Source organism: Zosterops lateralis, assembly GCF_965231275.1.
Source record: "Zosterops lateralis genome assembly, chromosome: 3".
Lineage (NCBI taxonomy): Eukaryota > Metazoa > Chordata > Aves > Passeriformes > Zosteropidae > Zosterops > Zosterops lateralis.
In genome coordinates, this window is record NC_139764.1 from 49,844,822 (window position 1) to 49,898,886 (window position 54,065).

The following is a 54,065-nucleotide window of genomic DNA, read 5'->3' on the forward strand; positions in this document are numbered from 1 at the left end:
TGAACAAGGCTTTAGGAGACAGCCAGCACAAGACTGAAGAATAACCCAAGCTGTAAGTTGTGATGCTGGTTGTCAAATTTCAGCCAGCATACTCAGGTACTCCAAGGTGGTGCCTGAGAAGAGGAGACTCTGGGGTCTTCCACTATTCCCAGTAGAGAACAAAAGTTAAGACTCATTCTTGAAACAATACATAGATACCATCTTTTATTAGGTGTAATACGCGTAATGAAAATATTTATGGTAAGTTTTTCTCCTGAATGGATAATATTACATGAAGAATTGCAAGTCATTTTATACAAACTGTGTTCTCAACTGTATTTCACTTTGATTCTCTTCCAGCTAGAAAATATATTTTTAAAGTATTTACATGCTCTTGTAAATATTCCTTGTTGCATATACTCTCCCCATTGTTTATATTCCCCCATCTCTCACTCTTATTGATGAAAGTTAGGAGACACTCCATGAAAGTGAATGGAGTTAACTGCTTAAAAAAACCCGACCAACCAACCAAAAAAAAATTTTCCACCTCCAATTCGTTGAAACAAAGAACACTTGGCAAGGATTTTCATAGTACACGTAGTTACAAAATTGGAGATGTGTTACAAGCTAATAAACCTCAGTAGTTAAGGATTTAGATGAGACTCCTTTTCCACATCTCATATTATCCTTTTTTTTTTTTTTTTTCTTCACTTAAGAGAATAAATGGAATGTTATAAAGTTAGGTTTAACAAGGCAGAAACCAGCAGAGTCTTGAGTGTACATCCTTGCTGGCAGTATATTAAGGTTTGAGGCACTGTGGAGTATAGGATGCTGGAAGATGTTTTATGATGTGATTTTCTCTATGAGAGCTTTAGCATGAGATGGTAGGGGGTATTTACTCATTTTACAATTACATATGACAGTATACACTTTCCACTTTTAAAACACTTAAGAACAGTACATGAACAAAAAAAGGGGCCTTTTGGCAGCTGTATAATACACTCACACTGAGTGAGTGTATTATACAAGTTCTGAGGTGCAGGGAAATCATACCTGAGCTTTCTACACTGGTAAAAAAGCTGGAAGCTGGACCAGTATAACAGAGCATTTTAAGGTCATAGGTTTTGATACAGCAGAAAATAGTGTCAAGACACCCATGAAGAAAGCCATACCCGGAGCTTTATCAAACCAGGCCTGCAGGTTGCAGGGGTGGCTTGAAATCCCTTCTGCCTCTGACCACTCTGTACTGGCACCAGCAATGACACACCAGGGTTCTTAAGGCTTTACTGGTGTTTCTTGCTTACTCTTGCAAATATTTAGAAATAAATACATTCCACATGAATGAGGAAAAGTCAAGATGCTGGCTCTGGTAGGGAGCTTTAATCCCTTCTTTACTCTGTCCTTACAGCTTAAGTGAATGAAAAAAATAGAAGCAGAGCTATGAAGTGCTGGCTGACTAATTTACTACTTTGGCAGTCAGTGGGTAAATGTATTTGACTTTTTGAAAATTGTGCAAAATCTTCAGGTTAAAGACAATACATACAAAATGGGATATTTTCTTTTTTAGTTGCTTTCCTTCAGGAAGATGATAAATTGTTTTGTTTATTGCCAGTTTAATAACTTTTTCTGAATTTCATTACAATTGTGAATGTATTTAAAATGCAATGGAATCCACATAAACCCCACTCATGGGAATGAAGGAGGAAATGCAAGGGGTTTTAACATTTGTGCTTTATCTAACCAATCCACATTAGATATGAAGGTCCAAAATAGAGTAGATAACTTTATTGGAGATGTCAATGCCATATTTCTACACACATTAGAAAAGTTTCCAGCCTTTTCTACTAACATCTGATGACAATATTCTGAAAAACATAGCTAGTCTGTCAGGTATTTCTGGAATATGAACACATTTTTCCTGGTGCTTATGGGGAAGAGTAAAAATACGTGGGCTTGACATTACCCAAGATCTGATCTTCATAGTTTGGAAGGCAGCAGAAGAAGAATCCCAAGCATATTTCCATAATGGCAGTGGTCCAGCCAAAGCCATAGGCCCAGCTGAACATATTGATTCCTGTCATTTCGATTTCAGATGAGAACTTTACTGGATAAATGACCAGGCCCATGATGGAGAACACAGCTGAAGAAACAGGAGAAAACAAAAAAATGTTTAATACCCAGCACCACTGCCTTCCTCTGTAATCCCTGTAGCTAAACCCATCCATGTTTTGGAGGATCTGAAAATTGATCCAGTGCCATGACAGACTTTGATTTTTCATAGAGAGCTCAATTGCACACAGGCAGAGACTTGGGTATAGCATCAGCTGAAGAAAATATCAGTTCTAGTATGGAATATCTGCACAAGCTAAACTTGACTCCACACACTGCCTTACCAGCCACGAAGAGCAAGCCTCCGATCCCACGGATGAAGTTGAACCGAAGTGTGTCAATGGCAAATGCTATGATGGCCAGTGCAAAACAGATAACTAGAAGTAGGAAGCCAACCAGGTATGTAGCAGCAGCGGCTCTTCCCCAGGCTGAAATCAGAAGGAACACACATTAGAAATGAACAAAAACAAAAACAAAGGCTGATTTTCTCTGGTTAGTAATTACAGGTTAATTTTAAAACCTGTGAAAAGAGGATCATCTCTCAAGAAAGAAAGCATGGGAGCTTTCTCTCCTCTTAAAGGTGAACATTTCAGTTCCACAAGAAATCATGCACTAAGTGCAGAATGCATAAAAATTCCAGCTTTGTCTTCTCATGCAGAATGAAATGAGGGCTTGGCTTACTGTTTAGTTTTAACAATTAAGAATTACGATAGAAATGGATTTAAAGATGTAAGAATGGACACTGTCTTCAATAGCAAATATTACCTCAGCAGATGCCATAAACCCAGCTTCCTTTTGCACAGACAAGGAGAATTAAACTGTCCCTGGAACTAATAAAAACCTTCCTTTGAAATAAAGGCATTGCCAATTTGTCAAACTTAAAGGTATGGAAATAGCCCATTAATGTAAAAATTCAGTGATTCTGCCTTTCAGCCTTAGTTGAGCCTCTGTATCCTAAATGGAGCTAAGGATTAGGAACCTGTTTTGTAGGGAAATTGGATCTCTGATTTTGGTCCAAATTTAGAACCACTTCAATTCAAAAAGCTTGTTCCAGATATTAATTCTTTAATTTTCAAATCATAAAATTTTATGTTATAACATGTTAAAGCAAAGCATATTTTATTGGCATAACAACTGGAAAAGTAATATTTATTTAATATGTAAAGGCATGAGGAGCAACTACTGCTCAAAGAGATCAAAGCATCTCTTCTTCTGGATGTAAAAAAGCCACTTTGACAGGTTTTAAATTGTATATTAAATTGTGTAAGAAGTTAAAGTCTGCTAGGCATCTACAGACTTCATCCCCTCATCTAGCCACCATGCCTTTGTCAAGTGTTGGCTTCTAACTGAATATATGAAACAGCAGTGCCAAAATATTATCACTGCCCAAACAACCCTGCACAATTATTACAATTCAACTTAAATTCAGTGCATGCTGTTCAGTAAAAGTTCCCTCTGAAACTGAGTAAATAACCTATCTATTTGTTTGCTTTAAGTGTAGAAGTAATAAAATGCAAAGTGTCCTGCCTGTGCCTTGACCAGAGTCAGGTAAGCATGAAAGCAACCGTCCTGTCCCCAGTGAGTGACAGCATGGTGTTTGATCTGTCTTTCCCCAGGGCCCACACCACCACTACTATTAGGCAAGAAATATGGATCAAGACTTTCCAGCTATTCTTTTCTACCCCTCAGTCCATCAAAACTAATTTCCCTTCCGTTTGCTTTTCAATTTTCTCCCTGCTTTATTATCCCTGCTCCATTCTAGCTATCACACTGTATCTTCAGTTTTACGCCATGTCCATTCTCTTTCTTATTCCACAAAGTTTCTGTCTGCTTATAGGGCTTTTCAGCTGGATTGCTTTCCCAGTAAACAGGCAGCTGCCTGAGAAGACTGAAAGGGACTGCAAAGGTGTTCTTACATCTCATTTTCTAGCCCAGTGTTTTAACTCAAAATCTGCTCTCTAGGAGTTTACAGGGAGCTCAGAGGTAGAGTCTGCAGTGTGGAGGCACAGGAGGGAGGACAGCACCTCAGGCAGAGTATCAGAAGAAACAGTCAAGAAGAGGAATTTCTTATACTGCTCAATATACCCCATTGAAGATATTCCTATTCCCAGCCTCTGTTATCCCTTTAAAACTGCAAAAAAAGGAGCCCCTGGCCATAAGAGAAATTTCTCAGCAATGGTGACCTCACTGCTCTTGGATACAAGAGTTCTGGTCACTTCCCACAAAAGGGTGAAATGACAAGAACACCTAGAAGTGATGTTTTTTCTTAGGTGCACAACTGCTTGTAGTTAGATAAAAAACTCCCAGGCAAAGGAGCAGACTCCGAGCACAGCTGCCTGCCCAGCAAGTTCTGAGACACCAGGAGTCCTGGGGGTTCCACCACTGCCAAAGCTCAGCCTTGCTTCCCAAGAGCAGCTGATGGTAGAGCACCAAGCCCTGGGGTGGGAGCTCAGGGAGCTGTGCCTGGTGGCTGCAGACATGTGTGGTGGCACCTTGCCCATGCCAGCACCTCCCTCCTCCGCCAGGCTCATCCAGGTGTTTTTCCTGAAGTTGTGTTCCAAATGCTGTGACTGTGTGGAAGCACGCCCAGCCCGTTGGGCACTGGCTATGTGGCAAGAAGAGACATGCTTGTTGCAGGATGCTTACACCATTTGGAGGCATTGCTCAATCACCTAACAGCCAATTTTGTGGCTCTCAGCTCTACAAAAGAGAAAAAAAACTAACACACAGCTCCAAGGCAGTGGAGCCATATGGAAGAGTGAGTCTCTACAGAGTTTTTTTGAAGAAAAGTATTCTGAGGTCATCTATCCTTTATAAAAAGCAGCAGCTATCAGTAGTGTAAACAGTGTGTAAACATCTTACCTTTCTAGAGTAACAAAGGCTTTGTGCAGCAACAATTGCAATTGTTTCTGTATTTGAGATCCCTATTTTATCTCGTGCCAGCCAGGAGTACTAGAGTAGCTAAGTTCTTTATGAATAGAACTAAGACTTAAAATTCCTTTAAAATGCCAGAATTAGAAGAATTAAATTGGTCAAAAAGCACTGACAAACAAGAGGCTAATTTGGTGCCAAATATTTTCTTATCTTCCAATGTTGTGGGGGTTTTTGTCTTCAACATTGAGTAAAATTATAAATAAATTGTTCTGTCTGCAAAGCTTTTTTTTTTAAATTAACTCCAGGCCAAAGAATCCTCACAGGTACAACACCAATCCAGTGTATTCTTGGCTGTAAAGCAAGGCCAGTGAGAAGCTGAAAGGGCCCAGTCCACCTGTCACCAAATCAAAAATTGAAATAGAGGGAGCAGCAGGTTACAGAATATCAAACTGCGTTTGTAAAAATATTCAGCAGTTTTTGAGATCTGTTTTCTCAGCCCCAAAAATGCTGGTGATCTTTTGGTTGTTTAAGAGTTAAGATGTGCTTGTGAGAAAAGAAATATGTTTATACAAAGCTGTCCTTGAATACCAGCAGCATCCTGTAATGCTTTAGTGCCAGTCCCATTTCTCCCTTTTTCAGCAACTCCATCAGCTGAAAGAACACCAGTGAACACCATGAAAGGGTTTGTGGGCAGCTACACACCAGCTGCTCTTCAAAACTCCATCTAAGTGGCAATTTTCTGAGCAATTTGGTCTTAAACAAGACATTACTATCCCAAACAGGCAAGAGGAACCCATGTTTTCACACTGTCTCAAGCAGAGCAAGGACAGTGCTTCTGATAATAGTGTTTTGTATGTCAATCAGAAATGATTTGTGAGAGTCTGGACTATCCAAAGTGAATACAGTAATATGTGACCATTGGAAAATGAAAATATGTGCCTGACTTCCATAACTCCCTGCTGTGTGGGAAGACTTCTGAGCTAATTTAGAGACCAGAAAGAGACCTCTGTGCCAGGACAGAGCTACATAATTAGCTGAGGCAGAATTCAATAATAACACAGATTTATTACTCTGCTATTAAAGCTAACTCAGTTTGGAGGCAGCATGATTACCTCTTGTATTGCACCATATAAACACATTCTGATTATCCTATATCTGGCTGCAGCCATAGGGAAGCTGATGGACTTAATTAGACATCCAGGACTAAGAATATCTCCAGTTTCCTGCCTTCCTGATTTTACTCCCTCACACACTTCACAGTTTATGAAAGTGTAAACACTGTCTTGCTTCACCCAAAAAGAAACAAACTTTCTTGCTCAGCAGTAAGTTGAGCCAAAACTTTGAACCACCAAACCTAGTATTTCCTTAGCCTGACATCTTTCATGCTCCAAATAGTGCCTTCAAAAAAGAGCAGGTTTGTCTTGAAAATAGCATATGACCTCTACTTCCTCCATGACAAATACAAATGCCCATGTTCCTGGTGTATATGTTTCAAAACACGGGAAAACATTCACAATAACATTTTCATGTTTTTCTTGATCTGGTGCTCCCGCACCACATAAAGTGCTGAGTCTCTCCTTGGGTGACATTTTCTGAAAGCAACCCCAGAGAGTTCAGAGGTACTGCTCCTTGTACAATCAATCCCCTCAAATTTTCCTCTTGGCTTGAAGCTAAATACACAACTAGCATTGGAAAGAAAAACAAATATTTATTGCCAGCTCAAAGACACCAACAATTATCTAGAGGTTCTTGCTGACTGATCATTTTCACACTGCAGTGAATTGTGCAGCAATTTGAGAAAGGGTAGCTTTAATTCACAAGAACCAGGGAGGGGTGAAAGAAAATGTAACAGACTAATATTTTGCTCTGTTATCCGTCATACCACCAAGGGAAAGAAACATAAACCCTGCAGTTCTACATGCAGTCTTGCAAAGCAATTCTTAGAAATAAAATCTGCAGTGGTAGCGATTCATCTCTGTGTTGTACGTCATGAGAATGTTTCTAGGCTGAGTTTGCAGAGCTCAACCTGTTTAACATCTCTCTGATTAAAGGGAAAGAATATTATTTTGGAAACAAAGCTGAACTCACTTGAGTTTCTCAACCTGGCGTTCTTTGTCAGGGTGTGGCAAACACTGCAGAGCACATGCTTCACTTTGAAAAGGAGCTACTTTGGCCAGGTTTTCTCCATTTCCCTTTGTTTTTTTCTCCTCAAGAAAGCTTCTGTGTGAAAATGCACGTGTTTGCAGCAGAACTTGTGTTCCCTTAGCATGACTCTTAAGGTGGTCCACAAACCCATTAACCCACATCTCCACGAGCAGAAGGGTTACAAGCTGATGGTGTACATGCACACCACTGTCATCAGGACTCTGGATTTCCTGTGTTACCTGTGCAACACTACACAGTGCAAAATCCTGTCTTCTGGAAATACTGACTCTCTAACATGTCAACTACAGGGAATTTCTGTGCTCTTTCTGGAAACAAATGCACACAATAATCTCTGCAATTATTTGCTGATCACATGAGCTGGCATTGAAATACCAGTGTATATGTGTTTGCATAGAGCCAAGATAAATCAGAAACTATCCAAAGCAGCTTCTTATGAATAAACTGCATGTGCAGACTAAAAGCCATTGACTGAAAATTATTTCAAAGGAAGTTTGTACAAACGAGAAAAAAATCACATACTAGTCATGGATAATTTATGAACAAAATAAAACAAGGAAAATAATATCAAAGGAATGATTGGATATGTACTGTTTTCTGAGTTTCTGTCTTCATTGCATCTGGATCATTCTTAAAAGAACTTCCTTCTCTGTATATCTTTTGTATGGGTAGTTAATACTGGAGGTTTTTCTTCAGATTTTTTTTTTTTGTGTGTGTGTGTGTGAATTTATATCTTCTGCAGTGGAATACAGAATTTTTAGTCTTTTTATATGGCATCTTCTTTGGCATCTGTTCTTTTACCCCCTAGCATTACTTTTTTGGAATTCATTGGCTCTTAATATGGATTTCTCATTTAATAACAGAGTATTATCTCATAAAAGTCATTTTTGTGTGAGCCAGAGCCAGCTTTTAGCTTGCCACTATATAAAAGACAACCATGGAAACAGAGGATGACCTATTTAGGTTTGCACTAGGATAATGTCATTGCCAAAGTTTCTCAATGATTAGTAACAGGTCCCATATAAATGAGAAAGGATTAGGACTTTAGGACAATTACCCCATAATAATGATTTTAGATGACAACATTTAGGAAAATAACCTTTATGTGTAGTTCTTCTATCAATAAAACACAGTATATATTAGCAGAAGGCAATGTTTTTTCCATAGCTGCATTCTGAGGTGATAGCTCAGTGTGGCTTGGTGGGCCTTAACTCCTTTGAAGGAAAAACCTATTAATTCCTCACCACTGACTTCACCCACAAACAAACACAAGCAAAACCTTTATGCAATCTGCAACCCTCCTTTCTTACTGAGGCAAGCAATTAAACTTAGAAGCTATTTTGACTTGAATTTGAGGGGAGGAGCAGTTACGTCTTGAGGGAGTGGTTCAAATTCATCTCATCGTAAGCTCAGGCATGTACCAGCTTGACTTAGAAGCTGGCTTCTGCAAATCTTGTATTAATGAGGGCTGCTCCCTGATGCTTACTTAGTGCTGGGAAGGCAGAAGGGGCAGAAGGTGTAGAGCCATCATCAAAGGGAGCACCAAGGGAGTAAGTTAGCTATTAAATATAATGCACACACAGTGCCTTCAAAATTAAAGGTTTGCTCATGAGAGAGTCAGGGAGTACCCCTATCTCACATTATCTTCAGAAGCAGTTGCACACACTGAGAAAATCTCAGGATTAAAGCTCAGCTTCATACACTTAAATGCTATAACATTTTTCCTCCTATTTTTCTCCTATTTATTTTAAATTAAAGCAGAATTATTTATATTTGGATGTGTACATGGGGCTTGGGAGGATCCGATAAATAAAACAGGTGAGGTATTGATTAATCGGTTCATTTACATAAGCTCAGTTAATGAGAAAGGCAAGATGTACCTGCTCCTTAATTACCCCTGAGTGGGTTGAAATATTTAATGTGAATTAAACAGCATTGATTTTCATGATAACACAGGCTATGATCTAGGACTTTTAATCAAAACAGTAGAGTGGAACCTTTTCAAAAAAAGTTCTTTTTAAGTTTTATATTCCCAGAGTCATTTGGGACTAATGAACACTGAATTTACATCTTATTTCCATGTGCACCAAGAATTGTTGTCACTCTTGATCTGCAGTTTTCATGCTGTGAGCAAACTTTGTTCTGAAACCTTGGTGAAAATCACCTTTTGCACTAGGGAATTTCCCACTAACAGACAGCAGCTGTGAACCTGGATCTGATTTTGTGGTAGAAGCAAAATTTTACTATTTGCAAAATAAAACCCCAGCATATAAGCAGAAGTTGTGCTTTGTGGTCACAAAAATATATTGAATTTATTTACTCTTCTTGTTTTTGAAACAGCTTTTACAATGCACCCTGAAAATCTTTGTCCCTTGCTGCTTACTGCTGATGAGGTTGTTAAATGAACTGGACAGAAACTTCTTATTTTGGGGGGGCCTGGTTTGGGCACAGCAGGCATATGTCAGCACAGTAGGTGGGGCTGCATCCAGTTAGATGTATTCAGTTTCAGATTAGTAATTCAGCAGGACTGAAGTAAAATTTATTTAGTACTAGTAGAAGGAACCCAGATAGATCTGGAACACAGCCTACTGTCAGCACTCCACCAGCTACTTTGAGTTCCTGGGAATTTTTGAGCAATTTTGTAATGGCACTTGACAAAGAAGAAACAAGGCATTACAATGCTCATTGAGCCAGTGTGTTTGAAGTGTCTCAGAACAGCACAAGCTGCCAGTGAAAAGTGATAAAGAAATGTGAAAGAATGTTCTGAGAGTTTTGTTTCTTTTGCTGAGTAACACCTTCCCAGCTCAGTAATCCATTCAAACTTACAGTGGAATTTGAAATGCATCTTGCAGCCCTTATCACTGTTCAGAATATGGAGATGTTATGGCCATGCTGTATCAGATTACCTCAATAAACTAGAAGAACAGATGAGGTGAAGAGGATTGAGAGTTTGGCCACAAGTTTCCACACACTGTCAGCAGAGATGCCTCCTGTGTAAGTGAATGGAATCCTCTCTCCAGGACTTCAGTGCCTGAAAATGCAAAGTGTTGAGGATCTTCTCAAAATCCTCAGCACCAGCAGTTCATATCTCCTGATGGGCAGATGAGAATGTTCCACATGACTGCTATTTTTCCACATAATCAAACCATAATTATTAAGGGAAGTAATAATAAACAGTGGGATTACATGTACAGTTGCTCTCTGGAGAGTTAATTGCTCAAGAGCATTACTATTATTTAGAAAAGAATCTGATTAAATTAATCTGCCACTGAAATTATAAAAGTACAAACTCTAAAACTACAAGGGAAAGCACACTAACAGTTGCAGATAAGGAATTAAAATTGCCATGGTAATTAAATGCTCTGGCCTTGATTCCTTCTTTTATACCTGATTAGAAGCAATGGAGTCTCCCCTACAAGCTGGGGGAAAATCAGTTTTTTTCTTTCCTTCTTGCATTATTCCTTACAAACGCTTTTGTGATATTTTCAGTAGCAACATGTTTGAGAGGTTTTTTTGTACTTTTACTCATTCTAAGCTTTGAGTAATCATTGAGTATTCTACATTATTCAGTAACTAACTTTGTAATCTCATTTCTCACTGTTTAGTCCCACCTAACATTAGACTTTAAGGAGAATGATGTTTTAGGAAATTATATGCTTCTCTACACACTGTCATTAAAACTACAGACAATCACTTAACATAAATATAACCATTTTATGCTACAATACAGCAGGAACAGCAGCAGCCTTTCGTTTTCAGTTCACCCTGTGGCAAAGGAGTTGAGGTTTGCCCTGTAATCCAGGCCATGCACAGAGCAGAGCTGGGCTCCATCCTGGGCTCTCCCACAGGCTCCCTTGAGCTTCTCAGAAACCTCCCCAGCCTCTTTCCCAGCTGCAAAGACACTTTTGCAAACCTGCTTGGATTTTACCAAATTCTGAAAGCTGTTAAGTGCAGAACCTTGTCTTCAGGGAAAATCTGCAAGAAAGGCCCAGTGACTTGAGCTGGTCCCTACTTCAAAAGCACAGTTACTTGTTTACTTCATTTCTATTTTGATGTACAGACACCCTCAGAGGCCAGAGAGGCACTGGGATATCTTGTTTGTCCTCCACCTGCTGTATCCCGTCCAGTACCTCTGAAAATACCCCCATGTCACTCTGCTCAGGGTGCTTGTTTATCTTGGGGCAAGTAAGGGTTTCTCCATGCTGGGATTAGGTGCTGGCTGTCAGATGTGACAGGAATGTGGGGGAAAGAAAAGTAGTTTTACATAGATAGTGTGGCAGTGCCAAAACTTGGTGCCCAGTCTGTCCTGTGCCCTGGGTGTGATGAGTCACTGCTCTGATGAAGAAGACAATTTTCCAGAGGGAGAGCTGTGTGTCCAGCAGTGCAAGGCCAGTAGTAGGTGTAGTACCAAGAGAGACTTTGGAAACTGATCCCAACCACACTGCGTAACCTTGTTGTTGTATGTTTACTTGGGGATTTTTAGTAAGTGATCTCCATTTTGTTTTTCTTCCAGAATAATAAATGGTGCTTCACTGTAGCAAAAGATTCCCTGGAAACCAAAGCCCGGTACAGGCAAAATGGGGGAAAAATATCTACTCATCAACGGGGATGCAGAATATTTTTTTCTCAAAAGGATATTACTTTTGCAACATTTCCTTCATTCACTTAGCCTGTAGCCACATTTATCTGCTGTCATATTTGAAGTAGTTTTTGTTCATTATAATCATACTGTACTAGCCTTCTTATCTTGTAGTACTGCATTCATATTCATAGACCAAAATAAAACTAGATGCCTAGAACATAGCTGCCCATTATTTGCCTGGAAGACAAGCTGCACAAGGGTGCCCTTTCCAGATGGCAAAATCAGTCATCCCTCCACTACTCTACACAGCCACAAACCCTTCCACACATCCCAGGAAAAAACTATAATAGAATATTATGATGTGAAAATAACTGAAGATGTGGATTCCACTTGCCATATGGAAATATATTTTTCTGATATTTTTCCCCAAGATCTCTGTTTGTGCTATGCACATAAGACAATCTCTTCAACATATACTTAAAGCTTTAAAATTTCAGTTGTTTTGATGGCAGCATCTGCAAATGGAAGAACTGTAAGTCTGGGAGAAAGATAAGATGGGACAAGTGTAGTCACAAATTTTTCACCCTTTGTGCATCACATTCAGACAAATAAAATCAGTTATTTCCCCCAACATTATTTATGTTTATTATGTATTTAGCTACACATGTTTAACATTCTCAAAGCCTGCAGTGAATAAATTACATACTGAAGGAGTGTCTCAGGTCTGCAAGACACACCTTGTTCAAGACAGGTAATATAGCCAAAGAATAAGAAAAACAAAGGAGTGCTGTGCCAGCATCATGATGGGGTTTAACCTGTGTATTTTCTTTGTAAGCTCAGCTATCTCTCACAGAGGTACATTCCATATTGTTCATTATCTATCCAAAAAGTCTTAATCTCTCTTTATATATGTTCAAGCATGTCATAAGATTGAGCCCTTTGTTTTTTCAGCAAGAACAATTAAGAGCAAGAGCAATGAATCTCTCAATCCCTCATCCTAAATCCTATGCATTTTAAGTAACTGTCCTAATGCATTGGATACTTTTTCCTAGAAAGTTCTATTTATTTGAACTAAATATGCTTGAAAAGCAACAGTCTAAATATAAAGTCTGCATGAGTGTCATATGTTTAAAACAGATGATCTGAAGTATCATCTTGGATGAAGATAACAGAGTGTATAAACTCTTCATATTCTCACTTTCTACAGAGCTCATAAACTCTGCAAAAGACCACAGGTGAACAGATGCTTTCACAGAAGATAACTGCACCTGTGGAGTTACTCTGCTGCCTTTCTAAGAAAAAGAAAAAAAATCAATCAAAACCTCCAAACTCCACTGATGCAGCCAATGAAATATTCAACCTTCTTCCCTTCCAATATAATCAACCTCCATGATGTTGGGTTTTTGCCAACTGTAGAAACATATCATAAGCCAAACAGCTGAGATTCAAGGGGAATTATAAACATTGCACGTGCAGAATTTGATTTGAATTTGCACATCATAATTAACAACTTGCAAGGATGTTGCAATTATATCTAATTACGATAGGATGAAGATGACTGTAGTGGATTAAGATAACTACACTGTCCAAGTCATGTTGACAATATTTGCTGGCAGCTGCTGGGGTACACATACATATCATGTTTATCAGGGAAACCACCCCTGCAGGAGGGCCAAATTTCAGAACCTACCCAGCCAGTGGCAGATTAGGCAGGGAAGCTGAGAGTAAAGGTCAGAAGAAACAAGATGGAAACTGTGGAACAGAGTGGGGGAAAGAGATCTCATCTCAGGAAGGCTGTAAAACATCCCTGTCCTTTACATTTACATCACATCTTTGTGCTCAGGAAGGCATGAAATTCCACTTTGTTTAACCAGCACTGTGTTTGGCTTGGCGTAAAGTTAAGCATCCCACAGAACATGATGCTGAATGCTTGTTTTCCATGACCCTTCTGGAGCACAGTAGATAAATGTGATCCCAGAACTACTAAAACTTCATCACTAAGGCAGGTACAACACAAGACCTGGATACTCACAAGTGAGATACTCTCATGGCCTGGTCTTTTGAGTGGAATCCAAGACCAGCATCAGCCACCTCTGCCCTGCATGAGAAAAGGTGGGAGCCACAAAAGAAAAATCCCAACCCCACATCACTGAGAGAGGAAAAATGGAGAACAGGATTGGCTCTGAACACATCCCGCCTCTGGAGAGAAGGCGTCTGATGGAAAGGTCTGGAAAAGATCAGGACAGTGACACGAGTTTGCAGCTTTAACAGTCAGGTCTACAGTCCTCTCCTGGATCAGGGATAACTCACCCCCATGAAAGGCAAGATCTGCATTTTAATGGCATAATCTGGCAAAGGCAGAAGCCTGGCAGCATAACCCACTCTTACCTGGCCTTTGCATACCTAGTTTACATACAGCCTTCACATATGATCCCACTGGCTAGGTGACTCCTCTGTGCCAGGCATATCCAGGAAGTTTTTTGTCCAGGAGGATTTTGAGGATTTGCTTAGGCTGCCTGGGTATTTAATCACCTTGAAGAGTTCAAGTGATAGATGCATGCCTATTGAGGGCATAGTGCAGTCATGCAGCTCACAAACAGCATATCTAATGTTTTCAGAAGTGTCAGTGGACTCTGCAATGTACCTGCTGGATAATGTTCTGCATGTGTGTATCAAGTCCACAATGTTTGGGTTAAAAGTGCTGGACTTATTGTGGACATGATTCGTGGTAACCCCAGATGTTGCAGGACAGTCCATACAGAGGATAACCTCGCTGGTTTGTCTGTAGATGCTGTCCAGGGAAACTGTGCATACAGCTGCAGAATTTAAAGCTATCAGAGTGAGGCAGGATAAGGAAGTGAAATGCCAAACACTTATCTAGGTCCTGGAAGTAAGGAGAAATTTCTCTTGTATTATCGAGAGAAGCAAGGTGAAACATCTTGGTGTGCTCTGTCCAGTTAAAGCTGGCATTCATGGCATTCTCCAGGGCCTAACCTGGAGATCAAGAGGAGGGCTTGCTTTTCAGGAATCTTAGGAGGAAACTCAGGACTGAGAAGCTCTCTACTAAGCATCATGTTCTTTCTCCTTCTCTCAAGTGCCATGTAGCAGAGGCCAATTTGCTGGCTTGACTTACGCCCAGCTGCAGAGCTGATGCTGGAGCCCTGAGAGCAGGACTGGAGGGTGATGCTCTGTGGAGCTGGTCATGCCTGGAGCCCTACACTCACAGAGGCCTGCTGCAATTAACTCATTACAGCTGAATTTTGTACATGGAAGGTAGAGTTTCATAACATACAATAAACCTTCATGAACCGTTTTGAAATGCTGTAATAAATGATCCCTGAGATTGCTTCAGCAAGTGCTTTCACTCATTTTTTTTATCAAGAGCTGAAATTCTGAGCCCTAGAGAAAAGGTTCTTTCTTGTAATTTGAAAGAGCATAAATTGTAAGAACTCTTGAACTTTCTTTCCACCTCAAGAGAACAGACCTTCATACATAATTATTTGTTTCAAACCATGGCCAATACCAAATATACAGAAAGAAAAGCAAAAGGAAAAATTAAAAAGAAACAGAGCACATCCAGAGTGACCCTTCTCTTGGGCTATTCTCCTACACTGGTGGTTTACATCTTTTCAAGCTGAAGATTGCACCTGGGTCCACATGTTTAATAGCATACTTCACCAAAACTCAGTACAAACAAGAAATCCTTTTATCTTTTAAAGCTTTCTTTCATAATCACAAGGAGACTCTTTCACACGACCCACCTACCAGAGCAGTTTCAGGGCAGCATTCTGTAGCCTGACACTCCCTGGGAATATCTTGCTACCATCTTACATTTTTACCTCCCTTTTTCTGGCGCTCAGACCTGCTCGTTACACTAAGGCCAGGCTTGCCCACACAACTTGTTTGGATGTTTGATCACCGGTACCCGTTAAGTTTTGAAAAGTAGTCATTAGTGAGGTTACCAGCTTCTTCCGAAAGAGGAAGAAAATCCTGTATTATTTTCTGCACCAGTACATGTGTGGGTTTTTATGTATTATGTAATCCTCTAGGTTCCTTTCTGCACAGGGGTGTGAGGACATTTATTTCTTCACCCGGTTAGTCAAAAGCCTTGGTGTATTTAGTGACAGTCCCTATTGCCCGTGGCTTCACACATAAACACCGGGTACTGGGTGATACTGTTAGGACACCTGGGGGAAGGTGACCTGTGGGATGTGACCCTCTGCCCCAGATCCTGCTCCCCACCACCCCTGTAGGCACTTACCATAGCCCATGAGGGACTCGCAGCTCCAATCCCCACCCTGGCCAGACCTCCTGCAGTTCTGCCATAGCGACGCTCGCTGCACGTAGGGCAAGGTCTGCGACTCCAGCCAGCCCCTGCCCGCCAGGGCGATGATACCGAAGATGACTCCTATGCCCAGGAGTAGGGGAAGGATCCATCTGCAGCGTGTGTAGTCGAGGCCGTACTTCACCATGGCTCAGGGCAGGTGGTGGTGGGACGAGGCCTCTGTGCTACAGGCTCAGCGGGGCAAAGCAATGGGGCCTCTGCAGAGCTCCGGAAAGGCGGTGCCGGCACCTGCAGACGTGTGTGCAGATATTGGAGAAAAGCTTTGCAGCCAGGACAGACACAGCAGAGAGAGAGGGAGGGAGGGAGGGAAGGAGCTCCACCTAGATTTGGATGAGTAAGAGCTGCCACTGAGCAATAACCAGTTGAGCTGGGGAGAAGATTCGAGGCTGGGTTTATCTGTGAGATCTTCTCTGCCCTGCTGACTAGTAACAAATCAGGAGATTTACCCTCCTTAAAGCATTTAACACTTTTCTCCCTGACATCCCCACCAGCAGCTGTGCTTACACATTTCTATCTTCTAAGGGATTTGCATTATGGCAGGAGAAAGCAGAGACGAGAGGGAACTGTTTGCATGACAGGGTGGATGCTTCTGAAACTTGCCACCTGGAAGCTGTAAGCTGCCTTTCTAGGACTCCATTTAAAAATAAAATCATACCTTATTTTTTACAATTAAAGAAGTTCCCATAGCTGTTATAAAGCTAAGGCAATAAAGAGTGTCACTGTTCACTCTTCCCCTTCTGGAGCATAGGTACAGATGAAAAGAAAAATATAGCATGATCTGAATATAGCCTTACTGGGAGAACAAAACCTGAGTTTTGATTTGACTGAGCCTCACAAACATTCCTTGACTGTGGATCTGGCTGTACATGTACTGCCTGGGGCCTGTCAGAGCTTGTCTGTGGCTGCTAAGAGTGCAAGGCAGAGATGAGCCATCCCCTCTCTATGCCCTGGGAGGACACTCAGCTAAGTGCAGGGCAGAATTTTCTGTCTGTCGGCTCAGAAGGGATATTGCTGTGCTCCCTGCACTCTCCCTTTGAATTAACACGTGCTACAACCTAGTATTTTGGTAGGGCTCAGTTACAATTACATCTGCAAGCAGCTGCAGCCCTTAATGAAAGCTGGTTTGTGTGAAACACTGTTAAGCCTAGAGGATGCAAAGTATCCTTTGCTCCCATGGTGGATTTTGTCAGGTGGGGCTGCATCCAAGTACTGACCTCATTTACTCAAAGAAATTTATCATTGTATTGCAGCTCTTATGGTGCAATGTGACAGCTATGAACTGTTTGTGAACTGCAAACTCCACAGCATTTTTCTGAATTAATATTCATAAATCAATAATGGCCTAAATAAAATAAATTAATAATTTACATTGCACCGATACGCTGCGCCTGAAGAGGCATTGAGCTTGCAGAGAACCAAACTGGAACATCCACAGCAATGAGCTGCAGCACAATGAAGAAGTAGTAACTCCACAAAGAATTCAGTTTGAAGAAGTTGATTTGACACCATGCCTTATCTCTTACCAGATACCTCACTTGCCTGCTGGTAGATTAGCAGTGGTGTGGCTGCTTTATATCTCATTCTGGCCAGCTGAAGCATCCTGCCAGCAGCTGTCCTGTGGCACAGACAGTCCAATACCCCTGTGGCTGTAAGAAGTCCACTAGGGGTATGCAATAGGCCTCTGCGAGAGCAAGAGACATTTTTACTGTTTTGGCCATTGAATTTGAATGTTGCTGAACCCACATTCAGCACAGCCAACTTCAGCTGCTGAAGACACTTCAGCTGTTTTGGGTTGGAAATAAAGGACAATCTCACTTTTGTTTTGTAAACTTTACAGAACAACCATTTCCTTAGAATAGAATGCACCTTCCATTGTAGTCCACATTTGTGCTATCCACAAATTTAGTTATCATTAACCTAATGTTTAAAATATTATGTACCTGTTCTATAACACCGCAATGTATAATTTTTATGAATGATTTAAAGAATTATTTACATTAAAGCCTATATAATTTGAATCCCAACCTTAGTATGCTATGCTGTTACCTGCAAGTTGTCCAAGTCTGTATATACCTGTCTTTCTGGGGTAGAACTGGACACAACAGAATCCCTAAGTTTGACAGATCATAGGTTTGGAAAATTAATTATTTTTAAAAGATGGCTTCAGAAATACTCATGAATGGGGCAGTAGAGTGATAGCAGACAAGCCTTCACTCAGCTGTCTGTATCTAGCCTCTTTCCAAGTTTCAACCTTTCACAAAAATACACCTTTATAAGGATATAGGCAAATCATATTAAAGCAATTTTGTACCTGAAATGTAGTATGAAGACAAGTACTGTCATGCATTTGAGAACCAATGCCTATTGAGGACTAAAATGGTCCTCTCTGAATTTAGAATGCTCAGCCATGTTTCAGGTAGGCACTTACTGAAGGATTTGTCATCAGTTTCTATTACAGCTCAGCTGTGGATGAATGCATACTGTCACAACTGTTAGCATTTGCAAGGTGATACCACAGAGAGCATTATCATGTTGTGAAAGAAAGGTGAGTAGTATTCAGTCACCATGAATTTTCTGTGTCTTGCCCACCTTTGTCATCCTTAAGTAACTTAGAATTATGAGCTATCTTTACATTCAGTAAAAGTAATTGAGCTATCTTTACATTCAGTAATTTGAGGTATCTCCAACAGTAGAGAGGGAGATACATCCAAAGATAACAAAATGATGTATCTATCTCATGCAATTATGATACTCCTATGGCAAACAGGGAAAAATTATTGGGCTCTTTAAGTGAAGTGATGACTTATCTTCACCATGCTTTGTCTTTTACAATGTATAAGCTGGCTGTTTACATGAGAGCAAATGCTTGTTCTCCCTCTCCAGTATCTGTGGATAGACCCTTCTGGCTAACACCAGCATCATCTATTGAAAATGAAGATATATTATCAAAGTTAAAACTTAGATTGTAGTGCACTTTCTGCCCCTAAAAATATTGCTAATGAATCTTCATTATTACTTGAGGTAACCAAGTAAGCAGGAGGATATTGTTAAAACAAACAACTGTGCAGCGTTAGAGTTAGAAATAAAAATATGCCCTTTTTGGCCAAGACACAAATTATTTTCTTAGTGGAAGAAGAAGCTAACAAATCACTGGCAGTGTGTTTCCATTCACCTTTAGTCTCTGACTGGTCAGCTAAGCTGTCTAAATTACTGGATCGGATTAAGCTGACCAGCTGTGGTGCATATTTATGACTTTTGCAGCAAGCACATTTTCATTCTCTGATATTCACACTGCTGATAAACAAGAAGTCCCCAGAGTCTGGATTTTAAAAGCTTTGCTAAGGTTGCTTTATGATCTGTTCTCTTGTGTGCCACCTTACATCAAACAAGTCACTCAGAGCATAAATCTCATAATTATTACTAATATCTTTATTAATCTATTTACAAGCATTGGTCCTTTTCTTTTGCAGGTAATACCCATCTACTGTTTCCCTTTGGGAAGGCTGCACTGTAGTTCTTGTTACAACCGCAGCCCAAACAGTGATGCAACTCAGTCAGCCAAACTGTACCCTGTGGTCACTCCCTGTACCCTGCATCCCCTGGGCATTAAGGCAATAGTGTTCTCCATGTGACTAATATTTCATCTATAGCAAGCACATATAGAAAAAGACCTTTAGACACCATCATAGAAATCATCATGTAGAAACACATTCTGAACAAAACTTGACATTACTTCTTTGCAAAATAAAAACACCCTCCTACAAAAATGCCCACAGTTGAGATGTTGTAGTTTTGCCCACACCAACCCTTTCTGAGGAACTCTCCTGTGGTGGCCAGGCACTGTGACTTTTCCATTACATTTATGATGACCTAGGGAATGGTGGGTGCTCAGTCCTGCCACTGTGGACTTGGAAAACCTTTCCTCTATCTGTCCCACTCAGCACAGGAAAGCTCTACAGATAATGGATACTTCCTCTGTTCACTGACTGCTGAGCTTGGAGGAAAATTCTCAGGAGGGTTTTGTTAAGATTTTTAGCGAGAGTCATCCAGGACCAGCTTGCTGCAGGGCCTCTGAAGCCTGCCCCACATGCAGCATGGTCTGGCTCTTGTCAGTAAAGCAGGCTTGCCTTGACAGGACAAAGGCTTGGGCTTAAAAGGGCTTTCTTCCTCTCCTTAGCAGGGCTACATGTGCAAACCAATAAGTTTTAACACCTGAGATGCAAACATGGGGCAGCATGCAGGATTGTCATTTTATGTGAGCAATTCAAGACTGTATTGGGAAAACACAAATAAGGAAAACACAAGAGTAGGAAAGTGCAAAGACTCTGTGTCCGTGAGCATGGATTTAATTGTCAGCTAGTTTTTGCTTAAGGACATAATAAGCTCTATATTGGAACAAGGTTTAATCCCCAGGTATTTCCTACAGAGGGTCTGTAGAAGTTTAATCAGTTCAATCGTCAGTCAAGTTAATCGTCAACTCCCCCTTCTCCAGGCAAAAGGCTGAAATCAAGGCTGTCCTGTAAACCAACTACTCTGTTAGGAGCTGAGATGGCTTCTGGACACTTATAACCATTGTGAGTGTCTGTATTTTCCTTGAGTGCCTGTCAATAGCACAAGCTCTCCAGTGAGCATGCAGAATCATAGAATAAAAGAATCATAGCATGTTGTGTACAGGGATTTTATGAACCCATGGGTAAGCAGTCAGGGTGGTACAGCACAATCCTGTTCCACATATGGGATAATTTTACTTAAGCTACTTGCTTTGGGCTCCAGAACTTCTCTGTAGCATAGGTAAGCCAACTAAATACTTGTACTGTTGTAGTGGATCATAACAGTAACTCCTTGTAAAGCATAAAGCTCAGTTGCCTTAGGAGAGGAATAAAATCAGCTTCACTTAGGTAATTCCCAGGTGCCAGAGACTTGCTACTTACAGTTCTCTGTCAAAGAAATGGCTTTTATCTGCTCTGCCTTATGGGTCAGTTGGGAATAGCTACTTGTTTAAACACTCTGAGATTTACAGATATGACAAGCACACTAAGCATGTCTTAAGGGGTTTCAGCCAAGAATTTTCACTTTGAGATTCTCCATCCAAAAGAAGGATTTTGCTGAAACTAATGTGTTACATGACAATGATGTCTTCAGTTTTAAATGTTTGATGTGAAATTGATTTGACAAGAGGGCTAAAATTAAAACAGAAGTTACTTAGCAACATTTTCAACTTATTGTCTTATTACCAAATGCCAATTATGATTTTCCCAAGTTTTGTTTTGTGAGTTGTTTGGTCTTTCTATTTCAAGTCAGAAGTTAATTTTCATATATAACAATTCACCTAAATTATTTTTTTTTTATTATAAGTTCTGCTTATTTCCTGTTCTAAGGGATTGCTAACACAAAGAGAGCTTAAATATAGGCTATCTTCTGAAAAGGGACTGTAATGGCCACAGGTCAGCTCCTGCCCCAATCATTTGCCTCCATGTGTATTCAGGATTGTGACCATCAAACCAGCCTACTTCAATCCATGATCATTTCCCAGGGCAGCACACTGTAGGACCGGACTTGCCTGGTTTTTACGTTCAGTTTCATCTGAGTGCTCACTCCAAACCTTTCTGGGGCCTCTCAAACTCAGTGAACACTGATTTCCAATGTATCGCCTTGAGTCATAGCAAACTTTGATGCTTATAAAATATTCTATATCTGCAAAGAACTCTGTGAAAAATAGCATGTGTTGTGCCCATTCCCATGAATAAATAAAAAGCAGCAGCTATACCAACTCTTCTCATGTGATTCAATCCTGCAAAGATGAACCTGTGAGGAATATAATTAATTTCTATTTATTAATTATATTATATAATGCATAGTTCTTATCATAATTATTTACCTTGCTTATAGCTGTAATATTTATATTATAAAGCTCCAGGCATGTCTGTATGTGTTCTTCTAGTCTTTATTATAAATACAGCCTTATTAAATTTATGCATTCAAAAATCCTAATGAAAAAATCCTTTGGATTATTTTAACAATTCTCAAGTAATTTAAATACAATTTTACATAGGCAAAATTTGAGGGCATTGAATTTTTGCTTGGAATTTTTAGATATCAGGCTTCATAGCTGGTGCAGCTCTGCCCACACCTTAGAACACCAGGAAATCCCAGACAAAAGGCTGCTTACTGTACTAGTGCAGACCTGCATCATGGAGTGATTGGAATTACCCCATGAATACAAAACACATGTGCAGGAAGGGGGACCTACACATATAAAATGCTGCACCTGTGCAGTAACACTGGCATTTACTAGGCTCTGTGAACCCACTGCAGATGGATTTCACTACTCCTGTAGACTCCTGTAAAAGGAATCAAATTTAGAAACTTAGCATCCTTATTTTTGACAAATGCATTCTCCAGATTTGACTAAACTTCATTCTGGTTATAAATATCATCTCCTAAATCCATTTAAAAACCTGTACAACTTCACCTACTGGCACAGATTAACCTGTTTTTTCAGGGTGCTGTTCCATATTGCCAGTAACCCCCACTGCTCTGAGCTGTGGGACCAGTACCTTAGCTCTCAAATGTTGTGCATCTCTTGAAGCATTTTGGTTTACATAGATATGTGTGCCTTGGTTCATCATTAGTTTGTAAGTGCTCAGTGATCTCAGCAACTCTCTTTGTGTGTGTGTGTGCAACATTTTCTCTTGGCACGCAATTGTTTTTGTTTCTGGAGTGCTTATCACCATAACAATCCTCCCCCCTCCCTGGAAATCTGTCACTACACTCCCTTGATTTATGTATGTATTGTACATCCGAAAGCTCTTGTATGCAGGATATAAAGATCAGGTGAATAATCTTTTAGAATTCTATCTTGTCAATGAATTGTCTAAAAAATTAGTCATTTGTTACATCAACTAAAAATACAAAATCCCAGTGAGGTGCAGCAGCTGTTTCCCATATCCATGAGCTTTAAGCATTAATCATCCCATTCAGGTCAATTAGTCTTCCCTAGCACTTGGTCATGCACATTTTTGCTTGCTCATAACTCCTCCTGAGACAAGGGCCAAGTGTGCTCAGATTCCCCTGAACTGCTCTCTCTTCTAACGAGCTGGATTAGAAGGAGCAACCCTGCAGCCTGAAACTCGCTGGAGATATTCAGGTGATTTTAGTGAGCACAGGTTTAGGTTGCAGCTTAATACAGACTGGTAGGTAAACAGGAGTACAGATTTTCATCCTGTCAAAAGAAGGGCATTATAGAAACCCTGCAATTATCTTGAAAGCATTTAGGAAAATCTAAAAGGACCCAAAATATTTTTCCTATTTGTTTATTTAAAATCAGAAGTATTTAAAAAGGGGGAGACGTGGAACCAAAACCCAAACAGAAACACATGCAAGGCACCGGAATCCAGGATATTAAATTAATTTTAAAATTAAGACATTTAGGGAGGAGGACAGATGAAAAAAAAAAATGAACAGGAGAATGATGAACCTGTCTTTCCAGAAATCAGAAGCCACAGACTGGTATAAGACAGCAGTGAGTGACTGATTTGCTCTCTTTAAAAACACCACTAGGACAGGGCTATAATATGGGCCATGCATAAACTGAGGTTAGAAGTGGGAAGGTTGCTAATCACGGGAAAAGAGCAGCCCTCCACTAAAAATCACAAGCAAGTACACCATCTTTTTTCACTATTTTAATTCCTTGATCATTGTAGGAAAGGCACTTGGAACAGTTTTGATAAAGAACAGACTTCCCACTCATGAGACCTCCTGTAGATGGTTGTGTATTTAAAATGTTTAGAGTTCCCCCTTAAGCTGTGATGCACTTAAGAGGTTTTGGCTTAGGAAAGAACATTCTATGCCTGGCACTTCAATGAAAGAGCACAGACATGTTTTGTAGTGTATACTGAAGCTTATTTGACTGAAAAATGAAGTTGCTGCCTCCTGAAGATGAGGTCTTCCTTTTATTAACCTGACACTTTATGGATACTGATATTCAAGTTAAGAGAAGAAAATAATGGCTTACTTGTTTGATTTTATGAAATTAATCCACAAACCACAAACAACACCAAGTTCCTACAACAGTCAGTTAAAACATTTTTTAATTAAGCCACCACATTTGAAACGAATGTCACAAACATTAATATCGCTTGAAAGTAATTAATAGCTATTTGCAATAGCTTTCTCTGGAACATCTTAGTTGTGTAACATGCTGGTTATGCTTCTACCCCTCCCAGTACATTCAGAGCCAAGTTTATTTTACATTAGTGCTCTTTTGACAAGTTATGCCAATGCTTATAAAAAAGCATACAAAAGACTTAAATTAAGCTAAACCAAATTACCATATTACCATACCACCCTCCCTGTCATGAGGAAAGGTGTCCATTTTCTTACACTTTTTTCTCCTTTCCAGGTTTAGTTGTGTAAGAATTTTCCTGACTTGAGATTCTCTGCTGTGTTTTGAATTCACTAGAAGTAAATACTATCATTACTTATGATAAAGTAAGTCTACACAGTATTCCCCACCAGCGGTACTGTACAGAAAAGGGGGAAAAAAATTAAAAAGGACACGTTTGTCACTGAACTCTCTTATTCAGCAAGAATCATAAATACAATTGATTGTATATGCCACAACTGAGTTCACGACACAATTCTGAAGTCTGCAGATATTTATGCTCTGTAAAGTTATAAAATGCAAACCTAGAAGGGACCTTTAGTAATCACGTGGCCTCTCTAAAACAGGATCACATGCAATATATAGCATTATCAAATTGAAAAAGGTGTTACAAACTGGAAAGCTATACACTATATAATACAAGAAATACAGGACATTGCAAAAGATCAGTTGTAAATTACTTTAGCTTTACTGTTGGTTAATGCTTTCTAAGTTCTGTTTTGTACATGTGCATGAATACACATACCCACACGCTTACCCTCTCCTAAGTACCAGGTTCATGAGAGTAAGAAGTAACACAGAGCAACATGCAGCATTTGCTTTCCACCCCACCTATATCCTCTTCAGTCTGTCTTTGCTAAAGCTACTTCTCCTATAGCTGGAAGAGGAGTTAAAAATGGAATTCTTCCTCAGCTGAACAAAGCCCTGACAAAGATCACAGACCATAATTAAATCTGCTGTAAGATGCTACAAGTCCATGACCAACACAGACACAGCTATGCCTTGCTGAAATACTTATTTGGAATTGCTGGCTGGAGAAATGAAAACACACACACACACACACAGAGCCAGATACATCACTTCAACAAAGATGTCTGTATGAAGTTTGCATATGTAAATTGCTCACGGAACTGCCTTTCTATTTCTACCTGTTACACCTATTAACCCACAAAGCAGCCCAAGTTTGCTGAACTATGAGGTACCTATACTGTTAGAAACTTTTGGAGGTCTTTAAACAACTTATGCTAAAATTTCCCTCCAAAGCACACTGATAATTAAACACTACAACTTTTCCAAGGTAGTCAAATAAAATAGTTTATGTTTCTGCTCAAAGATACTTTCTAAATCAGCATCCCTCACATACCATGTAAAAATGTATATAGTTTAGCATCTGAATCCATGACAACATATATATGTCATTCCATCACAAGTCCTGCTGTGGCCACAAACCCAACAATGTTCTATTAGCCACTGTTATGTTTTACACACCAGCTCCAAGCTTCGGAAGAGACCTTGTCCAACAGCACCAATTGGTGGAAAATAAAATTTAATTTTATTTTCCCCTTAATTCAAATGGTTAATAGTCAACAACAGTCCAGTAACAGGAATGGGAAAAGATTTTTAGGCAGCAGGTGGCTGTGATATATCCTGGAAGTTTCTTCCTTGGGACTGACTCTGACAGAAGAAAAAGGAAGGCTGTGTTTTTCCCTGGCTCCATTTAAAGCAATTTTGTCAGAAGTGAAAAAAAAACCAAACTATCTTGCAGGTCATACTAATGTTGTTTAAAATCTACCCTTTTCCTTTCTATACTTGAAACACTATCATCTATATTCATAAGAAAATATTTGAATAAAATAAGGATGACTCAATTAATTGGGAGAGGAAGGAGCAAGTAAACCACCCAAACTGAATTGACATGAAAATATATAAATAATACTTTGGGTAAAAAGCTATTTGGTTTATGATGCCAATGTTTTTCCTAAATTATTGCAAGGGATAGTAAGAAATACTCTGGCAAAATAAGGTGGGTTTTTTCAGTCTCTTACAATCACACCAATATACATCAGAGGTGCTCCTGTGTTTTGACAGTTGACTGTACTTGGACTTAATATTTTAATTTAAGTATGGTGCTCTCTCTGGGGAGGAGTAGTAACCCGTAGGCTTGATGTTTCCCAGGACTTCATCTTCCCAGTTGGGGAGGCAGCAGAAGAAGAAAGCACAACCTATTACAACAACAGTGCTGGCCCAGCCAAAGCCATAGGCCCAGCTGAACATGTTATCTCCTGTCAGTGGAATGTCTTCTGTGAATTTCACTGGGTAAATGACCAAGCCAATGATCTGGAATGCAGCTAGGGAGAGAAAAGAAAGAAAGCCAGGAGTAAGTTACAGTGAATGTATTACGGTTCCCATTAAGAAAAGGTACCTAGAGATAAGTGCATACTTAGGATATGTAAGGATTAGCTTCAGGCCTGCAATCAAATCTGCATTGTTACAGAGGTACGTGACTTCTGTCCCAGGCAGATCCCCACGCCTAAGTGGCTGCAGCATCTCAGCTGCCATTGTCAGGTTGCTAAAGCACACACCTGCATGCCCTGACCAGCCCTGTCCCACAGCCAGCACCGGGAACCCTGCCGAGCCAGTTACCTCCTGTTCCTCCTCCCCCTCCCATCACAAAGGTGGGAAGCACCCAGGACTCTCAGCTCATAAGACTTAGCCTGTGACATGCAAGGTCAAAGGTATTGGGTGTCCCCATGTAGTGCTTTCGGGAAAGTGACAACTGACAAAGGCCACTGGAGCTTCCCTACGCATTATGCTTCCAGAGCACAACTCAACCTTCCCTGTTCCCCATGAAAATGAGTCATAAACCAGACAAAGACAGCTAATTTCTTAAGGGAGGCTCCATCTAGCATGTTTTTCTGCTGATGCCTGTTTCACATCTAAAATAACTTTGTCTTTGTGCCCAGCCTTACCAACAACAAAGAGCAGGCCTCCAATTCCTCTCACGAAGTTGAAGCGAAGGATCTCAATCGAGAACGCGATGACTGCAAGGGCGAAACAGATGACCAGGATCACAAAGCCAACAAGGTAAGTGGCAGCTGCTGCTCTCCCCCATCCTTGAAGAGAAAACAAGAAAGGTATTTCACACAGCAGTACTCTCTTGTAGGTCATTGCAGCTCTTTGGGTTTTTAAAATAATTTTTTTAATTGAAACTGTAAGAAGCATGTTCTTATGTCAAAGCAATACTGAACGCCTGCAAAGCACACAGCTGGAGAGCAAGGGGGCACCATCACTGCTGGAGCAGCACAGGACTCCCTGCCTGCTAACTTGCCTTGCTGAAAAGGAGGATGGATTGCAGCACAGAATAGAGATGATACCTTCAAACTCCATATCTGTGTAAGACACCCACAGACATCTGAGCAGATATGGCACACAACTGCTGACAATGCCCTTTATCAGTACAGCTCCTGTTTGATATGCAAGTTTACAAAACCACTTCCATACACAGGGAAGTGTGAAAGCAGACAAGAGGGTACCACCACAGGAGATGACTGCTGAGAAATAATAGTGCTGTCTGCATAAAACATCTATTTGTTTATGACAAGATTGGAGCATGTGGAGCAAAAGAAGCATGACCGAAAAGAAATAACCTGCAATAGCTGAAAAGATGACAAAAAGAAATTTCTTGAAAATAAGCATCTATTCACAGCCAAAATGTAGCAGGTGGAGGAGAAACAACAAAATCTGAGTTAAATGTTGAGGAGTCCTCTTTGAATCATTACTTTGACACTTGCTGGAACAGGGTGTATCAAGTCACAATTTCAAGCTACTGCATGCTGGAGAGGCTCAGGCATGAAGCAAGCAGCTGCATTCTGACAGAGCAGCACCAGCATCCAGAACTCACCCACCACAGGCCAGGGCCAAGGTAACAATTGCAGGAAAACCTCCTAGAAAAACAGCCAGCAATTCTATTTTGGCAGTAATGTGGCCTTGTGAAAAGGCCCTCATACACCTCATCCTCTTCAGAAACCAAGTAATTTAGGTGAGCCCAGTTCAAACAACTACAAGCAAAGGTGTTCCTGCCCTGTAGGCAGGATACCTGCCCACAAGGGTTAAACCATACTGGCTAGTGCTTTGTTTTCCAGTCAGCTGTCATCACAGTTCAATTCCCATGTCTACATATTGTGGGTTTCTACTTTCATGCACTCAGACAGAAGTAGGGTCAGATCCTGAGCTCACGCTAATGTAGGAATAAAGAGGCCAGTGAGATCTAGGTCAGAACATTTTTAAAATATTCTCTTTCATCATAGCTGTCCATTACAACACAGCTGAAGTGACTTCAGAGATATCCTGCTTTCACTGTAGTCTCCATTCTTTCTCTGCAATTTGCTATCTAAAAGCAATGCACTGTTTTACAGCTATTTTAATTACGTCTATTTGAACTGGTTTCTTTCTCTTCTAATCCAACAGCAGAAGTAAAATACAGCAGGCATCCATCAGCCAAATCTCAGCCAAAACTCCCAAACACCACCACTGTTCCCTGAAGACAATAAAATTGACACAGAAAAAAAAAAAAAAGGTTTTATTTCTCCTCTCCCTTCCTGTGGCTACTCAAGACAGTAAAAACTTCTCAAATTTCTTCTTCTTCAGCTAGTTGTGCATGTCTCATACCCCTTCCCTGAGGAAATGCTGAGGGGAAGAAGCAGGGAGGAGACTGATGAGTGACTGTAGATTAGAGCTACATCAGTGGTTTGATAAAATCTTTTCATGCAAAATATTCTCTGTCATACCTGACACAGGTATTGAATATTGTCTCCACAACAGGATTTCTTAGTCATAACTAATATAAAGGAATATGTAACCATTAGACACAACCAGCCCAGAAAAACCCATTCAGACTAGATGATCTAGGCAAGCTTTTTATCAATATTTGCCCTATTAAGAAAAAAAAAAAAAAAAACCACAACAAGAAGGAACACATAGTTACCATGGCATATTCCCTTTCAGATGCATTATTTATGCTGACAAGGTGTAGGAAGACAAATCTGGCATCTGTTTGATAAAAAATTTAGGTTGTAAACTCAAATACATCTGCACGTTAGACACCTTGAGGTTTAGTGCAACACAAACACAACTGGAGGTGTACAGGGCAGAATGCCCACAGTGCTCTTTCTGCCATTTTCGTATCATCTGTACTGTCTTCACAAGTGTAATAAGCTTTTGAATACAGGTCAGCCCTGGGTCTGCTCACAGTGATTTATTTTCTTGTCTCTGGCAATAAGAAAATGACAACACATATAGCTGCAGGAGATACCTTGTCAGGAAGATTAATATCAAGCTCAGCTTTGCTTCAAGTCTTCGGAAACAAGGCAGCAGTAGGCACCATCATTATGAAACTCAGCGAGTTTTGTGCTCATGTGTGACACAGCTCAGTGCTGGTGACCCAGCACCTTCCTCTCTTTCTCTTGCTGGATTATCTTTTCCAACAGCACTCAGCAGCAGGTTGATGCTGACAAGACCTGATAAAACTGAGTCATAGGTGCTGCCCACAGCGCTAGATGGGTGTGCTCTGGGCTGGATGAAAGTAGTCAGCCACGGAACTATCAGCCAGACACTTGATGCCCTGTGGGAATCACTGGAAAAGCAGCAAAAACCTCTGGAGTAATGGCTAATTTTTAAGATTTCTCTTACATTATATATATATAAGTCTTTTAATAAGTGACTGATGGGAAAGATTGGGGTGGGAGGGTGCACCTTTCCTGAGCATTGGGTGCAGCCCTGGGATGTTCCTTATCTACATGACCTGTTGCTGCCCCCACCAACTGGGAGAGTTTTCAGCAGAGGGGCTGCTGTGGGACTGGAAGTGAAATTGTCGTTAGTCCATGAAGGATTTCCCTCATCCCCACACCTATCAAGTCAGGCTTTCCCAGCTCCTTTTCCTCCTAAAGGCTTAGGAGAGCTGATCGAGGCCCCACAGGCACGCAGCTCTCCTGTCTTTCTGAAAGAACCTCCCCCTACAGCTCCCAGCTGCCAGCAGGGGAGAGGTGCACTCCCACTGTGTGCTGCCATAAGAGCTGGACAGACCTGCTCACAGTCAGAGAATGACAGATTAGCCCCAGTTTCTACCTGGTTTGTGCTCAAAATACCTTGTAATCATAAGATATTTGGCCAGAATTTAAGCTTTTCGATAAAAATAGATAATTCACAGACCCATTCATTTGACAGAGAGAGTATTTCTTGTGCAAAATAAACATAAATATGATGTCTGTTTATGAAATCAACCAAGAACACCACAGTTATTTGGATATGCATAAATAGAAAGGCAGAAGGAGAGCAAAAAAGCAGAGAAATAGTTGCGAGTATTAGTGTTTCCAGGTCAGCTTGGCATCAAAGAATAGTCAAGTTCTTTGCATCTAATCAGCAGAAAAGTATTTATCAAATAGGTGGTGTTGAAAGAACATTAAAAAAACAACTGTTCAGAAGCTGTAATTATTAGGAAGGATTAAGAGTTTTATTACATAGCATTACATTACATTAATGATTACTATGGAAAGGAGCTAAGCTGCAAATGTTATCATGCAATCAACTAGGAGGGGTCACGATTACTAAGTGTTAATGATGAGCACCAGTAATATGATGAAATTAAAAGAAAGCAAGCAACAGTGCCTTAGTGTTAAGTGGATTTCCTGATTTCATTTAGCCATGCCTCAGCCTCACCAGAGAGGAGGTGGAATCTCTATAGTCGAAGATATTTAAATCTAGATTTCCCTTTAGAAATCAATAAAAGAGCTGTGAAGATAGTCTAGCAGGAAGATTAAGTGCTACAGGATTTGAAGTAACAATACTCATCTTTTTTCATTCACTTCCAGAACCAAAGCTAGTTTGTTAGCTCGTGGATAAATGGAAGTTTTTATCATGACCTGCAGAGATGGGCACGTTTTTGCAACGTAGTAATATTCTTGTGTATATAAATGGCAGTAGCAATCCTTGTTTGACCTCAAGAGCCCATTACACAGGATGTCCAAAAATGCCTCCCTTTTTTGATGTAATAAGAGCGTACTGGACTGTGAGCACAAGAGCAGTGTCAGCACTACTTTCTTGCTCAGATATTGTGCAAACATCCATGGTAGCATGACTGGTGAGCTATGTGCATACCCACCATGAGCATAAAGAAGCTCAGAATCAAAGGTTTGTTGGGAGGGCAGGTTGGAAATTAATACAGGGAATCACAATCTGGTTTGGCTTTAGGAGTGCAGGAAAAGCAATTGCTAAACTACCAAAATACTAAACACAAGCCTTCTAGTACAAACTTGGCTTCAGTTGAGAGCTGAGGAGAGGCACAATCCTACACATTTCCAGCTTTTAGTCTCTGGATTGTTAGCAGCAGAAGTGTGCCTCCTCAGGAGCAAGCAAAGTGCACTGGCAGAGACACCAGCCTCACATTTCACTGGGATATTTTACCAGGAAGTTACAGGAAGTGTTTACTGGGTGTAGACAGGGACACCAGCTGCTACACCTTTCCCATGAGCATTTCCCCAGTGCCTGCACTTGCCTGACACTATAAATGATGTTTGTTTGTCTTTAATGCATCCCGGCATTTGTGAATCAGACAAAAGGGTGCCTGAAAAGAGGTGTATTGAAAAGGCAAGCATACACCTAGCATTCCTTCTTTATTTACCTGGGCCCTCAGTGAAGTTTCCACATGCACTCAGTTTCACCAACAATCTGTGGTATCAAAGTCCATGCCTCTAGGGACATAGGTACAGCGGCACAGCTGCAGTGAAACATGATTCACAAAGGTTGGGCTCCTACTTCAAGGTTCCACCTTTTTTTATTCCTTTTTTTTGTTGTTGTTGTGGGTTTGGTTGGGGGTTTGTTTTTGTTTTGTTTTTTTGGGGGGGCATGTACTAACGATCCAGAAGAATGCTTCCCTTTTTCTTTGTTGGCTGGTATGTACTTAATGAATTCCAACTGGCTGTAAGGAATATAAGAAAGAGTTAACCTAATGGAGTTACCTTTACTGCACATGTACACACCCATCTTTTACAGTGTTAATTCAAAGCAAAGTCACTGGGACCAGTCATTCAGAACCAGGAGGGCACAGCCACCCATAAATATTGCTCCTAAACTTACAAGCTCATCACTATAAAGACAATCATCCTTTCCAAGCTACACAGTGCAAATAATCTTTGTCATAGCTGATATGTTTTAAACACACAGTCAACAGTTAAATCCTGCAATGATCTAGACTAAGTCATCTTGAGTCATATTCTAGTGCACTACAGCACTTCTGCATTGCAACATGTTGATAATACACAGATGCTGCCAGCCAGGGCACTTCCCAGACACAAACCAGTACAGAAGTCTAAACAAAATCCCTTCCCTGACTCCCTACCACATGACATCCTACTCTTCTTTTTCCCTTTCACTTCTTCTCTCTCATGTGGTATTTGCAAATGTGCATTAAGGAGCTATGCAATTTAGAAGACAGTCCTATTTGCAAATCTTTGTTGTCTTTTCCTGCCCCTTTCCCCTCATTTAAAATAAGTGACTTGTCTGCTTTTTTTCTTCCTCTTCCTCATACACACACCACAGCTCAATTAAGAATTTGTCTAATGGAACATTCTGTTAATGGAGATCCACTCTGAAGTCTTCATTTCATCAGGAGAAGTTCAGAATGATTAGTGCACAGCAATTATTCTATGCAAAACACAAGTTATGCATCTCAATTAGTTAACCTTTATTTTCCTGCAGCAGTGCTATAAATGCCTGCTAGGCATTTTTTCCTTTTGCTCTCACCTATTTTGACAGTAGTTGCATTAGCATAGAAGAAAAGAAAACAAATCAAACCTGAACTCATATGTTACATCCTGTCTCAAGATGTAAATACTATTTGAGTAGACAGTGGCGTTGAAATGTCATTGATGTTATGAAAATTTGAGAACAGGCAAATTCATATAAATAGGCCAAGGATTTAAATAAGTTTTAGTTTAAATAAGCCAAGGCTTAAACAAGCAAAGTCAAGGATACTGTTCTTTAGTGTCCGCCTGTTAACTAGGAAAAAAATGCAGAAAATTACTTTTGTCCCACAGTGCTGAGGGCTGACTCAAAGCACACACCCATCAGTACTCAGGGACGTGTGAAGCAGTGTCACTACAGGAGAAAAATTCCAGCAGCTGTACTGTATTAGCCCTTTTTCCCTGTGCAATGCAAATTTCAGCAACTCCGCACTAGCTTTTCTTCTCTGTTTAATGGAGATGGATATTTTCATCTAACTAGACAGATTTCTTCCACCTGCAGCGAAACCCAAAGTCATCACCCGACTGAGAAACGAAGCCACTTCTCTTACAGCGTATTCAGGATTTCGCTTGTGCGTGAGTGTTGCAATGAAAAGCTTCTGGAAGTGAGTCTGCTGTGCTCAGGCGGCAAGGGATCTGCACGGGGAAACAGTCCCAGCTCTCCCAGCTGAAACACGCCCTTCCAGCCCCCCAGTCCCTGAAGAGCCCTCATCCAGGATCTTAAGGCGGGTCTGCTTATTTGTCCAGAAATATTTTGTTTGAGGAGAAAGCAGATGTAATCAGACCCACGTGTGCTAGCAATAAAACAAAAAGTCCCTCAAAAGACCTGAAACTCAGAGTGCGCGCTAAGAATGTTACAGTGGCGACGCCAGATACAGAAGCAGCTGAGCGAGTTAAAACAGAGGCACACTTATCCCTGATCCAGGCCCCCCTGCAACAGAGAGGTACAAAGGAAAGAGCATATTTTTTCTGCCTGCGAACCCTTATCAGACCATTTTAAGCTGCAGATCAGGAGGCATTTTAAAAGCTGCACTCCCTTGGCCAGGAGGATTAAGTGAAGGTGCTCCGAAGAGTCAGGAAACACCATTTTAGTGCTATCCAAGTGTGGCTCTGCACAGGACAGCCTGCAGGAGGGTTTCCACACTGGCCATCCCAGGGGAGCTGCCCGGCGCAGGGAAAGCTGTGGCACCGCAGCCCCAGGAGGGCTCGGGGGAAGCGAACACACAGACCTGGAGCCAGGTGCTGCCTTACTTTGGTTGTGAAATAACTTCAGAAAAACCCGAAGTATCAACACCTCCACTTCTGGGTGTTGTTCTGATACAAAAAGCTCGCTCTGGAGCAGTCTGGTCCTGTGTTTGGGTGCTGGTCTAAGCCCCGAAACAGCACTGGATGCCGGTTCTACGGGGAAACTCCGTTCCTTTAGGGGAGGTCACCGCCCCGGTCCCTGGGCGGGCTCCTCACTCACCGTAGTCCATGAGGGACTCGCAGCTCCAGTTGAGATCCTCCTCGCCCCGGGTGCAGCTCTCCCACAGCGACGCTTGCTGCACGTAGGGCCCCGACTCGGACTCCAGCCAGCCCCGGCCCGCCAGGGCGATGATGCCCATGATGATGGCCAGGCCCAGCAGCAGGGGCAGGAGCCACCTGCACCTCCAGCAGGCGAGGCCGCACACCACCATCGTGCCCGGCCCGGGCCTCACGGGGGTGTGGGACGGCGGGGACGCTCCGCCGGGACGGGAGAGTGCGGCTGTGCCGGCCCGAGCGGGGTTTTAAGGCGCCGGGGAGGAGGCAGACCCACCCACATTCCTGTGACTAAGCCTGCCGCCGCCAGCCGCCCGGGCGGTGGAGGGAGCGGGGCCCGGCCCGCCCGGCCCAGCCCCGCACTGCTCTCTCTGTCCCCAGCCTCCCGCACCGCCCTCCTGGCCCGGACACCGCAAAAACGCCACCACGGCGAAAATACCTGCGGTTCTCGGGGCTCCACCATCCCTGCCTTTCTCATGGGGGCTGGAGATCATCGTCATCCTCCTCTCCGATCACTGGACAGACCGACCAGCACTGCCCAACACTGATCATACCGATGGTGTTAGCTGCTCCGGGTACCAAAAGCTTTCAAAAAGTTGCTTTTGCAGTTGAGAGAAAAAGAGATCTTAAAGATAGGTGTCGTATGAGGATGGGAATATGACATCATTAACAAGGAAACCATCGTTTCCTTGTTTCATATCACGCTCAGCGTTAAACAAAGGCATGTTTCCCAATGGCCATGCAATGAGTGTTCCATTGCAGCTGTGCTCTGGCTCCCAGGCAGGCTGTTCTGGGCACTGGGCAAAGCCCTGCAGGGTACTCAGGACCCATCCGCCCCGATCCTTTCCCATTCCATGTCTTGAAATGCACCCCAAGATGCCAGATGACCAAAATGAACGCTTCCCCATCACATGGCATGAATGGACACCCAAAATTTTGGTCATGGGAGAAGCACTTTTCCACAATAAGATCTCTGCATATTCCATTTTGTCACCCCATTGCCCAGCACCAAAGCAAACTCATTGTCTGAGCAAACACATGTCCATGTGAGCAAATCTAGTCCATGGCAGGACTAGAGGGGTGCATGTTTTGGGCACACAACTCACACATGTTGGATTGAGTCTTGGAGCAGCTTCTAGGCCTCACCAAAGAGGCCATTAGGAAGACAAATCTCTGAGATCTGAAGGACTGTAAATAATAGTGGATGAGGGGGATTGCCTGGGCTCCATGGGGAACAGGAGCATGTGAGTCCTTATTGGACTGCATCAAATGGGATTTTGTCACAGCTATGTCACATAAAATCAAACTATGGACAATGCCAGTTCCTCAAAAGCTATTCATGGAAAGTGTTCTGTGAGGGGGGATGGTCAACCTCATCTGAGGTTTGATTGCTGGCAAATATTAGGGAATGGATTGTGATGCTAAAATCAGAAAAATAGGATGATATCACTACAGGCAAGTTGCAAAAATCTCAGGAAGGGTACCTCAAATCATGTGGAGTTTCACCAGCTCTCTCAACATCCTTTTGATGTTCATTCCCACTGTTCAGATTTCATTCCAAATTCACAATAAAGTAGAGCTGTAAATAAAATTTATCAGAACTACTTGCAAGCCTATGTCATCAGCACACAGGTTTTGCATAGCAAAGAAGTAATGGCAGAACTGGGCACTATGATCCCCTCTTTTTGTCACTACAACAGAACTTCATTTGTGCAGCGCTGAGCAGTGATTTTCCAGCAGTCTCACTATCAGCACTGAATCAACCTCAGAAGGAGATGCAGAAAGTATTTTCTTCAGCATAGAAATTGAGAGCTATTGGAAGAGAAATGAGAGTAAATTTCATCAATTTTTCAAGAAAAAGAGTAGAAGTGCACCACTCAGGGAAATGCTGTCTTCATTATAAGGTCAAAAGTAAGAGAGTTCCCCCAGTTCAGACAGGAGCATAGAGCTGGCTCTGATTTTTAGTAATTGCATGACTTGGTTTCCCAAGGCTGTCCTACACTTGGAGTGCCTCAGTGCCCAGATGCTGCAGTGGTGTGATGAGAAGATCTGAGGGCAGTCTCCAAGCTCACCTCTGGCATTAGTGGCTTGTGTTGCCTATGGCCTATCCTCCTACTCCCAGTGATGCCATGAAGAAAGAAATCTTTTATTTTTTAATACTTGGCCTTTTAGCAACTAGGAAGTCCAGCTGAAGTTAAAAGATAACAGACCAAAGATTCCATTCTGTATGAGTGAGGGCCTATAACACAGTCAACGAAGTTGGCTGCCTTCAGTCCCAATGATACTTGGATTTATTAGCAAAGAGATCTAGAGAACTAATAAAGCAGTCCTTCCTGCAGCAAACAAGGCAGATCCAGCAACATATGCAGCTTTTCTCACCTCTGGGCTGTATAACCCACATCTTCCAGAGACCAGATGGTAGAGGTCAGCTCTGTGGGGCTGCAATGATACACACATGCAAAACAAGTAGTGTTTTCTTTATGAGGAAAAGATGCCCTAATACATAACAAAACAATCAGGAGGTTTGCTTTCCTAAACACCAAACCCACCTGAAAGTAGCTGGGCATTCTGGATCAAGCTGCACTGCCAAAATGTACATTATCTTCAGGAGTGAGCACAGCTATGTGTTCTGTAGATACGAAAAGAAGAACACTTTTCCCAGTTTTATCTTTGACCATGTTAAAAAACACATAAGCTTCTTTTACCACCACTTCCCTTACCTTTATTATGCAAATAATAAATTCATTTCATAATCTTTGTGGCCCTATAGAAATGTATTTTCTCTGCAGTGTAACAAGGGATACATCTCTCTAGCAGGCGGTGCTTTACAGGGAGTAAATCATTTACTGGCTGCTGGCAATCATTCACCCAGCTATCAGAGAAAACCAAGTAGCACTGAGAGAAGGTCAGGGATCAGCTGCAGCCCAGACAGATATGGCTGGGCTCTCACAGGCTTTGAAATATGCCAATGGGAATCTGCAGGCTGGTTGCCAAGAGTCCATTTGGAGCGAGGGGAGGGGAGTGGGACACATAGTGTGAAGCACAGTGCAAAGGGCAGCCCTCTGCCTTGCTGAGCCCCCTCAGGGATGGGGTACCTTTCCTTTATCCATTTTACCTGGCTGTTTTTTTCTAGCCTGTTTAATTCTCAGATAAAAAAAAAAATCATAAACAATAGTGCTCACAGACTGATTATCTGTTCTAAATACAAATACAGATTCTTTTGTAATTCATGGGTGTCGTCCTTCAGCAGCGTCTTATACTCACTTTCCTCCATGTCCAAATGTCCCAATTCCAGTTAATCTCTCTTAGGGCATCACAGACACCTAATTAACATCACTTAAACAGGGTAGTCATTCAACCTATAAAACAGGATAAGCATGGGATGTACTTTGTATAACCCACAACAACCACTCCATCAGTGTTCCCAGATCTAACTTCAATTTCCTCATGTGTGATCAAAAGCTGACATTATGTGAATTTATAAGAAATCGGTTTTTCTGACCAGCTCTTGTCAATAGCCCTTAGTTGAACTCAGTTTACATTACATGCTCCTCTGGGGCTGGCATAGATGAAATAAGCTGGCTCTCTGCAATTGATGTGCTGTGGAGCCTACTTCAAAAGCCTTGTGGAATTACTAGGGCAACAGTTCGGCTTGCAGAGGTGTGACTAACCCTTTCTCATTCCTGCAAGGGACAACTTGTGTGACTCCATCAGCCTGAGATGACCTAAAATCTTAGAAATAAAAGGGTAGTAAAGAATCCTTCTGTACATGCAGTGCCTATTGTTGCCATACATTTGTAAAGGTGCATATGTGCTTGCTACCTCCATTTTTCTACACTTAGGTGTCTCTCTATTGTCCTGAAGTTGCACTTCAGGTGAAATTCCACTTCTAGTAAATGGCAGAATCCCAGGTGGCAGGGATTTTACCCCAAAGCTCTCTAAAGGCCTCAGATCATACCCACATAATAGTGAGGGTCTCCAGACAACTAAGTTCTGTGGACTTGTTGCTGCAACTTTTCCTCCTTTGCCTCATGCTGTCATTTGCCTTTTCAAAATGTAAGAAAAGAAATCATCGAATAAAGAACTGTGTCATCCTTGACCTCCTTATTGATTTTGATTTTGTTCATAAGCACTTTCCCAAGGCTGCAAACTGGCAATCTTCATGTGTGATGTTACAAAATGCTAGCAATTGCCTGGCTAACACTGGAACTATTCCTGTAGGAATAAGAGCTTGGTGCAGTGTGTGAATGTTTTTTCCTAAAGTTGCTATTACTTGAACCACCCCTCCAAGAAAACCCAAGGAACAGTGTGTACTTATGCTTGAGGGGCCAGAGGGTTTCACTGGCTTTTCACTTTGTTTTCTTTCAAGATAAACTTCTGTTTATTCAAGAACAGGAAAGATTTATTGATTCTTGCAGAGCAGCATGCTTGTGTTTATTGTGACTTTTGTATTCACATCTGATAAATCAAGAGAAGATGTGTCTTGGAAAATATCACACTTGTGCAATATCAGATGCAAACCTGGAAATCTTTTTTCACTTAAACTCCCCTTGAGACCCGAGATTTCCCCTGCGCTGACACTTTTAAGGAAAAGCAGCGCTGCGGGTGTCTGGGGGCAGCGGGGTGGGGCCGGGGCGCCTCTGCCGCCAGGGGGCAGGACACACCTGGGGAAAGCTGCGATAGGGAATGCGATCCTGGGGCAGAGCAGCCTCCCACCAAAATCCCCTGCCTGCGAGAGGCTTATCGTGTCCTGGGACCCTCTGCCCAGCACCCTGGAGCCTCCTGAGCAGCCTGGCCACCCTCACCGAGGCCCTTTCAGTCATCCTTATTTCTGATCCTCTGGCAACAAGACAGGTGGGCCAGAAGGCCAATGGCATCCTGGTATGCATCAGGAATAATGTGGCCAGTAGGACTAGGGCAGGGATTGTCCCCTTGTACTCGGCACTGGTGAGGCCACACTTCAAATCCAGCGTTGTGTTCTGGGCCCCTCATTACAAGAAGGACACTGAAGTGCTGGAGTGAGTTAGGGAAAGGCAGTGAGATTGGTGAAGGGTCTAGAGCACAAGTCCTGTGAGGAGCAGCTGAGGGAGCTGGGATTGTTTAGCCTGGAGAAAAGGAGGGTCAGGGGTGACCTTATTGCTCTTTACAACTCCCTGAAAGAAGAGTGTAGCCAAGTGGGGGTCGGCCTCTTCTCCCAGGTATAAAATGACAGGACAAGAGGAAAAGCCCTCAAGTTGCATGAGAGGAGGATTAGATTGGTTATTAGGAAAAAATTCTTCATGGAAAGGGTTGTCAATCAATAGAATACAATGCCCAGGAAAGTGGTTGAGTCACCAAGCCTGGAGGTATTTAAAAGATATGTAGATATGTCACTTGGGGAAATGGTTTATTGGTGGACTTGGCAGTGCTGGGTTAATGGCTGGACTTAATGTTCACACACGTCTTTTCCAACCTAAGTGATTCTGTGACTCTCTGGCATTTAGGTGCTTATCTCCCCTGAAACTGCAGGCCAAGGACCTAAAGCAGAGCTCCTCTCACTCAGATGTTTTAGACTGAGGCTGAAGTGAAATGTCTGATTGTCTCACCACTGATGATGGAGAGTCACCCAGGCCAGCTCCTACCTAGTCACCTGCACCACAGGTGTGTGCAAATCAGAGCCTAACACCTTTATGCCTTCCAGTGGGAGTGTGGCACTGCCTTCCATCCCATGGGTTTGAGTTCATTTAGCGAGATGGAAGCCCCTGTACTGCTGTCCATTCAGCACTGAGATTTTTACATATATATGTGTGTGTGTGTGTGTGTGTATTTAACTCCATATTTCTGAGAGTTTTTCATTCCAAAACCTCATGGAAAAACTGGTGTGATAGATATAGAGTTTTTGTTTCCACCAACATTTGCATTTGCTTGCATCAATCTGTATTTCTTGTCTCCATTTCTCCTTCTTCTCTGTAAAAGCCACATGCATCTCGGAGCTGCCCAAACAGCATTGTAGAATCACCATTTTTGTTTTTTCCAGCCTCAGCACAGTTAGCTCTTGTGAAACAGCATCTTGATTCCCAGGAGTGACATGAGGAACTTTTAGGATAAACTTAATCACCACCTGCACGTCCAGAAGAAGACAGAGTACGTTTGATTGCACAGCTCTGCATGAAAGTCTCTGTTTAGCTTTTATAAATGACTCATCCAATAGCTCAGTTCACTGAGGCCTTATTTCTGAGAGACAGTCTGGTCTTTAAGCACATACTCAAATGAGGGATCACAATTCTAGCAGCACATGCAGATATGACGCTGGATTAGCATGCATGAACGTCAATACTTTGAGTCATTATTTTCAGGGGCAAATCAGGGGTGCTGCTTCTGACGCAATTTCTCCCAAGCCTGGCTCCACCAGGAGCTGTTTCCGTGTTTCTCCCCAGCAATGACCCACTTTGTTCTATTATTAAGAAAAGCAATAGTTTAAATAGTTATAATTCTGAGTTTTCTCTCCCATTGTGCTGGACAGAGAGTAGAAATTTCCATCTCTTTGTCCTGCTGCAGGCACCTCACCTTCTTCACACCAGTTTTATCACACTTGTGGGGTTTAGCTTCCCCTTGCAGAAACCATGCTGTACCTATAATTTAAAAAGCATGTCTTCCTTGAGCTCCTTGCTGTGACAGAGTTGAGTGCAGGAAGATGGAACAGGATTGTGCAGAACATGGTGTTGTAAATGCCTAAAAATATGGGAGAAGAAGTGATTTTAAAACTACACACAGAATTAACACATACATGACCAAGAGTAAGTATTGAGAGCAGTAAGAAAGGGCTGGGAGATGGAAGAGAGACAACAGGGAAATACTGCTTGGAGAGAGAAGTTTCTAATTTGGGGAGGGTTGCACAGAACTGTTTTAGCTCATGAAATGTGACAGTATCTACCTGTTTCCCTCAAGTGTTGGTGAACTTATTTTGTATATACTTTCGTGCTTTGTAGTAGCAAACACTGAGGTACAAGCATTAGGCCCACGTAGAGAAGAGTGGAGATGAGGGATTTAGTTTAAATGCTGTCATTGATAAAAAGTAAGCGCTGAAGATATGTGCTTACACAGAAAGAGAGGAATGGTAGGCAGGGGAAAAATACCCTCATCTTTTTGCTCCTCTCTCTCTCTCATTTACACATCATACAGTAGGTAGCAATTACACTGAAATATAGTCTGTGGTATAGTGTGATCAGTAGGAAAAGTGAGACCACAAGAGACTTTAATTGATCACTCAATAACAGATGGGGTAATAAAACCTGGGACAATAAGGAATATTTGCGGAACAAATGAAAGATCAATTCCCCTTCTGTTGTAGAAGCAAGAAAACAAGCAAGTGTTAAAGAACAATCTAAAAGGCAAAATGATGAGGAAAAGAACATATGGCAAAGATGGAAACTGCTAAATACACACAGAGGAAAATGTATGTTTTTAAACTCACTTTACAGCACGTTTGTTTCTAGTCTTTGCATGCATTTTTTTGCTACCATTTGTGAAGGAATAATTCCTTGGATCTCAGTAGTACAAAGCATGAAGAAACTAGGTACAAAATGTAGGTTCAGTAAAAGTTTAAAGCACAATATGCAGAGGAAAAAGGAGTCTTTATCACAGGTGGTCTGAACAAAAATGCTAAGATTTTTTTTTCCACACATATTATTGTAAAGGAGATTATGCCATGTTTAGAGAGTGAATGCAATTAGAAATGGGACAGGAATCAGCTCTGTGTAATCACAGACACTATACTTTTTAGTGCAGTATCTTAACAGCAACACCCACTGCATCCCATACTCCCATACTCCCTTCTCCTGGGAATAGAAGCACATTGAACAGGGGAAGCATTGATAAACTAATCAAATACTGAAATCTCTTTCAACTACCCAAAGTCTGTACAGTCTGGTGAAGGCCAGGAGGAGGCTAGCAGGTGAAATGAAGGACCAGTGCAGAAATTCAGCCTATGAGAGCAGCTCCAAGGACAGCCAGAGCCTGCTCACTCTCTGTGGGACATGCAGGGCCACATATGGTTGGCACTTCAGCAGCCTCAAATGGTCTTCAGTTTCTGGGTAAGACAGATGTGGAGAGGAGAAGTACCCAGATCAGTGCTTGCTGCCATCCTCTGCTTGGCACACTCAGAGCACCCTGGATGTGTGCAGTCATTCATATCCAGCAGCAATCACTCCAGGGACCCTCTGTGAGAAGTTCATTCCAGACTCAGCATTGAGCAGCCTGACTCCCACTGTGAGCAGCAAAGCTGCCTTTAAACATGTACTGGAACTGCAAATTTCAGGGATAACACCACATCTTGTTCCCTCATTCTGTGCCCAGCTCTTTGCTAGGAAGGTCCCACGGAGTTCACTAGGACTGTCCTATATTTAAAAGAAAGATCTGCCAGCTAGCTGCTACTTGCAGGGATTACAAGGCTCTGGCTCATACATGGGCACTGCCCACTCATGCAGTGGGATATGCAGAAGAGATGTATAAATCCTCTCTGGGCTCATAGCTGGATCTAGCTTTGTGCAATTCTTTGCAAGATCAAAAGGACAACTGAACAGAAGTAAGGTCAAAATCCTTGATTTAGAAATAACACCTTTTATTTTTTATGTTTGTTCTAAACAAATATTTATTTTTCTTTATACTGCATTTCCTTTTTCTCATGTTAGTATGGAAGACAAGAAAATGAAATGGAGACGTCCCTAACTATCTGTCCCTACAGCTCCATTTGAATACATCACAGTGAAGATTAGACTACACAGTGAATATTATCATTCATGGCAATATGAGACTGACAACATGGAGAGAACAGCAACACTGATGCTTATCACCTGGGCTACACTGCAAAAGAGTGTGAGCTGTATTCTCAGCAGAGCTTTTTCTGGGTTATGACTCATGCAGAGCCCTGTTTTTCTGCTGCTCTCCCACCTACTGAGACAAACAAGAGAGCTACAGTAAATAAATAAATAAATAACCAGCTATTATTATCAACCAGAATTCAATAAAGAAATATGATATACTGGTGCACATCCTGCATGCAGGCACACCAGGATCCTGAATCCAACATCACACTTGTGCAATGACCTATGCCTTTCCCCCTCCCACTCTGAAGCTTCAGCTGAAGCTCTCTTATTTCAGGCCTTCTCCTCATTTGCAGTCATTTACCTATAAGAGTAGGCCAGCAAAGAAGAGAGTTTTTTGAGGACTCTACAGCCAAGGAAGAGCAGGTGGAGAGGTTGGAAGCAAGAGATGAAAAAGCCAGAGGAGGTAAGCAGTAGGGTAGCAGAAACAAGTCTAGGCAGTGGGTGAGAGCTTGATGACAGTGGCTTTGTCACGCTGTTAAAAGACCTTTCCAACGATGAGGGTAGAGCCTGTGATTGTAAGGGTTTCAGTTTTCTCTTTTTTGAGGATGGGTATGTTCAGGTGCCAGATGGAAGTTACAAGAGTGAACCAGCATTTATCCAAGTTTAGTGCAGAGTCCTCTTCTTCATAACCACCACAGCAAAGCTGAGCCTGATATTTCAGAAGCTGAACCTGAAGTACCAGCAATCTTTTACCATCCAGTGACCTTTAACAAAGTGAATTAACATAGGAGGTATCTGCATATCTGGATGGGAGGGGATTTGTGCTCTATGAGCCTGATTTGTCTATGCTGCATTTCATCTTTTTGCTGGCTCAATGAAGGAGCAAAATCTTGACATAATTGTAAACTCTTGACTACCTGGAAGTAGGGACTGTCTTTATAAGGTTCACCAAAATAAAGGACATCAGCAGCTGTTTCAGATAGCTGTGCACAACCAGACTTGAAACAGTAATAATAATACGAGTACTCAAGTGCTCAAGTATGACACATTAGGATAAAATCAGGATGCACAGCCAAGTAAGTGACTTAATCTTCTATGAAGCGGCTTTTATTTGGAACCCTTTTAAAAGCTGCAATAAAATCATTGTTTTGGCTGAACTGGCATAAGCACCTTAAAACATGGCAACGGCTTTCCAGTTTCTTGAGTGTTAGGCTTTGGGGGTCATCTTTTTGCTAAATACTTAGCAGTTTCCTCCCATCCAGTCTTTTTTTTTTTTTTTTTTTTTTTTTTTTTTTTTTTTTTTTTTTTTCAGGGGAGGAAGATTTTTTGGTGTGCTCTTACTGCAACAGTGAAGTTCTTCCCTCAGGCAGGTTTTATTTTGTGGACATCTGAAACATTTGGGATCAGATTACATACTGGCAAGTAGGACAATGGCATTGCTGTAATGAGCTGGAGGCTAATTTATAGGCTTTGCAGATGTGAATGCATTACCATGCAAATCATGAGCAGCTCCTGCCTATAAATAAAATAACTTACCTTGCCAAGGATGGCTGTCCCAAAAATATAATGAGTATTATAAATTATAAGCAGGTGTCAGATTTCCATTTCCTTTGTATTCTTGTTTGTGCTTCTCTAAGGAAGCATTTAAAGATAAAATGTACAATACAGTGTATGGCACAGGCAGTTACAATCTTTGCTGCCTAGTGCTATTATCACCTTTTGCCAACTGCCACTCCTTCATTTGTTAGAAAAACAGCTAGTCAGACTTGTCAGCAGCTTTGAATAACATGCTCCTCCATGGTAGTGCTCTGAAAAGGAAGGATGAACTGTGGTGAATGCACTGAACTGTGGCTCAGAAATTTTCCGTCACAGCTCTGCCTCATATATAGCTCTTCCTCAGACCTAGTGTGTGGCTTTTGGCAAATCTTTTAAGCAGTCCGTTTCATAATTTCTTTAGCTAAGAAGTAAGCAACATTAAAGTTTGTTTTACCTGTGTTTCCCGTTCAAATATTGTTTTGGGGTAAAGACTGTCTTTGCTGTCTATCTGTGCAAGGTTGGTTGTGTTGGCACAGAATAGGCATACCTGGCAGCAGAAATAACAACAGAAATAACTTCTGGAGTTACAGCTTCAGAAGATATTTAGGAATTAGCTCAAAAGGTGAGCTAATTAGCACCAGTGGGTGCAAAAATCTAAGGGTGTGGGGGTTTTGGTTTTTGTTGTGTTTGTTTGTTTGTTTGTTTGTTTGTTTTTTAACTTGAGGAGAACTTAATGAAGCTGCACTTAATGATGTGACTTGGTTAATCAAGTCATGAACTCATGCAGAACTGATGTCTCTATGATTTTGCCAGCTTCCTACCACTCCCTCCTTCCCCAAAACACCTTTTAATGACTGAAGAGCAGAAACAGCGAAACTGAAGACTTCTTACAAGTTTCACAAAAAAACATTGCCTTGAGGAGGAGAGAATCCCAAAGTATTGTCCTCCTTCCCTAAAGGTGAAGTTCTACAGTGAACTTAGAGAGAACCTGAGAACAGTTGAATTTTGCTCCTAGTAGAGCTACTCATTTCTTCTTAAAATAATATTTTTGAGGTTGATTCCAGTGGAAGAAAAATCCTTCTAAAAGTGAAATAGGCTTGGATGCAAGGCTCACTGACAGCTTTGCTTGTTTTATGGACATATTACACCAAGCTAAGCCTTTGCCATCTGCTCTGCCACCAATTGTAAATGGAAAAATCTCACACCAACTAAACAAAAAGAACAAATCACAAGAACATCAAGGAGATAAAAGTGATTTAACTGCCTGTATATGCTCCACCAACAATGCAGCTTGCACTGAAGATGTTCTTTCTCATGATTCTGACACAAATCACAAGGAAAACAATTCACATACAACACAGTAAGTTTTCTGCTGAGCTGGAATTTTCTTGAACCTGACCTGACTCCACTAGAGCATTCAAATGTATTTATATGAAATTATGTGAGCTTTATATAAAGAGCGTCCTTAATAACTTTTTATGTTGTTGGCATGTCAGGCAGCAAGGTACATTGGGGTGTGCCCACAGCCTTGTAAATACTACAGTGGCTAACTGCAATTTACAGGAACAGCCTTTAAGAAGCAAGGAAGGAAGGAAAAAAATATAGGAACTGCTGCTGCTCTCCTCAGAGAATCAAATGTATGTACATACACTGAAGCATGCAACAACTGCATGGAATATGTGAAGTATGTTTACTTGTGTATTGGAAGGGTTATGGTAGCTGCAGGATTTTCTTCCAGTTCTGAAGGGAAAGCCTTTCCCTATAGTGCTGGTAGGAAGAGGAGTCTTCATTCCATGGCAAGTAACAGTAAACTAGCCTAAGATATCTTGCACAAGGCTGAATGGAAACAAATGGAACTTCAGTGTTTAATTTAGGTTTTTAAAATTATATTTAATATACTTTGTACTTATAAATCACGGCTAAAACAACATGACTAAATCCTCTTATTCTGATATCTACATCACTATTCTTAATGGGTCAATGATGCTCTGTTCTTCTGCACCATAAAGATCACCTTACCCTTGGCCTGGGAAACAATTAATTTGTTCCCAAATGAAGAAATTATTCAAAGTAGACCCTTGGTACTTAAGAAGATAATGTTTTCAACTTCCACAAAGATCAGAAAAGGCACAGTAAATGAAATGAACAATTTTCTCATTACTAATTCCATGTAACTACATAAAATCAATATTGTATCTGTAATACATATGTCATTTATAAAGTTGGCTGGCATTATAGGTGGCCCTACCTCAAGGTTACCTGGCAACTGCCACAGTACTATCTCATTCTTACCCACTTTATCAAATACTAACTGGGGCTGAAATCTTCCATCTGGATGGGAGGAGAGGTGATTGCTTTGCATTTCAATCAGATTAGTTTCACCATTTCTAGACAAAGAGAGCAGATAATATTTGGCCAATTTTAACACAATCTGATAACCTGTATTTGAGAAGATGTCCTGTATTTGAGAAGATGTCCCTGTTTGTTGTCATGAAGAATTAAAACAAAATGTAAGATTGGCTTATGTATCTGGGTTATGCTTTTTGCTGCATGTCAAAAACTTGTCTAAATGTGTACAAATTTCAGCAGATTAGCTTACAAACATTCAGTAAAGTGACTAGTTTTATCTGTTCTTACAGATCAAATGTGAGAGAGCACATTGCAAAACTAAAGGGCTATGGTAAAAAAGCTGCTCTCTTTTCATATTATAGAGACCCCAAATCACACAGTTCTCCTGGTTGCAAATGTTTCAATAAAACATGAGGGAAAAGAGTTGCACAGGACCAATCATGTACTAATGAAATCAGTGAGACTTACAGTAGTACAGAAAGCAAGAGTACTGGTAGGCACATTTAAGATCAAACCATCAAAATCCATTTGGGCTGTAACCCTAAAAATGGTCTTTGTTCTTTAAAGAATCATAATTTTAATAATCTCAAAAAAAATTCAACCTCTTTTTTTTTTCTTTTTACTTGCCCTATAGTACACTGAAGATAACAAGCAGTCCAATTTGACTGCTAGAAACCAGCTGAACCTGTAGCCTTGGGTATTAGATCTGTTTTCCCCCAAGGTTTTTCACTTATAGACTGACTACATTTGATCTGGAAGCTACTGAAACTTAAACACAGAACTCTAGAATGCAATTCCTTGAAATCTCTTCAAAACACATGTTGGGAAACGCTATATTTCTGCTATATTTTTTATTTAATGTAAGAGAAGTTTTCAAAAATTATACATTTGGATAGTGTTTCCCTCAGGTCCACAAGCCTGGGTGCTTGTGACTGTTGCTGTAATAAGAGCTTTCGTGTGGTTCAATATCACTTAGCATTGGATTTTCAGATCATGACTTAAAGGCAATTACTGTCTACTCCCAGCAAGGTGGAAGCTGAATGCTCTATTCTCTCTGATTATATCTCCAGAAAGTACATGCCAATAACAATCTAAGCATTGATTTCACGTTGATTAATACTAGTAGTGAAATATAAAAGGACATCACTCAACATACAAGTTCATCAGTCAGTTTATAGCAAACTGGTCTCTTGAAGAACATTCCAAGAAAGCTTCCAAGCATGTGACTGTACCACAGGTTTACTTACAGGTCAACTTTACTGCTAATATTCAATTTAAGTCAAATTCAGAAAACTAGTCCTGTGCCCAGTCAGGTGACAGAGGGAGATGTATAAGTAATTGATAGTCTTCTCCAATTTGATTTTGTGATTCGGTGATACCTTTGAGATGAAAACTAGTGTCTGCAGGGACAAGAGCAAATGAGATGTAAAAGATCCTTACACCCTTTGGAAGAGCTTTTGGAGACTGGGACTTACTTCCCTTGAAAGAAATTCACACTTATTGTTGTGAGAAAAAGGCATAATAAATAGGAACTAAACTATGATCTGAAGTTAACTATCTCTCTTAATTTAGAACATTTTATCTTTTAAATCTTTTAGATTGGTCTTTAAAGCTGGAAAAATAAGAACCATTGACAGAGTCAAACTATATTTCAGAGAGTTTAGGAACACCATGGAGAAGAAGAAGGATATTTTTTTCTTGTGTTTATATTGAGTATTATATGACTGCATAAAAAGAAGGCTCTGAATTGAATTTTGCCACTATTGCATTGTAAACCTGATAGCAGTGTCCTGAAACCAGGGAATTAATTTCAGACTGATCTATCTGTGGCAGAACAGAATCTACATATTAACACTATTAAACATCTATTTAACCCGTCCTTTTGTGTTTCTCTTTACTTTGCACCATACTTAACAAATTCAGGGATTTGTCAGGGACTGGTCCTACCTTAAGATTTGTAATAGTGGCAGGAATCCATTTATCCATTTCAAAAAGAGCATAGTAGGTTGAAAAGTTTTATAATATCTAGCTCTTCTAGGAGTATTTCTAGTACTTCAACTCATGTATTTTTATGCTTAACACTAAACGGGCAGTGCAAAATCACAGTCCATTTCCTGGCCAGTAGAGATGTGTTTAGTTAGACCTTGCTGACCTTTCTTGACTTTGTCACACAAGCCTCTGACAGCTGCAGACACAATGATGTCCTTGTTTCCCCATAATGAGGAAAGGCCACAACAGATTTTAAATCAGGTTATGGACACAAATATGTATAATACATTTGTAAATTTCAGTGACCTACATTTCAAACAGCTACATGACAAGTTACCAGGTCAGACACATTTCAGAGACAGCTTCAGAGAGTTTGGGTTTGTCCATTTTGCATATTCCAAATATATGATGGCCAGATGATACAATCCTTTTGTATTCAGCTTTTGAATGGACTGCATTTTAAGCTTTCTTTCCACAGATTAATACTAGGGGAGTCCTCTAGATAGGGGAGAAAAGTGGGACACAAGGAGACCTCTGAAGTTTAGCTTTCTGGCTGAAGGGCAGTCAGAATGACCAAATTTTGGGAGAATGACCAATCTGGGGAGAAAAATTAGATAAAATAGTCCACTGAAGACTGGAATAAAAAAGGCTGAGGGAGAACATGTTCAATCCATAATGAATCATGAATGACAGGGAGAAAAGAGGGGATGCTTATGCAATGCTTCTCAAAGCACAAAAGGTAGGAAGCTTCAAAAACCTAAGCAAAAATTAAGATAAAACTGGTCAAAAAATAATTTTCTTTTCTTTACACACAACTTGGCTGTAGAAGTCACTGCCAGAGGGTGGTTGTGCAGGTCAAAAGAATAAAAAAGTTTCAAAAGGAATTAGGTACATTCCCAGAAGAAAAATCTGCCAGGTATTATTTATGAAGATAAAACCACTGTCTCAGGAAGTGCCTAGTCTGCAACTTAACAGAAACTGGGAGAGTTTAGCATAGGGAAGGGCACGTCTTTTTCTGCCCTTTCTTTAAGACTGCCCAACTAACTTCTGTCACAAACACAATTGCTAGGTAAGAACGACCTTGCTGTGGCCCAGAATAGCTATTCTGTGTTTCTGATGCCTTCTTCAACTGCCTCAGCAACTCTGCAGGGATGAAAAGATTATGGTAAATTGAAGACAGTTATGGTGATTTTTGTTTTTTGTCTTTGCAGAAAATCTATCTTCAATGAAGTCAGAAAGGCTTGTCTCATATTTCTACCCTGGCATGGATCTGCAGCAAACTTTACACTTGCTTCAACGGTTCTCCACAGAATAAATTCTGTGAGGCTGTACTGAAAAGACAGTTCTGAATATGTGCTGGCTTTATTTAGAGCTTCCACTTTGGAGGTTTTCTCTGCCTAACTGTAATCCTGCACTGAGCAGCACTGGTGCTTAATGTGCTTTGCCATGCCCAGAAAGGTCATACTTTGAAGGGTGTAGAAAGCAGCAGCAGCTCAGGAAGGACTTCACTGAGCCCTCAGCTCCAGCCTCTGATAACTCGATGTGTAATCAGGCAAACAATGACAGATGCCACTCCATTATCAGTGGTGTGCTTACAGTCTAGACAACCAAAACTGAAATCCTGACAGGGGTCTTGCTTGTCTGAGTCCTGATGCCCTCTGGGAGAGAGAAGAAAGGGTACCTCCATGAGGTGTCACAAAGGTGATGAGGAGCCCATGGTCTAGCTACAGCTCCCTTCACTTCAAATTTTTTTAGCAATTTATCCTTCATAAGGGGAGTCACATGTACAGAGCTTTCAGAGCAAAACAGAGCTCATGCTTCTGACTGCTGGCCAGTCCAGTTATAGGGGTGCCTCTGGGAAGAGTAATTTTGAAAAATCTGGTGAGGCATAATTTTTGAACCATGGAACCAAGTGGTTTTCCTGGCATTAGAGAGAATTTCTTGGCATTTTGTAATTAAATTTGTAAGAAGTTCTCAGGGACAGAGCCCATGTCCACACTTCCCAGCATCTGCAGTATATACAATGAGATCTTGATCAAGAATATTGCTAAAATGGCCAAAGTACAGGTAATACATGAGTGACAATGACTAATAGGTTATCAATCTGTGATTATCTCGCAGTCTAACATGCCTTTGTCTCACACTTTTCCACTATCCTTTTTAATATCCTTTTAAATTCTTTTTTATGTTCCCAAAGACTAGAATTACAGGGCAGGTGTGTGCATGGACAGTACGGCTTATGCTATCAGAAAAGATTAAAAATAGGACCACATTTCCTTCCTTGGCTACTAGAAGGTGCAGAGACATAGTAGCAGGGAGATCTTTGAAATCAAGCAAATGCTGCTTACTAGGCTGGACAGAGAATTGTACTGTCACAGATCTATTACTCCATGTATCTTGAGCAGCTTGGCTTTGCTTACACACTCCTTGGCTGTGCTCAGAGCTGTGAACGTATCTGGGAGTATAATCAGTATTCACATAATGCAAAAGATTGATAGCACTGACACTGCCAGATGAGAGCTACAAAAGCACATTGCACATCTGCCCCTGCTTCTTAGATACATGACCACTGCATTGTGCAGATATCAGATCTGCACAGGAGCCTTCTGACTTCAGGTTGGACCAGGCTTCAGCTGTGCAAGGGATCAAGAGCACTGACTCCTAGGTAGCCTCTACCACTGTAGAAGGCTGCTTTGCACAGCCAGGACAAAGCAAGGAGCATTTATGAGCTATAAGGATGACCATAGAAAACTTAATTTTCTCTTCATGGCAGAGGAGAGGAGCCTTCATCACCCATCATCCCTACTCTGTAGCTGGACTTCCAGATATTGTGGCATTTTAGGACACTTGCCTTGAAACAGCATCCAGAGCATGATTAAATATGACCTCCTCCCTAAGCAAAGCTTATTCGTGGAGTGACTTCCAGCAGGACATGGTTACTGTGTATTTATGTGAGTATATAGACAACAGACTCAAGGACTGTTGGACTCCTGTCCATAAGGAAATGGAGAGCCTCAAGTGAAAAGTTTCAGCAAGCTGACTCATGGTGTTCTGACATACACACTTGGGAAGAGTCATCATGGCTTACTTGTTTTTCCTTCTGCATAATCTTACTGGCAGGCCTTAAGATGCTCTAAGGAGCCTGAACATGACCTTTGTTTCTCAAAAGCTGATGACATTACTACTGAGACAAAGTGTTTAGCAGCACAGAATCCATTTCGCTTGAACACATTGGACAACGAGTGAGACACAAATGAATACAAATCTTGGTTCAGTGACATCAAGCATCTATGAAAAACACTGTGGTTCTGATGAAGATGCCAGCTGCAAAGGCCTTCCTGTAGAGACTACAGAGAAATTAACTAGTAAGTTCATGATGCATATAGCTAGAAACAATGTGAAATTAAAAATTAATTCAGTTTCATCAGTGGTTCCCTGAAAATAAGCAATTAATTATTTACTACCTATGGATACATATTTATTTTTTAATGTTCCAGAGGTCCAAATGAACTCTGGTACATAATTTCTACATTAAAAATACCTAAATCACCACCATAAATCATTTTGTTGTTTTCCCCCCAAGAAAAACAAAAACAAAGCCTTGGAAAGCTAGAAAGCGACACTCATGCTCATTTCCACTAAACACAACACAGAATATAAGAGGATGCACATGGGTGGGAAACAATTCATCATCACTTCGACTTGAGCCTTGACTTACAGCATCATAGTCCCCTGACAATCCCAGCCACTAGCTATCACCAGATTTTTCATTCCAAGGAAGGTGGCAGAGCACAGTCAGAGATAAGAAACTTTGGGAAACTACTTTTGGTTTCTTAAAGGTTGGTTTATGGGCTGAAATTGGAAGATAAATTATATTTCTGTTAAAGGTTGGGGGGGGTTGTTATTTGTTCATTTGTTGGTGGTTGTTGTTGGGCTTTTTGTGTTTGGTTGGTTATTTTAATTCTTAGTGTTGTAGCAATAGGCTACACCTTTCTACCTCCAGCAGCAATCTATACACCTCTAGACCTTTCTGGCATTTTTCTAAATCCTTTTCTTTTCTGACAGGACTTTTACACTGTGGCCTTAAAAGGCAACTATGGATTATGCATTCATTATGTGTCTGAACACAGGATGAGCCCTTGTAAGTATTTGGACAAGGGACAACCTTTGAAAGCCCAATATCCTATGGGAAATGCTACGGCTGATTCACCAGGTGCCAATATCCTGCCTAGTAATTCACTATTGGTACTCTTCCAATTAGCAGTAGGAGACATAACCGCTAATACTGCCAGCTGCCACCTGGAATGCCTTTCTTATCGGATGTCTTTTTATTTTTTTTTTCTTGTTTGCTTGCTTTCTTGTCTCTTCTAAGAGAGATTCTAAAAGAAGAGGAGGACGTTGTAACACTCAATTAAGCGATGCAGTCACAAAAAGGGCAAGCAGCATATAAACTAGAGCTAAGGCAGGGAAACAGCAAACCGGAGAAGGCAGGAGGCTTGGTGGGTAGGAAACGCTCTGGGTGTGAGGAGCAGGGTCTGAGCCAGTGGAGTGGCTGCTCTTTCTCCTGGAGGATGGCTTGTTGGGACATTAGGGTGCGCGTTCCTGTGAAGGCACAGACAGGGAGCTTAAGTCGTGACGTTCCGCATTTGCCGGCTAAGGAGAAAGGCACAGATCTCACGGCACAGATCTATGTGACCCGGCTCGTTTCGGGTGTGCCCAGCCCCGGCACTCGGGCGGTGCTGCCCTGGCTCCCTGCGCCCGGCCCGGTGCGGGAGCGCCCTGCGGGACAGCGGGGCCGCGCTGCGGCAGCGCCCCAGGGAGCGGAGAGCGGGGCGGCGGGGACCTGCCGGGCAGCGGG

The 54,065-nt window shown here is 41.3% G+C and overlaps 2 protein-coding genes across 2 annotated transcripts; both read right to left on the bottom strand.

Annotated features, from left to right (window-relative positions):
- Positions 1-1,904: 1,904 nt before the first annotated feature.
- LOC310907817 (p53 apoptosis effector related to PMP-22-like) lies at positions 1,905-16,179 on the bottom strand (the record flags this gene model as incomplete). The annotated part of the gene is made up of 3 exons (XM_083858299.1): positions 1,905-2,119; positions 2,373-2,516; positions 15,969-16,179. The coding sequence occupies 3 exons, from the start codon at positions 16,177-16,179 to the stop codon at positions 1,905-1,907; spliced, it is 570 nt and encodes a 189-aa protein (XP_083714425.1).
- Positions 16,180-23,910: 7,731 nt separating this feature from the next.
- LOC310907990 (p53 apoptosis effector related to PMP-22-like) lies at positions 23,911-34,687 on the bottom strand (the record flags this gene model as incomplete). Its single annotated transcript, XM_083858579.1, has 3 exons — positions 23,911-26,564; positions 27,186-27,329; positions 34,477-34,687. The coding sequence occupies 3 exons, from the start codon at positions 34,685-34,687 to the stop codon at positions 26,329-26,331; spliced, it is 591 nt and encodes a 196-aa protein (XP_083714705.1). The 3' UTR covers positions 23,911-26,328.
- Positions 34,688-54,065: the final 19,378 nt, after the last annotated feature.